We start from the raw sequence: 72089 nt of genomic DNA, 5'->3' as shown, positions 1-72089 counted from the left end.
GTCGTATTTGGCCGGTCGTGGCAATGGCTAAAGTGCGTACAGTGGGGGGTGTCGTTTGCAGCAATAAAAACATCGGAAAGTTTTACTCATTCATTTGTAAGAAACTAAAACGTCTATTAATTGGCTGGGGGTTCGGGGGCATTTATTTTCATAATTTAGAAGCATAATCATAATAGCTGTAATCAGATTTCCTATATGCATACCGTACGTGTGTGTCGTAAATGAGGTTTACATCAGTTATAAAAAATATAATACATTGTACATTTGTAATCAACATTTGTAATGGGGATTCTTTCATACTGTTCGTCGAGTGAGTTCTCCTTGTCTTTTCTAGCCAAGTGTACAAAGGATCACAAAAAAATCTCAGAACATCAAGTTTATATTAGTGCGAAGGAACACCACGAGGCGTTCGTAAGTTCCGATTGATACCGGCGCCATTTTGGGCGGGGCCGGCTCAGTCCGGAAGCAGCATCAGGGGAAATGTTTCCCATTACTGGCAGTTTGGACCAGAGTCCTTTTCGGCAGTTCTAGAATTCATGCTAACGGAAGGTGTGGCAATGTCATGTTTGTTTCGTTGGCGATCAAGGCAGCCGTCCCTTACCGGAATCCTGCGAGGGCCGAAGGTTCCGCCGGGGACCTTTGTAGGATCTTCAAGGCTGCGGAGATGCTGTCGGAGATGGGGGCTCGTGCTCCAGGGGGCAAATGTTCGAGTTATATTGCTGGACAAAGTTACTCTAGTGGCCGGGGCCCACCTTCCAGCGGACCCAGACGCCATTTTGAGGCCCTACAGGGGCCACTCTCGTCGAGTTTGCAAGAGTGGAAGAGACCCTTCGGAGTGAAAGGAAAAGAGCTCTGTTTTGTGAAAGCGGGACGTTCAGCTGGGGTGCGGCTGTGATGCCCTCACCTGGGGGGGGGCGCGAGGGAGACTCGTCCGCATCGTCTCCTTCTCCCGGTGCACTCCATGCCGCTCCTTTTCATCGCCCCGCATGAAGGCCTCTCCACATCCGGTGTTCCCCAAGTCCTGTGCTCGGTGCTGTGGGAGTATGGCCACCATTGCACGTTCGGTGCTGCGCAAGTACTTGGGTGCCGCCATTGTGTGTTCGGTGCTGTGGAAGTATTGGCACCATCGCCTGACTGGGGGTGTTCGGCGTCGGGCCAGGGGCTGGGAAACCTCCTACCGGTGGAGGTGGGAGAGGCTCGTCCGCGTCGCCTCTCCCTCCCAGCCCAACTTGGACAAATTGTTGTGGAGGTACGTGCAGGACATCCCGCCGTCCAGGACTGCTGCGGCTGTGACGGAAGAGAAAAGGAAGAGGTGCCTCGTTCTTCTCCGGACATGTGGCGGGACCACTTTAGTCTTTCCAGGCCCGTTGCGGCCGGCCAAGGAGACATGTGGCGGGACTACCTGCAAATGCCCAGGCTGCGGGCTCCTGCCTCTCCTCCGGCTCCCCCATACGTTAAGATTTCCTGACCAAGAGTTGGCGGCCGGGCTCGCCTTATATGGGTTGCCGTTGGTTGGGCGTAGCCGTAACCCTGCCCTACTTTGGAAGGTTCCAGAATGGGGGGGGGGCGAATGTTCTGTTTGACTTTCATTTTCTACAGTTTTACCGTTATTATTCCTTGTTTGTTGTGTTAAATTAAAAGTTCAAGTTCATTAATGGTCTACGGATTTTGTTTTACCATTTCTTTCTTTCCAGGTTGCTTTTTATGCTAAGTTTCTGCTAACAGGGGTTGAGTAACACGGAAACACGTGTAGAGGGATGACGCAGATTTGTACATTACATACACACAAACTCAGACGGGGGACAGTACAAATACGACATACAAAGACTCAAGACGAATATAAAACAGTTATTGGTCATAATTATCCCTTTCTGTCTGTGAATTTGAAACGAGGCTGGGTTCCCGTCTTGACGTTGCCCGACCTAGGAGAACTTGAGCATGCCGCTGAGATTTTCCTGGCGAAATCTGTGCCATCGGGCATAATCAAACGTGGTGGTTCTGCCTGGTCTGTCTATGTAAGTCGGGTTCTTCTTTGTCTCGCGCTTTTTCTCGTACTGCCGGTCTGTCGTTCCTGTCGGCCCTTTGCCTTTACTCACGCTCAGTAGAGTCGGGCATTGGGCTTTCCAGTGTCCGACATACCTACAAAAAGCGCATTGGTTTGACCCTAAGTCTGGTCGTCCTTTGCATAGTGTCGGGGGATAAGTCGTGGGTAGCGGTGTCCTGGGGTTGTCCTGTCGATATATTTCTCTACTTTGTTTGTCCTCGTCTTTTCTCTGTCGTTGCATGGCCTCTCTGCGCCACATACCGAGACTGTCGAGCATAATTGGCGTTGTCTTATTATTTCGAAGGGCTATTTCTAACGTTTCTATTTTATCAAGGTCAAAGGATCCTGCCAGTGGCCACTGTTTGTCTTGGCTATCTTCGGTATACCTGTGCCATAATTTATTATAAGCTATGGTGACTAACCCATAGTTTATGAACATGTCCTTATTAGGGGTGCCTTCTAGTGGAGCTATATGGTCCACCTCTAACACCCGGTCCGGGCTAAACAGGCTATTTATCAGTGGGGAGAAGACAGACATGACGGCTCGTAACGAGGGACTAAAAAAGTCAGCACTGCCTATCTTATCACTAGGTGCAAAGACTAGACAGAATATTTCTATTCTACGTTGTTTGCAGGCAGTGAATACCTCATGGACCAAAAACCAAAAGACCGATAAATAACAATGGGGAGAATGAGTAGGACCGCAAAGATCTGCGTTACCTACCCTTTTCACTATCTGCAAAAAGGGTGGTCACTTCCCTGTTTGCAGACAGGGAATCTCCAGGAAACAATATTTTTGCGAACAACAGTTCAGTTTCAAGCAATTATTGAGTGGGGGAGAAAGAAAACAAGCACGGCTGCTACCCTTACCTATCCTCCACTGCTTGCAAAGAGAGAGAGCCTGTTATTTCTCCGTTTGCAGACAGTGAATCTCCAAATAAAAAAAATAAAAATAAAACGAGCAATACTAGTATTTTTGAACAATCAAGCAATCAAACAAATTTTTTTCGCAACTTGTCGTGGCAACACGACCTTACCCGGACCATGTGGACAGTTTCTTGTCTTCCGAATCCAGCGCCCGATCGTCCTCTTTTTCTCGTATTTCTCACGGCACTCCTGATGGTTCCCAGTCAGGACCGTAGATCACTCGAGAGAGGTCTGTTCGGAACTAGTGAAGTTCGGATGATCGGCTGCCAGACGAGGGTCTATTGGGCAAGAGCTCTCCCGATCGTTGCAGTCGTTCACTCTGTCGTCGGGACCTCTCCCACTGGATCCACGAGTCGCTGATGGGCCCCACGCTTGGGACGCCAATTGTAAAAACCTGAGTCGGGTCGGGGACAATCGATATTTGCCCGGCGGTATTGCCTCTGTGACCCTCTAGTTATTAAATCAAATGAAGAGGCAGGCGCTGGAGACTGGAAAGCAGGAAACAAGGTTTTTTATTCTCTCCGGAGGAGAACACAACGAAACGGACAGAAGGTATCGTTCTGAGGTGCTCTAACTGTATTCCTGAGGCCTGGCCTCTTATACACACATTTATGACTTTATTGTAGATTACACATACATGTTAAAGCTTTGATGTACGGAAAAGACATTCTCGGAACTCCCCTTTGGGCCCGTTCCCATACACATTTACAGTTGAAGTCCCCACCCTAGTCACAACAGGTGATGAGCATCGCGCAGCTGGATAATCGCCGATTCACGGAATGTGGGGGGTTTGATCGGGTCTCATGGGGTGGGGGCTTTGATCAACCCGGGGATTCTTTGATGGGGGAAGCTTTCTATTGTACGGGGAGGGGCAAGGATGGTATCGGCAGAGCTGGGTGTCGGCTTGGGAACGGGGAGGACAAAACGGGCACACGGGGAAAAAGGGGGTTTGCATCTAAGGGCCGGAGATCATGAAAGGAAAGCAGGGAGGTGTCGCGCTGGGAACAGGATGAGGGCCTGGGGCAGAGCAGCGCCGAAGAGGGGTTTATGACTCAAGGCAGGTGCAAGCAGGGGGTGGTCAGCGTGCAGGCTTAGCGAAGGCAAAGGGCTATGTCAGGGGCCAGCGGCATGCAAAAGGGTTTGTTCTGATCGGGGCATCTTAAAATGGCGGGCGCGCACGACAAAAGTGTGGCATCAGGGGAAGAGGCAAGATGGCGCAGATAATGTTCACCAAAACGTACTAATTTTCAACACAGCGCTCCTCTCCAAAAGCTCTAAAAGCAAGGAGGTCTATCAATGTAAGTATCAAATAAATCATATCTATATTGACCTGTTTATTTCTTCGATTAGAAGTCCTATGTACCCAAGTTGTGGCAGAGTTTTCCTCCTTAACCTGGTTTCTGTGTAATTCATCCTCGGCCCTCTGGCTGGAATAGCTAGTGTGGCCTACTGCCCACATGACACCAGGTAGATACAATCTCAGGTACTCGCCTGCTGCGGAGAGAAACATTTTGTTTGCCCCTGAGGCAGCACCCGAGACAGGGAAATCATCAGGAGAGAAAGAAGTGTGGATGGGGCGGTCCATGTAGATTCTCTGCCGGTATCAGCGATCCTAAATTTGCTCCTGCTATTTCATCCCAAAACATGTTTGTGGTTATCTGAACGCAACCCTAAAGAAATATTCAACAACGTGTGTGCAAGCCATCTCCTACTAGTTTATGTTTTTATGTTTGCGTTCCTTTTTTGTGAAAGGTAGGCACATAATATTTGCATTTATTCAAACTAATAAAAAAAAGTAAACATGAATGGACCATTTGTCACAGGCCATTGGACTTAAATTAGAAGGGAAGGGTAAAAAATGTCAGGCAGCGCCAAAGGATGTAGTATGTGTGTGTTTTTTATATTGTAAAACACCACACAATGTCTGTTACACTTACGTTTCTCTCTATAACATTGTTTTATGGACAACAGTACAAGGACTGGCAGCCCTTTGACTCCAGGTCCATTGAGGATGTCTCTGGTACCACGAAGAATGTCAGGGATGCGAGTGCCGTGAGGGCAGCCTGGTCCAACGAGATCCCTTGCCAGGCTTAATTCTACTCGGAGTGCCCCCCGGGCTTGTGCCAGGCTGATCCTGAATGGCCATGGTGCCCAAGTACCAGCACACCACAAGGGCGGGGACCCTTACCCAGTATCCTCTCTGTTGTTCAGGGCTCTCTGTCCCTAAGCATGCCACAGTCAGGTCTTGAAATGGATCCTCCGTTTGCCTTGGGTCTTTAGAGGGAAATCCATCAAAGACCGAGCTCTTATTCACTCTCTCAGGAACTCAACTGGAGGAGGAGAGGGGGGCCCTTGGCAAAGCTAAACAACGCGTCTAATCGTATGGAATAAAAATTATCCTTGAAACTTCATCCCACGGAGTCAGTGCCTGTGTTTGTATGGTGAGAAGCAGGATTGGCAGAATATATATATATATATATATATATATATATATATATATATATATATATTCACTGAAAAAACCATAGGTTATAGACCATATATAGTTAGGAATTAGCATTTACAAAACCTTATTTTACTCACACAAAACCATTGAAATTCCATATATAGTTAGTTGCACTAACTATATATCGCGCACCCGCAATCCACTGCTGATCATGTCACATATTACATCATTCATGACATGGTCAGTGACATCACTGATGACATCACTGATGACATCTCAAATGACATCACTGATGACATCACTGATGACAACATCCAGTGACTGTATTTTTCTGTAAAGTTAAAATATGTCTTGAGTGGATGTATAAGTGTCTGGATGAAGGATTTAGTAGGTGCATGACTGACTGTATGAGTGAGTGATTAAATGTGTCTCACTGAATGCATGGGTTAGTGACTAAACTGTCTTAATTTGTGCATCATTATGTCTGTTGTTCTGTAAACTGCTGCATGTGTTGATCATTAGCTATACGAGAGGCTATATGTGTTATTAATTGGTTGCCCAAGTATTTCTATGGGAGATTGAGTTTGTGTGGGGGTGGCTGGAAGGTGTGTGACTCTATGCATAGATGTGTGAGCAGTTTATTCACTAGGTGTATGAGTTCAAGAGTGCATGTGGAAACAGCTACATGGGCAGTTGACTGTGTGCATGAGTGTATTGATGAGTGAATGGATATCTCAATGCTACATGTCATAGTAAGTACATATGTAAAACACAGTACATGTGAGAGTTGGCATATATAAATAACTGTGCATGAGAGCCACTGAATGAGTGAGTGGTTGTATCGATCATTGTGAACTTGTATCAGGGATTGTATAAGAGAGTAAATATGTGTTAGTATATGTTTCAATAAGTAAGGTGTGTTTAACTGTATAGTTGAAGAAATGGAGGTGAGATTGTTTCTTTGCATGACTGACTGGGTGTGTGAGTAACTCCATGGATGAGTGGCAGTGTGTGAGTGTCTGTATACACTGAGTGTATCTAAGGTTATATTAGAGTCTGAAGAGGTTTATCGTATTAGCACAAGAATGATGTCAAATGAGATGTCATCAGTGATGTCATCAGTGATGTCATTTGAGATGTCATCAGTGATGTCATCAGTGATGTCACTGACCATGTCATGAATGATGTAATATGTGACATGATCAGCAGTGGATTGCGGGTGCGCGATATATAGTTAGTGCAACTAACTATATATGGAATTTCAATGGTTTTGTGTGAGTAAAATAAGGTTTTGTAAATGCTAATTCCTAACTATATATGGTCTATAACCTATGGTTTTTTCAGTGAATTTTCAAGGTTTTGTAAATGCTAATTCCTAACTATATATGGTCTATAACCTATGGTTTTTTCAGTGAATTTCATTGGTTTTTTAACAGCTAATATCTGTAGCTGTAAAATGTATTCTTCTTTAAATCCAAAAATATATTTTATATGTTTATGAATAATTTTTTTTTTTAAAGCTTCCCGTTAGCTGACCTTGATGCCGCGAAATAGACCGCGAGCCGGTAAACGTTTCTTTACCGCAACTGCCGCGTTAGAAAACAACATCGTGACGCCTCCCGTCCGCATGACGTTTCACGTTGTCGCGTGATACGTCATATGACGTGCTACGTTAGCGAACTGGTACGCGAAGCGAGTCGCAAAGTGCAGGTTTCTGGAAGCAAACCGGGAGGCCCTGCAAAGCGCTTAATGTAAACACAGCAGGTCATGTGACTTGGTAATAACACTTTTCATTGGTTCATTTCACTTTTGGTTTCCTAATGATGTAAGACTAGGTCATATAATCTAAAATGAACACTTTTCATTGGTTAAGAACTCTTGTTTTTCCCAAATGATGAAAATCCCTCCTTCTTTCCTCACTCTGACTTTCATCATTGTGAGAGAAAGACCCTTTGTGATAACTGAGCAATGGCTTCTTTAGTAGCTTCAGCTGGTGCTTCCCCACCACCTCCACCACCTCCAAGGAAGAGAGGACCACCTGCTGAAGTTATAATTCAGCAAGAAGAAGAAGAACAAGACCAGGAGGAAGAGCACGAAGAGAGGCAGTTTTTGCCTGAGCAGCCCAGGACGTCTCGCCGGAAAGAAAACTTCATTTGGCAATTCTTTAAAATTCCCAAAGGTCAGAAAAAGGTAAATGCAAGATACGTATTTTGCCTTATATGTCAAGATAGACTGTCCAGAGGAACCGACAAAAAATACAGCTTCGGAAACTACACAATGCATCGCCATATGACTAGGTGGCATCCTAACAACTACAGTGCTGCACAGTTTCGGAACGACCTAGATAATCTCCCTATTATGGCCAGAAGATCTGTTGTACCGGAAGTAACGGGACCAGAGGGCAGGGAGATGGTGCCAAATATACAAATGAGATTTGGTGATGTAAAACACATCTGCGCATTTTGCGATGGATTCATTTCCTACGGAGAAAAAAGCATCACTCTGATCAACAGAGCTATTGACTATCATATGCAAGTTTGTCCGAAACGCCCAAAATAATAAATACTTCTTTTTTTTGTTTTGTTGCTCCTGTTGAGCCCTTTACAATGAATCGTTTTCATTGCCCCCTCCAAGAAAAACCCAAAAAAATATAAAACTGTTCCGAAAAATTCAAAAACAGTAAAAAAATGTTCAGAAAAATTAAAAAAAAAGTTCTTTTCAGAACTACCTCCCCGTTATTAAAAAATTGGTACAATATTTGGAACTGTGCCAACCTCTATTTCTCTTAGTTCGCTTCCCAGTTCGCTCGCCGGTACGCGAACCGGAAGCGAACCAAAAACAGTAAGTATAAGGGAAGGAAACAGACACTTATGTTAAAAGAAAGACAGCTATAAGGGAGTAAACTAGAGATACCATTACCCGTAATCCACTGCTGATGATGTCACATATTACATCATTCATGACATGCTCAGTGACATCATCAGCAGAGGATTGCGGGTTTTTTGGCAACATGCCTTATCCACGGTTTAATAACGCTGCCTTTTGCTTTATATAAGTTTTCAAATTGTATGAAATATATACCAATAGGTCGTTATGAACCTTTAGGTAGTGCTTTTCTTCATGAGGTCTGGTCGCTTCCATACACATACAGATGTTTCAAAGATGATCAAGAAGTTTATCTGAATGGAGAGGAATGCACTGAGACGCCAGATCATTCACTAATGTGTAGGCACATACAGTTACACGGTTCATGCAACAAACACCGACCAAATATGGCTTGCGTGTTGCAAGGCACGCCAGTTCCTGCTATCATCCCCACGTTCAAGTTGTTGGAAAATGGTAGTTATTTGATGCTCAATAATGAAGATTGTTCTGAGTTAATTAAAAGTATTCCTTTTATCGTAACAGTAAGTGAACGGGTTATTTGCTGCAGAAATGTTCTATTTCCTCCCACACATGAACATAGGGAGTTTTCAATCTGGCCACAAATACCAACCTTGAGACACGTTTCAACGGCATGGCAAGAATAAGAGCTCTTTTGTCTCAGAGAGAGGTGGCCTTGAGTTCGGCCCGTGAAACTTTCGTACTTCACATAGCGAACACCCATACAGAGGTGCAAAACCTTTTTCAATTAACATTTGCCTTTCAATTTCAGCAACATGTTTCCGACTATCTTTAACGCATCCTCCACAAAGTCCCTGGCGCACTTTTTTAAAGTTGTTACCAGTGGTCTCGTGACTTCATTTGAGAAAATCTTTGGAGTCATCCCTGCTTCCTTTCATTCTATTTTCTGCACTCTGGTTCGTGGATTGGCATTTTTACTTGCATTACCAGCGGACGCTCTTGTGCTTTTTTACATTTTTAAATATGGATGTCCCTCCTATGCAACCTCCCACCCTGCAGCTGCTGACACTGTTCCGCAATCGCATGCTAGAATATTATGGCACAATGCCGTTGGCGATATTAAGCACGGCATATGGATTATCTTTTCGATTCTCCTACTTCACCTGTGTCCAGCCTGTATTTCACTGCCTGACCTGTGATTTCGATTGGGCCATTGATTTGTGTCTCTGCGGACCGGTTTCTCCTGACGTCTACTTTAATCAGCTGATGACTCCTATCATTACTCACGAGTTGGTTTGTCCTGGCGAAAGGATTATGGCTGTGGCATTGATGCATGGACTACTTGGTCCCTGGAATTTACTGGCGGCAGCACAGTCTTTCTTGGAACAGAGCTTTCTTGAAAACCCACCGAGCTGTCCTCTGATGGTGATAGAGGATCCGGTGCTGGGAGAGCACGTATGTTCTTTTCCGCTTTTAAATTGGATGGCTGAACTGTTTTCGGATGAAGACGGTGACTTCCTATTGGAGGCTGTTGCAGCTTATTTTGCATACACAGTTATGTCATAGACCTTTTTCATGTTTGATATGCTGAGTACTAGCATTTCATTGACAATTCATTGACTTATTTGTCAAGTTTTTATTATTTACCTTGCCTATTGGCTTAAGACTCGATAAAGTACTTGGCTGTTTTATTTTTCTTTAGCATTAAATTTTCCTAGTTTTTAATGCTTTACCTTGCGGACCGTCCACATATAAACTTGCAATCTGCTCTCATGAAATGGCACTTCTATTATCTTATTCAGTTCGTTTCCGGATCATGAGGAGGTGTCATCTAGGTCCTGGATATCTTTACACCGTGTTAAGTTAGCATGGGCTCATTACCGGTTTAAACGCCATTTTTCCTTTTTTGCAACTTCTGCACACGACACTTAGTTGTTGCTTTAGCTTTCCACCTAGTAGTTCATCGTGGTTTACATGAGAATAATATGTTATTGGTCTACTATCTGCTTTAATTGTTAAACTATATCTGTACAGCGAGTGCTAAAGTTTCAAGAACAACACGATACAGAATTGTTATGAGGTCTGATCTCCACGACTTCATACTCATAACATAAGTGCAACTTCTGCCAATTCTGGGCATGAGGCGGGTTTTATATTGCTTTGCCGAACACACATACACAACAGTTGATGCGGTTCACATGAAGAGAGAGCTGGTGTATGCTGATGTGATTCCTTCAAATCTAAGACACTAAAGTATGGGCACGCCCTAAACCAACACAAAGAGACCTTCTTAGCAAATAATATAATATGTGTATTAGGGAGGGTGAGATATAAGCAGCCGCGGGCCGTGGAGGGAGTTACGATGGGGCAGGGAGGCGGGGAGGGGGAGAAGCAGGGTGGAGCCCTCTCTACCTTGCCCCTCCCCCTCCCCGCCTCCCTGCCCCACCGTAACTCCCTCCACGGCCCGCGGCTGCTTATAAGTGTTGCTAACTCTTATTCATTTACAGCATGTTAACATACTGTCACCATTCGCTTTTTATGTACTAGTAACTATGCTGGTAATTTTGCTACTGATAATATGTGTACTTTTATTATCTAAGGTACTACGCCTGAGAAGACGGCATTAGTAAATAAACATTTCAAATACACATCTGTTCTTCTTAACTCCATGTTCTGGTTTCTAAGAAATCTATAACGACCGACTGTTCATGAGTTCCACGTATCCTGAGGTACTATAAGTTCATATTCTGGATTGTCTAAACATTGAGAGTTTGTTATATCCAATGTGACACTGTACCTAGCTTGCTAAGGAGTTTTTGATTACTAACGTGAGTTTTGGGACACCCTAATTCGCCGAGGTTCCAATCCTCTGTCCACAGTTCTGTGTGAGAACAGAAACCCTGCGACAGGGGCACCCCCGACCCTTGCTGGAGCTTCATCACACTTGCGATACAACTCCAGCAATGCGCCACCTTTACGGCACAGATACATCACGCATCTGTGCTGTTTTTGCCCCATGATGCGCCGCATTGTAAATGCAGCACACCATAGGTGACGGAACAGCGGCACAGAATGACTAACACATCCCTGGTGATGCGCCAGTCATCATAAATGTATCCCTATGCTTCTTATCTTGTTAGAGATGAACCGCCATATGTATCATCAAAGTTTTTTGCATTTCCTAAATAGCGAACTTTAAGGAATAAATAGCGATTCTTTACCATTCCTAGTTTGCGATGAGCTATTTGCTAATTAGCCGAATGTAGCCCAATGAAGCCCAATGTAGCCCAATGTAGCCCAAAGATGGCCGCCAGACACACAAAAAAACAAATGTAGCCCAAATATCAGCCAGATGTAGCCCAACTATAGCCCAGTGACAGAATGACCAATCAGCTTCGCAAACCTCCGTTACGCGAAGCGGAGCGCTGTTACAGATATATATGTTTTTTTGAACGTTAATTTCTCAAAATCCACTGGAGCACATATATTGAGACCTAGCAAAGGCACATCGGGCTACCAGTCCCTAATATTTTGCCAAGTTTCGTGCAAATCCATTCAGCCGTTCGATTATTATTATTATTATTATTATTTTTTGCCCCGCGGGGCCCTTTTAAAACCTCCACATCAAACCTAGGGGGTCAGCGAGGATCTACTATGCCCCCTTATAGTTATTTTCCCCTTTGTTTTGACCTCCTCTTGTCTCTCGATCCTACCGAGAGACAAGATGGTGGCCGCTACGGACTGTTTGGAATGTTGACAGACGCCGGAGAACCAATCAGCTTCGCTTCACAAAGCTCCGTTGCGCGAAAAGTCCGCGAACCAGAGCGCTGCCCGGTCCGCTGTTACAGATATATATCTTTTTTTAAACGTTAATTTCTCAAAATCCACTGGAGCACATATATTGAGACCTACAAAAGGCACATCGGGCTAGCAGTCCCTACAATTTTGCCAAGTTTCGTGCAAATCCATTCAGCCGTTCGGGCTAAAAGTGAGGCCAACCGCCCTATGGAAATTAACATGGGAAAAACGCGTTTTGGGACCCCCCTTTTTTCTCGGCCCCCCCTTGACGAACCCCCCCAAAATTTTCAGGGGCTGCTCAGAAACAAAATGTGCCATTTTCCTGAAAATTTCAGCCAATTCCGTCCACAAACGCCAAAGTTATTAGACATAGAATTTTCAAAAAACCCATAGAGAAAAAATCCTAACTATATATACCTACTGGCGACCGCCCGTAGGTAATATATATATATATATATATATATATATATATATATATATATATATATATATATATATATATATATATATATATATTTATATATATATATATATATATATTGTTTTTTTTGGGGGGGGGGGAAGAGGCGGCACAACCGGGTACTTTTGAAGCCCTTTAATTCAACGCTTCACCCCACCAACGCATTTCAGCCACACAAGGCTTTGGTCACAGTCAGTAAGTCCTTCTACTGTTTCTGTATTTAAACTTGCCCATGTTAGCCCTCAAGTGGCATTATGGGATATGTAGTTCATAATGCCACTTAAGGGCTAACATGGGCAAGTATAAATATAGAAACAGTAGAAGGACTTACTGACTGTGACAAAGCCTTGTGTGGCTGAAACGCGTTGGTGGCGTGAAGCGTTGAATTAAAGGGCTTCAAAAGTACCCGGTTGTGCCGCCTCGTTTTGTCCAAAATTGATTATCTTGGGTCAGGATCCGACCCCTGGGCTGAGCACACGCTGTGGAGCGCTCTCATTGAACCTAACTGGATCACATTGTTGGAAAAAAAAATATATATATATATATATGAAAATCCGACTTGCCGCAGTTGTGCTTCTCCGCACCAGCAGGTATACAGACTACAAAAATATGCCAAAGTCAGTCTTCTGATATGATTTAAATATTTATTCGGTGCAAGCCATCAGACGCGTTTCGGACTTCACGTCCTTGCTCACTGATGGGGAGTGTTAGGAGTAACCGCTATTTAACCAGAGACCACATACAAATTGCGCGCCCATTTTTTTTAAATATAAACATAAACAAAGGACTACATTTACTTCTATGGTCCCTGATAAAACATTTCTATGGGCGCCATTTTAACACAGTGTTGATGTTATAGTAAATTGCGCGTATATGTTCATAATCACATTATACATAAGCAATTGTTATAGCCTGGTCATGTGGTACATTTCATTGATTCATTTCATTAAACATGACTAGCTTGCCACGAAATGTCCAGTGATTTTATCGTAATCACATAACATAATCTTCATATAGCAATAACCAATAATTGTATAATACATGTTACTCGTTTCAAGTTAATATCTGTACAAATACTCAATAATTCATTTGCCTAATATATCAACAGGTTATCACTGTGACTATTCTGCACAACTTAATCTATGTGTGTTTATATCTCGTTTGCGGTACTCTAAAGAAAGTGTGTGTGGCTAAAACAGGTATACACTATTAAAATAGTAAGTGAACCTGAAATAAAGTGCTGATTCTATGTAAAACATAGATGTGAACTGTGCATGAGAAATAATAAAAAATATATATATTAATAATGTCTCATTTCTTAATCTGCTCAACAGTGATTACTGCGTCGTTAAAGTTAAACAAATATATCGGTACCAATACCTTTGCATAAATTGTGAATAACATTGTACATCATGGAAAAGTGGCGGAACTCCCACCCAGTCACTGTTGTTATGGCGCAAATTGAAACCTGGAACTAAAGAGAGCATACCCTCAAATATATTGCTGATACTTAGTGTTAATTCTATCGTTACATCCCTTATAAAAAATTATGGAGATCTTCCCCCATATTCAGGCCTCCCGGGCTTTTACTGTTAAGGAGCACGATATATTTTGATTCAAGCTGTCTAAGGCGTTTCTCATTGTCGCCTCCCCTTTTATTTGGAATGACAGCATCTATAACAAAGTATCTGATATGATTGGGGTTTTGCTTGTGAACACTTTTGAAATGCCGAGCTACGGGGTAACTAAGATCGGCATTGACAATTGCTCTCAGATGTTGAAGTATGCGCTGGTGAACGGGTAACTTCGTGCTACCTAGATAGGTCAGTTCACAGCTGCATATGAGCACATAGACGGCCAGTTCCGTGCAGCAAGTGTAATGACCTTTGAGGGTAATAGGAGTAGTGTCGAATGGTGTGGGGTGTGTTTTAACATTTACCCCGAACTTACAGGCTCGACAACTACTGCAACGGTAGAATCCCCTACGGGGGGATAACCAATTGTCTCCTTTGGTCAACTCTGGGCTGCTGCATACCAGGTCATTGCGCATGCTATATGCTCGTCTATATGTATTTGTCGGTGTTCTAGGCATGATATCTTTCAGCACCTGATCTGTAAGAATGATAGGCAATTCCTTTTTAATCAATCGTGTGATTTGACGGGCTTGGCGCTATAGCCTGTTATGAGCCGTATGGTGTTGTCTTTATTCTCATCTTGAGCTTTGGAGTTTTGTGCCCTATCGGGTTTAAGTAAGTGTGACCTATCTAAGCGGTTTGCTTTGGCCATACTTACATCCAATTTTTTGGCATTATAACCCCTAGCAAGCAATCTATCTTTGCAATCTTGTTGGTGTCTGTCTCTCATTTCTAAGGAACTACAGGACCTGTGAATGCGCAAGAATTCCCCATAAGGGATTGCTGTGATGGTATGATGGGGATGAAAGCTCTTAGCATGCAGGATGGTGTTACCTGCTGTGCTTTTTTCTTAACAGGCTTGTACTTATTTTGTTTTGAAAAATGTTAACCTGTACATCCAGGAAAGTTGCTTCATTCGGGCTGATATTAGCTGTAAACTTTAAATTCAGCTGATTTTTATTTATGTCCTCTACAAATTGCTTAGCTGCTTGCATAGAACCACGCCAAATAATTAAAACGTCATCTATATATCTCCAATACTTAATGACATTGTTTTCCCAGTATTCTGCATGGTGGACCTTGAGCACATGCTCCTCCCACCACCCTACGTGGAGCCCCGCGTAGGTGGGGGAAAAACATGCGCCCATAGCCACCCCCCTTAATTGCTTGTAAATAACATTGTTAAATGAAAAGACATTGTTATAAAGGCATTTGTCTATCATGTTAATAAGCATTTTGTTATGTTGGTATACTTCTATGGGACGTTGGTCAAGGAAATATTTGACAGCTCTTAATCCATCAACGTGCGCTATACTGGTATAGAGCGTGGCTATGTCCATTGTCATTAGTAAGAGATCATTGGTCCACACACATTGATTTAAAAGATGTAGGAATTCCGTCGTGTCCTTTATATAAGCTGGCAATGAAACTGTAAATTCTTGTAAATAAAAATCAATATATTTCGATGTATTTTCGAAAACGCTATTGATAGCTGACACTATGGGTCTGCCAGGTACCGGTGTTTGCTGTTTATGTACTTTGGGTACAAAATAGATGTTTGGTAACACCGGATGGACTTTGTGTAGGAATTTTAGTTCATCTTTTGATATAAGTCCTTCCCGTTTCCATAGATAGAGATCTTTTTCATATGAGTCTTGTATCATTTTTGCAGTTTTGAAATCTATTTTGGCATAGCATGATTCATCGTTGAGATGCCGGTAAGCTTCCTCGATGTATTCTTGTTTTGCCCAGAGCACTATATTGCCACCTTTATCTGATTGATTAATCACGATTTTATTGTCGTTTTTTAATTTCTGCATCAAATTGTTGTAAGCCTTCATTGTGGCATTAGGTGGTTTGTGTTGCTTCATGGTCTTAAATTGGAGTTTTTTAAGTTCTTCTATTACTCTGTCCGCATAAATGTCTATAGCGTCTCTGGGCATATTAGGGTTAAATGTTGATGCCGGTCTGAATGGACTGCTACTGCTGCGATTGATTTCAATATCCTCCGTGTCAGCGATCATTTGAGTATTCTGTTGAAGTTGCTCATCAGTACGCAGTTGATGCAATTCTCGCATTAATCCGACATCTTTGGCTTGTAGTCCGCTTATTTGTTTGCCTATTGTTGGACCTTTTTTCTCTGTCGTCCCTTTTTTAATGGCATAATATTTCATCAGCTTTATTTTGCGGATATACTTGAAGACATCGATTCTGGTATTACAGTAATTAAAATTGCTCTCAGGGCAAAAAGATAGGCCCAACGAGAGTAATTGTTTCTCTGCGAGATTAAGTTCAGTACTGGTGAGATTGATAATGTTGTTTTCGTCTATTGATTTTTGTTCTTCCAGAATGGTTTCCTGGTTTGCCTTCCTCTTGGCTTGGGTGCGCTTGCGGCGCTGCCGTCGTCTTGTATTCCTGTTCTGGTTTGCGCGGAGTTTTGATTGCGTGAGCGCAGTGTTTGTTTTCTCTGCAGTCTCACCTACTCGATTTCCTCCGCTAGGGCAAATTGGCCCAAATCTTCTCGTCTTGCTCCTTGGTTGCTGCCATTAGATTCCTCTCCACTCGGTACCAGGCTAGTGTCAGAGCCTGATCGATTTGAATCACTGACTTCTGCAGCTGCTTGTTGGATCGCCATTTTGGGCTTGGTGACTACTTTATATATAATCAATTATTAATTGCTGTATTTATGTTAATTCGAACAGGAAAGAAGCGTGTTTTTCCTGTTTCTTGTGTTACCTGTTTCTTATGATTTTAGGACCCACCCGAGCCCCGCCACCCGGGAAGGCCTCCTTATGAAGTGCCGTCAGTGCAGCACTTGCACTTGGTAACTATTGCACTGACCGACTTGGTAGAGAAACCAACTCCATATCAGCCCAGTGACTTCTGGCCCTGTTCCAACATATACATCGTAGCTGCTGTCCTTCCACCAAAAGCGCCTCGGGTCTTTTTAGAGGCTATGAAGCCTCCATAGATTCATCAGCAAAACAATGTAAACTCGTATGAAGTATACATTAGTGGCAGGAGCATTGTAGCTCTTTTGCTGCTTTCTTTCTTTCACCGGATTGTATAAAGCACACTTCATATTTTCAAATTGTTTTGAACGGCATGATGGTTCAGGCGCGAGTTATGTTTTTTGGAGATGAAGCTGTGGCTAACAGTTCTGGTGCGCGCGTCTAGACTTTCTGCTCTCCGCACGACTCTTGGAGTTTGGCGCCTCATTTAGGACGGCTCTGGCCAGCGGGGGATCCGTCGGTTGGGACCCACAGATGTGCAAATCCGTTAACCCACAGAGGGTTGCCAAATACTTCCTCCCTTCCAGAGGCCTCCTGCTGCACCTTGGACAGGGGTATAAAGCAGGGGTCACGGAGAGCGCCAGAAGTCCGGCCGAACCTGGAGGAACCATGACCCTGCTGCTCCTGTGCGCTGCCCTCGCCCTGCTTCCGGCCACGCCCCTCGGAGGCCCGCTGCCAGGTCGCGTCAGAATGGTGAGATGGATGATAATAATAGCTGGTTTTCAAGCATATGTAGCGCCTCGTGTTAAACTTCCGCCGTTTTTAAGCGCGCTAATGAACTACTTTTTTATATTAACTATATTTGTTGTGCTAGTATGGATTTAGGGGTTTCAAGTATGCTTCAGTTTCTCCTTTTGGTAGGTTTAGGTCGCTTTAAAGGGAAATACAACAGCAGGGACCGAATTCGACAGTCCTATCAAACGGACAAAGAGAGGGCAGTGGGCGGATGGTGTAGGCCAGGTAGGATCTGCTAGCAGAGGTGTGCGAGCCACTGAAAGCTGAGGCCGGGTGCCGCCTGGCTCAGCTCTAGCTCCGCTCTAGCGCCCCTTGGACCATCGAACTCAAAACAAACTTTCGTGTGGCTTACCAGCGGCCCACACTTTCACTTTCGCGCCAAGAATTAAAGTCAAAGCATTAACCTCCGATACCAAACAGGCAAGGGAAAGAGATTTCCACATAGTGGCTGAATTGCCAAATTTGTAACAAGAAAACCTGGTAATCAGTCCGACCTCTCTCTGCTTAACCAAGTTGTGTGATCCTGGGCAAATACTTTATTTCACCTAACCTTATTTTTACTTCATCATCGAATCCAAGAGCACGTTCACATAACTTCAGGATCACTGCTGTACAATACCCTCTTGTGTTTGTTTTACTAGCCTATACAGTTGCTCCCTCTTTATTTAGAACCTAGGCCACATGTAAGGTACACAAGAAAAATGACTTGCCTCTCAGATCACTCAGCAATGGCTTTGTCGTGTGGGAGGTGGGTGAAAATGTTTCTAAGTGCTCGTTTAAAAACTATCCCGTTTAATAAATGTCTCATTGCAGTGATACATACAGTCTGGGGCCATATTATAGAAAGGGCCCTAGGGTTGCAACCAGAGGGGCAACTAGAGCCAAATTTCGGGGGTGGCTAAGAAAAAATGTCGGGGGGGGGGGGAGGGAGACTAATTCTTCGAGCAATAGGCAGATGGAGAAGCAGGGGCTCTAAGAAAGGGTGAAAAAACAACAAAGCCTCATTAACAAGAAAATGGTCTTTTAAAGACCTGTGAAGTACTCGGGTGCGGCTGTGTGTGTGCCCGGGAAGTTCTCTCTGCCGGGCTAACATCACACAAAAATGTGATGCACTTTCAGTGCGCCTCCTCAAGGCAGTCATCTGGAGGAGAGAAAGGGGGTTCCATTTAACCCCTTAGATATCCCCTTGCAGGTGAGTGCAGTCACTCATGGCACCCGTCTGCGGAAGGATCTCTCCCTCCTTTTGATAGTGCAGGTGGGTTGCCTCCTGCCATCTTTGAAGCAGCCTCTCCGTATTTCAGTTGAATGTGCTGCTCTCAGGACAGCACAAGTTCACGGCTGCCCTGTGGCCAGCGCATTTACTGTAATACAGCGCACTTTCCTTGTTTGCGCATTGGCACACCTATGTAAAGGGGCGCCATAGCGCAAACAGGGAAAGTGTGCCGTATATATAAAATTCAAAAGAGTGTATTTCTTTAACAAGCAGAAGCATTTCACCCTAATACATCATGGGCAGCATTAAATAAACTTTCTCATATTCTTACATCGTGTTTTTTTAGAGTTGGGTGAGCCACTGAAGGCTAGAGGCAGATGCCTGGCTGTGGTTCACCTCAAGATCCGCTTAGAACATCGAGCCCAAAACGAGCTGCGGTTTCACAGTAGATGTGGCTTAATGGCTACAGCTGTCGAACATGTTACATGGGAACCCAGGTTCAAATCATGGCCTTGGCTCAGCATCCTGTAAATCCTGGCAAGTATCTCTGTGCCAAAATAAAAAAAATAGTAATGTAGCTGTGTCTGTTTTGACGCTCACTTATGTACATTCAGCAAGGTTTGCGCTATGAAAAACTGCCAAAAATAAAATGTGGATTCTGTGTGTCACCACACCCTATTCTCACACTCATACTACAAAAATTTAGGACAAAATATGACTCTGTAATGTTAGAAAGAGATACTCATATAGTGTCTGAATTGCACAGTGTGAAACTGAAAATTTGGGATCAATCCCTGCTTCTTTCTTTGACCAAATTGTGTGATCCTAGGCAGATACTTTATTTTACAGAACCTCCTTTTTGTTCATTATCACATAATAGACCACCTTCAAATATGTGACTACAGCATGCAGGCTAAACAAAAACCTCTTGTGTTTGATTTAACCCGTTCGCTGCGGGTGTCGGCCAACGGCCGTCGTGAGCACTACCTCCGTAGGGCTGCGCACGTCCGTTGGCCGACGTGGCCCCGCCCACTTAATAGAACACTCCGCACTGGTGCGGAACGTTCGAAGCAGCAAACGGGTTAATATCGTATGATGTTGCTTCCTATAAAATAAGGCTCTATGCCACATATAGGGTGCGCGGGACAACTGCCTTGATTCTTTGTTCACTACTAGCAGGGCACGGACAGGATAGTTCATGTTTAAAAACTTTCACTTTTAAGAAATTATGTCTCAATACAGAGACATACTTTGCTGTGATAAGGTGAAATGCTTCCATGTGTTAAAGAAATACAGTTTTATGAATGTTGAAGACATCATACCATATTTGAACCTGGTTTGTTTCATTGTTTACATGACATATTTTCAAGACTGGCTCAAATACCTGATCTTAGAGCCAGAGTAGACCTATAGCTTAGCTCTGGCTCGGCTCTCCATGTTAATTTATTGTCTCGTCCACCTCTTGGCTTGTTTTATGATGATTTACATGCCAAATATTTTCATTGTACAGCTCGTGGACTGGCGTTTTAGAGCCAAGCCACTCTTGGCTTTAGTTTGGCACCCCTTTTACTTATTGGCTGGCACACCTGTAGCTGCTAGATCATTCCATGCATGCAGGAAGGTGGCGTCTCTCCACAATTTGAACCTCAAACCAGGAAAAGATGTTGCTTGGCACACCTTCAAAAGAGATTGACACGTGTGTACCTGAAGCATGCTTAGTCACTTGCAGGGCCTCAAGATTGAGCGAGGGTTGGAGGTGCCTAGATTCAGAGGAATGCACATGGAGCTGACTTCAAAAAGAGCGTTTTCTAAATATTTTTTTATTCAGAGTCTTCTGGTGCTTGTTCATTTTTTAGGTCGAAGAGTTTGCTAAAGACCTCTTCGGGACATTCAGAAAGCTGACCTAGGAATGCCTTCCGCTTGTTGCTTACCATTGGCTTTGTGGTGTGTAACTCACATTTTCTGGCTATCTGCTTGCTGGCTTTATTTGCTTTATCTGTCCAGCTTGAGTTCGTCCCTCCCATTGCACAAACCTCGTTTACTATTTTCTTCCATGAACTCGATTTCTGTAAACTGGACTTTAAATCTTGTTCTTATATTGGTGCATTTGCTGTGCATTCAAAGACAAAGATCAAATAGCAAGCACTCTCTTCTGAGGGAGCTTGGTGTTTACTTTTCTCTGTCTGACTGCAAAGTGAGAGAAGTTATGTGACAACCATCCTGAGTATCCATGTAAGAGGGGAGGGTGTAGGGTGTTTTTGTTCTAGCACATAACTAAAAAAAAATGGGCTGAAGTTGCAGAATATTTTTGAATTAGTACAAATAAAGAACATTTTGTTTGTAATTCTGAAGTGTGGTAGAAAGAAATATTTGAATATGCTCAAAATACATCAATACACTAGGTGATGACATTTGCACACATTATTGTTTGCATGCAGTAAAACCGTATTTCAGTGCAAATGTAATGGTCATTTCTATTGAAAATGTGTTGCCTGTAATGACAGTGTGCTACCACACCATGCATACTCCACACTATGCCATCCGCTCAACTCCACGCCTTTCCGCTCTTTGCCACGCCAATCCATTCTTTGTGACTTAACTCCACTTTATGGCATGCCTCTTCACTCTATGATCCTCCAATCTACCCCACTCCACTCCAATCTACAGCAGTACATTTTACCCCACTTCATTCCAATTTACCCTTCTCCACTTCAAACTCTACTACAATCTATTCAACTCCTCCCTACTCTAATCTACCCACTCAATCTAATCTACCCCACCTCACCACAGTCCACCCAACTCCACTCCTATCCACCCAATCTACCCCACTCCACTCTGCCCAATTTACCATACTCCATTTTACTCTACCCAATCTACTGCACTCTAATTCACTCCATTCTACCACATGCCACCCAATCTACCCCACTCCAGTCCAATCTAACCACCCCAATCCAACCCAGTCACCCCATTCCAATCTACCCTACTCCACTCCTAATTACCCTACTCCAACCTACCACATCCCACCCACCCCCTCATATCTGCCTTAATACAATCTACCCCAACCTTACCCTGTCTACCCAACCCAATCCAGCCCACCCCATCCACCCCACAAACTCTATCCAACTCCACTCCAATCTACCCCACTCAACTCTACCCACTCCACTCTAATCTACCCTACTCAACTATAACCTACCTCTTTCAATCTACTACTCTCTACTCCTATCTAGCCCACTCCTATCTCACTCCCATCCACCCCACTCCACTGGAGTCTACCCCACTGTCCTCCAATCTACCCACCCATAATCCACCCACTCTACTCCACTCTAATCTACTCCACTCTAATCTACTCCACTCTAATCTATCCCACTCCACTCTAATCTACTCCTCTCCACTTTAATCTACCCACTCCACTATACCCCAATCCACTGCACTTCACTCGTCCCCGTTTTATGGCATCCCACTCCAATTTACCTCAAAATACTTCACTCTACCCCAATCTACACCACTCCAATCCAATCTACCCAACTTCAGCCCAACCTACACCAATTCAATCTACCCCACTCCCCCTCTTTAATCTACCCCAATCTACTCCATTTCAAACAAATTCACTCTACTGATGATTTACCTGTAACTGTTAAAGATTTTTGCTTCTGTAACTGATTTTATCAAGAGATACTATATGGTGCTGCTATGTTTTATACAGTGATACCCTTTATTCAGGCATTCAACTAATTAGACTTGTATATTTTAAATGAAGCATTGTTACAGTTTTACTTAACTGAAACAATAAAGAAACCATTCACTACTTTACTCCACCCCAATCTACCCCACTCCACCCCACTTCAACCTACCCCACACATTACACTCTACCCCACACCACTTCAATGTACCCCCACTCTACCCCACTCCACCACACTTCAACCTACTCCACTCACCCCACTCTACCCACTCTAATCCAATCTACCCTACTCCCCAATCTACCCTACCCCACTCCACTCTACCCCACCACACTCTACCCCAGTCTACCCCACTCAAAACTACCTCAATCTACTCGCACTCCATTCCATGTGAGCTTGTTGTAATCCACCCAATCTACCCCACTCAACTCCAATCTACCCAACTGCACTCCAGTCTAGCCCACTCCACTCTACCCCAATCCACCCCACTCAACTCTTGTACAATCTACCCCACTCCAATCTACCCCAATATATTCCACTCCACTCTACCTCAGTCTACCCGAAGCGACACCATTTTTATCTACCCAACTCTACCTACCCCAACCCACTGCAACCTACGCCTCTGCACACTGCACCAATCTACCCCATTCCACTCTACCCCAATGTACCCCTCTCCAATTTGCTCCTTCCACATCACTCCACGCCACTGTAAGCCATGTTGAACAACAGCCACACTTGTGTACATAATGGTTAAAACACAATGCCAAAGCCAATAGCTCTCTCATTGGAGGGACCTATTGGCTTTGCCAATGCTTTGTTTTGTCCTGGCCCTCTTATCAGTTCCTTACTCTTCCTGTTTCCCTTTCCTTCCATCGTCCTATCTCTTCTCCTTGCCTCTCAGCCCCAATTTTGTACATTCGAAAATTAGATGGGGTACCAAATGGATGAATCAGGCGAGGTGGAGGAGTCGTCGCTGTGTCTTCACAGACTGGTCTCTGCTGGGAGGCAGTCAGCTAAGTCTGATCTGGGAACACAGAGAGACCCCACCCATTGATATTACCAGCTGTAGAGAGAGGGGAATGAAACAAATGTGAAGCTGTATGTGGGCGTACAAATCATGGCTGAGCGAGTCCGAATATTTGGTTGACGATAAGTCTAGCTCTTACCCTGACACTGTCGTGTACAGGGTTAAGGATGCGTATTTTGGTGACTGGCTTTGGACTTGCTGGGGTAGAAGGTGCGCACTGCTGATGCGACATACCCTAACTGGTGCTTGTCTTTAGGCAGCTTGAGCCGCAGGTCCCGAACCGATAGAATGATTCTTGTGCAGCCCAGGAACCCCGGTGGCATCACTAACCTTCATGATAGTCGATAGGCCACCAATATTCTCACAAAATTAATTTTTGGAATTATCAGCTGCAGAGAAGACTCTGAAGCTGAGGCACTTCTATATATGCAGGCTAGTGTGATTAGTAAACATTGCGGTGTGGTGAGAATGTGGATGTAGCTGGAGCTTATAACACCCTGCATTGAAATAAAGGTTTGGTAGGATGCAACAAACTGTTCGTTGGCCAATGCTGTAATGGTGGTCACCATGGCTACAGCCATTAGCCAGTAAGCAGAGAAGGACTATCTCTGGGAGCTTAGACACTCATAATGTTGATGGGTACTAGGCATTAGGAGTGGATACATTTTGGGACTTAGTCACAAACTACATTTTATTGTACTTTTAGTGGTACTACTAAACTACTACAAAATACTATTCACCAACATACAAGTGTAAATCCCCACTTTAAATTCTCCTTTCTTTTCTATCAATTGATCCACACGCATTTCAGTCTATTACTTAGTAATAAAGGTGGGAGGGACCAGGGGAGTGGTTGATAAATGGGGCGTAGTTTCTACCAAATAAGTGGGGTTTATGGTGAAGTAAAAATAAGTTGTGGGAGGTTATTGAGGGATATGAAATGGATGTGCACCCACATTCAAAAAGTGTAAACCCATTGCTATTTACAAAGTGCACTTCTAAAGTTACTACAGCCAAAAAGAACCCAAAACAGTAGTAAATATGCTCCAGTTAAGGCTGAAGTAAGTCGAGCACCACACATGGCCAACCACTGGAACTGCAATAACCCCGCATCAAAATCAATGAAAGTAATGATCAATGTTGTGTGGATGGGAACATATTGGATTTGGTGCTACCACTGAAAAACACATTTGTTGCTTAGCTTGTACGATGGAAGGGTCAAAATAATAGTATGAAGACATGCTTGTTAATGGACTGGGCAGCTGACTAAATGGGTGGGCAGTGCTACTGTACTCGGATGAGTTAGTTTCCTATTTTCTCATGGTTTAATGTTGGTTGATAACTAAATGCGCCATTAGAAATATTTGCTAGTTCTTTAAGACAAGATGAGGTATTTCCCCTGTTCTGTAATCTCCTGTGTATATTAAATGACATATACTTGGATCAGAGCAACAGTCATATAATATATGAAACTTAATCTTGTTGCAGTGTAGAAACTGAATTAAAATGTAATCAGCAAAAAAATAAAAGTAAAGACTTAAAATAAAGGGTTGTAGGAAATAATGTTAAATTACATTAAAAGATTTAAACTTTTTAATAATATATATAAATGTAATTTAAAATTAAAATAATATCCAAAAAGAAACATATTTATTAATTGTAAAATATATTCACAATCATTTTAAAAATTGTAAAATTAATGTATCAGTGTTTATTACTTTTACATAGTTCTATACATTATATTTATTAATTATTAGTACAAAGTACAAACATATATATTTTTAACTTTAGATGGGGATTTTTTTAATGTAAACTTAAGAAAAAGAATTTATATTTAATGTAATATATTCAAATTAATTAAATATTTAGTTAAAAATTAGGTTAATAGTGCTTTAGCATCTTTTAGTTTGTTCAACATTTAAAATAAATATATCACATTTATTGGCAATATTATTTAACATTACAAATATTTTAACAATTTTTTTTAAGTCTAATAAAATGTTTTTACTTTTTCCTATACTTTACCATAAAGAGATGCCTTCCACTGGGGCGGAGATCTCCCTTTGGTAAATTATAGGGAAAATATAATGTCACTTCTCCACAAAAGCGCCTGACTGCTAGGGCTCAGATGTGGAAGCAAGTGACGCACATCTAATTCCGACTTTCAGTTTTGTTGGCTTATTTATAGCTTCCCATGCAGTTGTTCATCAATAATTCTTACCATCAGAAGCAGTGGTTTCATACCACATGACGATTAAGCGACACATTTTTCAACCATCATTTCCAATGGATTTTGTGTTAAAGTGTGCCAAATGCCTCTATGGTGGGCGAATGTTTGCAGAGCCTTTGAACGCGCGAAACAACGTAAGCGTTATGGTTCCGGTAAATCCACAGTAAGCATTTCGATGTTCCTGACAAATGCAGCATCTTCCTCTTCCAAGAAGTACTTGTCCAAACTCCTGTCTAGGTTATGATAAAGGGTTTGGTGTCCCTTTTCCTATTATCTAGTCTTTAGCCGGCTAGCTATGGGAAGCCCAGTAGGTGCCTATATGTGCCTTATTACCACAATAATTCCCAGAGCTTTATCATTTGATGTTGACGGCTACCTTACCAATTGGTTAATGGTTTTAAGGTCAAGGCTACCGAGGTATGGTGTTTCACAGATATGTTTATTTTTCCCCAGGCACAGAGTTGGCCCCTTGTCAAAGGATGGCATGGTGCTTCGTGGGAGAAGAAACAGCACCTGGGTAATTATTCAATGCCATATGGATGCTTGAGGGAGAGCTTATTGTCACTTTATTTTCTCAAGTCAAAGTCACATTATCCATTGTCTCAATTTAAAATATCATTGATTTGTTGTCGCAGGATGGTACGATGCGCAGAGGGAGTACGGATCTGGGGAGGAAGACCCTGAACCTTCAACTCAAATCCTGAAAGTTAATGAAGCTGCTGGTGAGTCCTGCTAATGGATGGCTAAGAGCGAGGGCGATGGCTGGGAGCAATGGGTAGAGGTTACAGAAGATCTGCAAGGTGCCATGATGACTGCTAAAGGTAGTACTTGACGTGAGCCAGTATTTGGCAGTGGTCGGCACAAGCACTTATTGGTCTTGCCCCGGTCACATGGACTATTTCAGGAGGCCTGTGGTAATCCAAGTATATCGCCGCACGGTAATGTAACACAGTGGAGACTGCAGGTCGTCTGTGGGCTCTTTATCAGATAAATAGGTAATACTTCTAATAGTAGATGCAAAAGTAGAACCTCAGTAAAGCCCCAACTGGAACACGGAAGGGGTACACACCTTACTTATCACAGATTGCCACCAGCTAAGCCAACTGTCCTGGCCACACCACATCATGGCAATGGGACAGTGTAGATGATGACTATTTTCACACAAAGATGGATGCAAAGGGGCTAATTTAAGCCTCCTCAGGCAGTAACATAGATACCACAGTGGACCTGCTGGAGGATGTGCCAATCCTCCAGGCTCCAAGAAGCTACCTGCCTGGTCCCTGTGAGGACCGACCATCCGAGGCATTGATGTCACATGCTATACTAGTGAAGGTGCTTGATGGGGATGTCACTAATGTCACGCAGTTATTCGCACAGAGACCATCTATGCATACTAACCTGTTGGCCAAGTGTTGTAGCACATGGGCAGGGCAGCCCATGACTACACTCCTCAGTCTTGGGTTGGCTTTGCAACTCCATTGGGGTGAGACTGGTCATGTGCAAATAGAGGTACACACACAGTTATTTTCTTGGCATGCCACAGCACCGGGCTGCCTCCTTTCAATCTCCAGCCTACGCAGTGGCCCATAGACATTTCAGTGGTTGCCCAGTGGCTGCCGACAGCAACCCAAATCCACCTCACTGACAGCCTGTGTGTGCTGCCTACCCTGGATGTCTGTCAACTAGGACCCTGCCCACTCAACTGATGGCTCAGAGTATGGATCATGTATACATACCGAACTGCTGAAATATACAGAGCAAAAGTGAGCTCCAACTAGCATGCACCAGTGAGTCAAAGAAGCCGCAAAGTTTCCTACCGGTTAGCTGCCCTCTGAGACCATTATCCTGATATAAGTTCAAGTGCCTCAAAAAGTTTTTCTGAAAGGTGCTTGTTGGGCTGTAAAAGCAGAAAATGACTGGTCTGTGGGACCCATCCCACAGCTGTGGCTGTACGGCGGATTAACATGGTATGGGGATCTATTGACTCCAGCACCAGAGATTAGAGCTCCTGATATTCACTTCTACTTCGAGCCCCTGATTTATGTCTCGGTGATTCAAAGACAGCCATACAACTGGAATAGAAGCAGGGGGGCTGAGCCAGGCTGAGGCCAAGGCAAGTCCTCCTTTGAAGTGTTGTACATCCGATTTGCATAAGTGGGGACCTGAGGGAGTGGAAATAACTATTTTGCATGAGGAGCTGAGCTGATGCGTTGTGCTTTTGGCAACCGAGTATACAAACTGTGTTCCAGGACCACAGAGCAAGTATTCGTGAGCACCACTTAAATATACGTCTCTTTGGCTTAACAGATGCAAAGGGAAATATCTATCACTTGGTGCATGGGTGCTTCCATAATGTCTGGAACAAGATATCGGACTAGGAAGGGGCTGGATAGTTCAGATAGTTCTGCTTTTCTTTGTTCACCTCCATCTCATGCACAGTAACTCGTTTTGTTTGTATGAACATTGTTTATATTACAACAAGTACTGGCCAAACATTCAGTTACAAAGGGGTTCCGTGTTTTACTCTGTTCTCAGATGTTGGCACACACCACAACCACATCCTTGAGTAATTCTTGGACTTCTCGGTCTCACTATCCTGAAAGGCAACTGCTAAAGAGAAGTACTCGGTAATTGAGTGTGAGGGGGGCCTAAGGCCACCAGTGGTAAATGACTCAAGTTGTCACAGAGCCCAGTAATCTCTGATTACAATGGTGAAACCTGAACCAGAGCTTAAATCTCAAAATAAAAACTCATAACACCAAGCAGTACTTAATTTGAGCCAGTGGTTTCTGGTGCACCGGCACTTGATCATCAACACTGGCGCTTTTCATGAGCACCAGTTAAGTACACATTCATTTATGGGGAGATTAAGTGGTTGGCCCAAAATCACAGGATGTTAAGCCAACGCCAGACTCAAACCTAGTTCCCCAGCTCCAAAGTCTGCTGCTCTAGCTATTGCGCCACATCCTCCCTACTTTCATGGTCAGCAGTTGGTTCTGTTTTAGGAGGTGCTAACAGGAGAAATTGGCTGGTGGAAGCTGCCTCCTGACGAGAGCCACAACACCTATTTTATTTTACAAATTAACCACTGGCACGAAGGTTACTGAAATGGCTGGGTGTGCTGCAGTTCTTGTGTGATAAAGAGACAGGCCAGAGAGAGGTACGAAGCTATGAACCGCAGTGATGGCAAAGTTAAAGCTTTAAGCTGGAGGCAGAAAGGCAAAAGGCTTATGAGGAATGTGAAGCAGAGGAGCCAAGGTTGAAAAGATCATTAGGTGTTTAAGGATGCAATGAGAAATGAGTAACATTTTTCATGTTTCTTGCATAACCCTGCAGCCAACCCCATGCAACTTTCACTAGTGATAACTATACTATACTCAACTATTTCGGATTAAAACTACTTAAGGCAGGAGCGTTCACTATACATTCTTTAATACCATCAAACTCTTTTTGACACTCCGCATTCCATTCAAATTTACTTTTGTTTTTCAACAGTTAATGAAAGCTAAAAACCTTACTTGCGACATTCTACTCATACTTTGCATAGTATTCTACTAGTCCCAGAACAGACCTTACCTCATTCTTATTTATTGGTACAGGGGCTCCCTGTTAGTCTCAATTAGTGCAGGTTTAGTGGTTACACCCTTTCCACTCAACACATGAACTAAGTATGTTACTGATTCAACTGTAAACCTGCATTTAGAATATTCTATAGTCAAACCTCTTTCACCCAAGATTTTGAGTACTTTTTCTGACAATCCATTCTGTTCCTCTTTGTTTTTCCATAAATTAAAATATCGTCTTCGAAAGATTTTATGTTTGACATTTTCTGAAGAACTGGTGCACCAAATGTTGAAAAACAGCAGTCGCTGAAGCCAATCAAAATGGCATTCTCCTATACTGGTAGCAACCCATGGGAATAAAGAAAGCTGTAAATGCTAACAATAATTGATGGTAAGCAGCTGATAGATCAATGGTAGAAAATCATTTTGCATCCCTTACCAGAACTAGCATTTCTGAAATTTTAGGTAATGGAAATTTGTCAATAACGATGTTATTGTTCAAATTGCAAATGTCTACACACAAACAGATTTTTCTATTGCTGTGCCTTGCTACTACTATAAGAGAAGGCCATTCCAATGCCTCCACTGCCTCTATAACACCAGCCTCCACCAACCTTTTCAATTCTTTTTTCAACCTCCTCTCCTATGAGAATTGGAATATTTTTTGCTTTATGTACACTTGGACAAAAAATCTTGTTTTAATATTATCCGATGTTTGAAAACTGTCAAATCTTGTTTTAATATTATCCGATGTTTGAAAGCAGTCAAATTCCTCAGCTGAACACATCTGGAAATTTTTTCAACACATTATTCCCTCCAACCTCTCCTTCATCAACAATCATTACTGTTAGGCTTAAGGACATGTGCAGGTCGCCTAGTTCAAACCAACCTGAAAACTGAGGGTCCATTCTTTGCCACATATAACTTGCCTATGGTTTTTCCGATTTTTGAGCCTAAAGATTAGAGATCTGTACCCTGGTACATTATTCCTTCAGCAGAATACCCTTTCAGCTTTATGTCTGGCTTTTCTAATTTAGGATCTAGTTTTGTTGCGAACTTATTATTACACATCTCTTCATTTATGATTGTATAGGAAGATCCTGAGTCTGCCCCGATTTGTACAGATAGGTTTTTAAAAAAAAAATTGGCAATTTATATTCAAAACGAAAGACCCCAAACCATCATTGACTTTATTTATCTGTGCTGAAGTTATCTGTTCTTCCTCGCCTGAACTTCTTTCTTCTACACATTTCACCCAGTTTTCCTTGTGCATACTTTCAAGCAGGCGCGGTGCATTCATTGGGGCGTGGGGGCGTAGCCCCCCCACCCACAGCTCCCACTGCGTTTCTGAACTTATTTAAACTGACTCAGTTTACTGAAGTTCAAAGACGCCGAAGGAGAACTGACAATCATGTCAGTCAGCATGACGTCGGACTGCCCACCCCTTCAGAGACTGAAGGAGGTGGGCGGTCCGGCGTCATGTTGACTGACATGATAGTCAGACCGTCATCAGGGGCAGGCAGCAGCACAACAAAAGTGCGCATGAGTGGGGACGGAGGGCGAATTTTTTGCCCATGCCCAGTCATGCGCACTTGTGTTTGAACTGGTTTGCGCATGCCCATTAGGAGCCCCTCGGCCACTTATCGCCGAATCAAAAACATTTGCATCACCTCCCTCACCTGTATCTTTAACCATATATTCATATACTTTCAATCCCTCTGGAGCAACAAAATGCAAAAATATCCACGTCTTCTGATCCTCCGACATCTTTCCTTCCTCATCTATGGTATAAAAATAGTTAGAAAAAATACTGTAGATCTAAAATGTCCTATTGTATTCTCAGGCTTACCATAAACCACATGCCGTTTTACTATTTCTGACCAACACTTAGTCTCCACTGTCAGTAGGGAAGGTTTATAAAACCGCCAATTAATACTTTTTGTAGCTCTGCCACTGCACTGCGTGGTTCTCCTGGCATTTAATACTACATAAATGCCGGTCCAAGGTCTCCGATTTTCCTGCGGCAACGGCTGATCCTCAATCCTTAAGCATTCTGGAATCAGAAGCAGCTTCTGACAGGTTACAATGAAAGTAACATGGAATAACAACATAAGTGAAAGCAAGATAACACAACAAGACCAGTTAAGTAAAATGCCACCCCAACACCTCCTATGGGAAGTTAGATATTTTCTAGCTCCCAAGCTCACACAGATGACCTGTACCTTTTTGGCATGACACACAGGCCCATTTAATTGTGTAAGAACCATTAACATTTCTATGATGACTCCGTGGGAGGTGATAGATTCATTTCTTTTAAACAATAAATAACACACTCTATATACAGTGTTATGACCAAGTGCAAAGTACGGAATTGATCCTGCTGGTAAACTACAAGTAATACAGACAATGCCATACCATGCATTTCCTTGGACATTCAGGTTGTACATACATATGGCTGATATCTCAGCTCCATCTTGCATGTCCTGCAGGGGTGTGGTCACTCTTTGGAGGAAGAAGGTTGGATACGTTTTAGGCAGCGGAACTGCAAGACCTCCAGCAGAATTCGTATCCTACCTACTTTTGACAGGGTGTATTTTAGATGCCCATAACCCTATCCTATGGAAATGAAGGTAATAAACTTTCACCCAGAGATTTGTAGCAAATGCTTCAGTTAAGACCATTAGTGTGAGTTGCGGTCAAAATCTGTTTTTACTTCACAATTTGTAGTAACATGCAGACATATTCCTGCTCTCCAGGCATGCAACAATGTGTGTAAGAGAGGACCATGTAGGGTTCATCAACAGATAACTACAGGCAGAAGGGTTTGAAAAAGAGGTTTCCATGAAGCTGCTTGTACTCGGTGGCTATAGTGGTGAGGGTGCAAGCATTAACTGCAAAGGAGTTCATAACAAGCATGAAGCCTGACAGCTTTTGCAGTAGATGGCTGAAATATTCAGAATATAACCTCAGTTGCTCTTCTCCTGTCTTCATTGTTCTCAGGCAAATCTCCCTTTGGTTCCCCACCCCTTGTGTTTGGTGATATCGCAGTGGACCCCCTGGGAAACGCAGACCGATGTGCCTCTGACCGGTGCCGCTGGCCCAGCGCTGCCAACGGGCAGGTGCTAGTGCCCTTTCAGATCTCTCCCGCCTACTGTAAGTAATAATTCATCATTTGTTTCATAAACTTTTATGGATTTTAATTTGTTCCTGTAGTTTGGATTTTATTCATGAAAAACCTGGTCTCATCACTTGCATGCCGTCCCATAAAAATACAACGGTGATTAACGTTTCAGACTGACTGATGTCCTGTGACATAGAAATTATTATTATTAAAGTATTTATAAAGTGTATCCTTGTCCCCTAAGGGATATCCCAGCGTTAGACCTCATACTTCCCAGTTCTAACCTTCACCAAATCCACCATTCTGGATTTCTTGATTCGTCTACTGTATATCAAAGCCTCAATATCAAAGCAGAGATCCCGAGTTGGCTTAAAAAATGTAACTTTGTCACATAGGATTGCTGGACCCATTGTCATAAAGTGCTCTGTGCACGTGGCAAACTAGCTTAAAAATGAATCTCTTACGAACTGGAAGCCAGTGAGGAGAATTGAGACAGGCCAATGTGGAACTCCTGCTAGGCCTGTTACAAATCAGTATTGCCCCTGCATTCTGAATAGACAAGGTGTGTGAACAAATAATCCGGCATGCCTATATATAGCACGTTGACATAGTCAAGCCTACTCATAACCAAAGCTTGAATGCTATTCCTTCACCATGTCACAGGGACAAACCAAAATATTTAGCAAAGAGTGCGCAGAAGTCCAAACCAGCTCCTGCACACTGTATTTACCTTTTCCTGCACTGAAAGAGAATCATCAATTAAAAAACCCTGATTCTTGCCACTCTTTTAGACCTTGGTGTGGGACCTAACAATAGAGGCCACCAAGAATCATTCCATACCATCCCTTGCAGACCCCACCAAACACAAAGAGTTCTATTTTGTCTGCATTAAGTTTTAAACAATATGCCTGCACCCACCCTGCTGCTTCATAGATGCAGACATTTAAATTCCCGTGAGTCTCAGAGTACTTGTCGTCAATAGAAATAATCAGCTGAGTATCACCAGCATACATAAAGATCTCAAGGCCTTCCGCCTTGACAGTCCAAGGTGACAAATAAATGTTAAACAAGGTCAGTCTCAGGGAGGATCCCTGAGGAACTCCACATTGCAGTCCCTGAGGGCTTGACTTAAAATGGGGCAGCTGTAGCGAATGAGATCTTTACTTAAAAACGAGCTAAACCACTGCAAGGTAGAGGAATGCAGACCAATTTCATGCATCCTCTGAAGCAAAAGGCGATGAGACACTGTGTTGAAAGCCGCAGACAGATCAAAAAGGATTAGGGCTGCTAATCTGCCCTGATCCACGAAAGACCTAATACAATCCAACACCACCAATGTCAATGTTGTGGACATTTCTGTGATATGGGCATGAATTAGCAAATCAGAGACCCATAACTGCCACTACTGCAGGCCATACCCACCTGTGGCTGCTGCAGATATAGCTTGGACTTTTAGTCTGCTCATTGGCCAGGACTCATATATGGTTAACTTAAGTGGAGCTTCAATGCCAACAGTTTCATTGAGTTTGTCATAAATAATGTAAACTACCTTTTTAGGTGTGGCTGTTCTTGCAATAATCTTGTGAACTCGCAACTACTGTTTTGACTTGTTTCTCTGATTCTTTGTTCCTGTCAGCCCCGAATGAGCGAGCAGTGATAATGGGCGCTATACAATCATTCGCAGCACGCACCTGTATTTCGTTCAGACCTCGAACAAATGAACGCGACTATCTCTTCATCGAACCACAGAATGGGTCAGTATATGTGCTTCATGGGGCATTTTCAAGGGAAGTGTTTGATGGGTATTTCTCGACAGCCCATGTGATGGCACAGTGTCTGATAGGGCATAGTTGGCATAGTGCCAGGTGAGACATTTTTATGACAGGTTGTGTGATTGCCGCTGATGGCAGTGTCTAATGGATTATTCTTAGGTGAGTGCATGTGTATATGTGAGTGATGCTGTTTAACATCAGCACGTCTGATAGAGATGTCTCTATCGGAGGAATGAAGAATATATAGCAACTGTATAGCAATCATTAGAAGCCCTAAAAAGATAAGGAGAATGTACAAGGTTGTAAGTACTGCATAAGAGTAATGTGGCTTTACTGGAATAAATCAGATAAACTCACAGTTGGGCTAACACAACTTAAGTATAAATGATAATCGAAATGTGGATCCTGCGGGCTTGAGATACTAAAGGGATAAAACTCTCAAATAATCCTGGCAGGGCTGAGCTTGCCGTAGCGGGCAGCGGACATTCCCCCGGTGGGCCAGAGGGGTGTGGGCCAGTTTTGTTACAGGGGGACGGTTTCGCATTGATTCACAAGCCAATAAGTGATGGTCTCACTCTGCACTGTTTGTAATAGGCGTATGGGGGTTATCAATAGAGGAATGATGGGCTCTGTATGTTAGGAGTGGCAACATAAAGAAACTTATTCCGTGAGGAGGTTCACTAAAACACCACTAGAAGGTAAGGAAAGGGATGCACTATTTACGTAGGGTTTCAATATTGAAGTGGTGAGAATCTGTAAAAGAACACCCTTGGACACATATATTTTACCTACTTCCTTTAGTTCCATGTCTTTGAAGGGCAGTGAGGCCTACAGGTAGCCGGGTGAGAGTCTAGTATAGGCGAGCGGCCAGTGTAAGAGTGCTCATCACAGTGCGCCCTTCCACCTCTGCAGATGCTGGTCCTTCATTGGACGGACCGGGGGTCGTCAGGTGGTGTCCTTACAGAGGAACGGATGTGTCTTCACTGGCACGGCGCAGCACGAGCTCCTCCATGCCCTGGGCTTCCACCATGAACAGAACCGCAGCGACCGCGATGACTTTGTCACCATCCTCCTCCAGAATGTGATGCCGGGTAAGTCTAGATGGTGCAAGGTAACTAAGCTGGGTTAAGATTTGAGCTATTCTATGCCCTGTATATGTCATAGAATATATATTGATCTTATTTACCTGGGTTTGGTGAACTGCGGTATTCTGCAAATCAGCTTTTTTGGGATGCTATGAAGGCAAGGGTTGTGCAGCCTTATGGTGAAGTCATTAGCTGGAGGCAATGCCAAGCCTTTCACTGTGACAGTGTGCAAAAAAAGTTCCAGAGTTCATCATTATATTGGATAGATAAATACGAAAGGTACAAATGGAACAGCCACGACGACACATAAACCGGTATAACTGGACCAGTAAGCTCAGGTCCTGGTTAAAATGAAACAAACGTAAGCATAACTTGCAGCAGAATGGTGTAGATGTAAATCAAGTTTTACAACAGTACACAATTGACGATATCAGCAAAGTATGTAGTTTGTTATTTTTCGTCCTTTTCACCATATAACCCATTTTAGAATTGTTTTATTTTTCTTGTGCCAAGTCTTGGGGCGGTGCCAGGGTGAAGACAGGCTGGAGTGGGAGTGAGGGGGCACTGCCTTCACTGTGCATGTGGGTTTGGCCAGCTGTCCCAACTGCATTGCCAGGTTGGAGCGGCAGGCACAATCTCCCGGTCTGTCTGGGAGTGAAAATCATCGGCACCAAGGCCAATCGTGAAGCTGTTCTGATGCAAGAAAGCAGCTTCAGGATTGGCCTCAGGACAGTCAGGGAGCCTGTGCCTGCCTGCAGTGGAGAGGAGAGGAGCAGATTAATCACGATCCTGGAGGGCGGCAGGTATGTTTAATTTTTCTATTTGTCTCTATCGTCCCCCCATCCATCCATCCCCCTGCACACTCCCTGTCTCACCTCTTTTTCTAACACAAGCTGCTCCTGAAGATGATTAACCACTTGGATGCTAATGACAAGGGTAACTCGTCATGGAGTGCCCATTCATTTCAATGGAAATTACATGAAATCGTTGGACATTCTATAGCATCCTTCACAGAAAGATGGCACCCACAATGCAAACAGATTCCTTGTTCTCTCTGTGTCACCTATGTTCTTCCACGTTAAGGGGACCAAGGGTTATTCCAAGTTGCACAGGACCTACAGTTGCTTCAGAGAATTCTTCAGTTGTCTTGAGAACCAGAGGCCTCCTCATCTAGCTTTCCTTGTCTCATTCCTTACTATATGCAGTGTGGAAGCACACTTCTTTTTATTAGTACCTTAATTTACTATTTGTCATGATATCATTGGAAACTGAACCTGAGACTTGATTAACTCATATTTTAATAACATGAACAATGATTGCTTGTAATTATTTTTTCTTAGGCATGGAACATAATTTTCGGAAGGTGAACACCAATAATCTTGGCACACGTTATGACTATGCTTCAATTATGCACTACTCAAGGTACGTTTAGTGAAACAAAATTCAAGATGCCATTGCTTACCAGGGAACAGTGTTTTTTGCATCATGAAATACTACCTAAATGATTTATCGGATCTTGGGAATCTTGGATTGGATATGGCATCAGGGGCCGCATTATACATGCAGTGCATTTTCCTTCATTGCCCTGAGCGCACCTTTTAAAAAGTTTGCCTCGCGCAATGAAGGAAAATGCACTGTATTATGATTAATGTGCTCGCCCTAGGGCAGCTGCAAACTCGCGATGCCCTAGGGGCAGCGCATTGAAGTGAAAAACCAAGCGTCTGCTTGGAAGCCGCTCCGTGTTTTTCCAGTGCAGGCAGCACCCGCCTGTACTTTTAAATGGGATGTCATGGGGTCAATAGGACCCCCTTTGCTGCTCAAAGAGCTTCTCTTAGGGGGCACACTGACTGTGTGCCACCTTTTACCTTTCACGTCTGTTCGCACATTTGTAATACAGCACAGGCACAGAGGCAAATGGATTTTTTCATTTGCATGGGGCACACCCCCATGCAAATGAGGGAACGCCCCCTCAAGATAGCGCTGGCGTTTCATGTACGCCAATAAGTGCCAGCGCTATTGGTATTACAAGGGGCTGCGCAAGCATCTGCGGCCCCTTCTGTAATACCAAAGTGCCCCAGGGCTTGCAAAGCAGGCGCAAACACCTGTTGCACCCCCTAAGCACTTTGTGTAATATGGCCCCTGATAGCTACTCTCATTATCACTTGCATATGCCTTAACTGACTCGCCTACACTGATACACCTATTATTCACTGTCATTCTATAATTTCTAGGCTGCACAGATAACGGATGGTTATGAGATGTAAAGCAAGCTTGTTAAATCTCACTACCGGGTTTTACAGAAAGGGGGCTTGCGTTATCTGCCCAAGAAGCCACTTTGGCTGAGGTCAACTGCTATACCAAGCTTGTATAACGGTAAACAGTGAACAAATGAGAACAGTGTCGCATCATTCCACATCCCCAGTGTAGCCCACAGGCTTCTAAGGACAAGAAAGAACACTGAAAACATTCCTCTAAAAATTCCTTAGTACTAAGGACACTGAGAAATAGATCTTTCTCTCAGGGCTAAAAACTCACTCTGTATTTATTTTCTTAGAATCTTGATTTTGTTTGACCTCAGGTGGTCACCAGATAATTAATTAGCTACATTTCTGACTTTTGGCAATTCATTTGATTCACAAACTTTTGCATTGTCACCTGAAGCGACACCGAAAATGGCGTATGAAGTGCAATCTCACTCAGGTAAATCGAAGATTAAATCAAGGGAAAGCCTACTAGAAAGAGTGGTCAATATTATTCTTTACCAAAAGAAGTCAAGTTCTGTCTAAAGCTAACATATCTGAGATCAGGTTATGTGGACACCATCAATACTGGATGTAGAAGGTTGTACCCCATCTTGAAATAAGTGTGCAGAGTTTGCTATAGGTTAGGGAGATGTATTTGGCTCATAAGATTTAACACATTTGGTGTTCATGATTAATGGAAAATAACATTTGACTCCAGCTCACAGGCTGCCATCAACATGCAGTCTTGTCAAATACTCTTCATATGTACATGCAAGGTGACCAGCCTTTTCACTTAGGGTTTTCACAGAGGGGTCATCGCCTTTAGGGTTGACACGGCACAATAGTAGAAGATTGCATTGCATCTGCTCATACTTGTGTTTCATTACAGGAATGCCTTCTCACGCAATGGGAGTCCCACTATTATGCCCAAGCCCAATCCTAATACTCCTATTGGGCAATCTCGACAGTTCACCGAAACCGACATCACAAAGATCAACAGGTTGTATTGCTGTAAGTAAACAAGTGCGTCATGAGTGATTCACTTCATGTGTTTATGTTGCTTTGTAATTTATGGGATGGTGTGGAGACTACTGGAGGCACCCAGGGAGTGTGCTTTCTTTATACCTCAGTATTATATTACCAGTGCACCCAGCATTGTCACTTGGTGCTAATAATATACGTTATGTTATCTTGTATTTTATCTATAGAGAAGTGTTCACGTTTCAATGACCTTTCAGCTCTGTACTACCTCAATGCTGATCCTACTTGAAAACTATACTTTTCTTCCCCCTGCGTCCATGAATCTGCGGGGCATATTTACAAGTGAGTGGTGAAGCGTGGTATTAAGCAAAAATTGCTAATGCCACTCTCCGCTCCGCCATTATGAAAACCCAGAGATGCGCCGTACTTATAATGGTACGGCACATCGCTGCGTTTTCCCTAGTGCTGGCGCTAAACTCAGCTGCCTATCGCCAACGCAGGCACCCTTGCACCATAGTGCAGAGGGCCTGCGTTTAGGGAATGATTGTTTATGTGCAGGAAGGTACTCCTACCTACACATAAACAATCACTAATGGTGATTTGTAACTCTTAAGTGTGCAGCATTGTGCAGCACATGTAGAAGTTACAAATCATAATTTTTTTAATGATTGTTTATGTGCAGAACGGCGCACCTTCCTGCACATAAACAATCATCCTTGGCAATTTGCTGCTTCTGTGTGTGCTGTACAATGCAGCACACATCGACACAGCAAAAACAAGGTGAAATTAAATATTTCTCCTCATTTCGCCATGTTAATACCAGGTTTTCCTTGGTCTTAATTGTGGAGCTGTCCCATATGTACGCCACCCTTGTAAATAGGGGGCAGCATCGAAATGAAAGGGTGTTGCGTCGGTACACGCACCGCAACACCCATTACCCGCCCCTTTCACACTAATTGTAGCCTGAAAGGACGCCTTATTTACAATGTGGCGTTAAGTCACATTAAGTGGCGTAATACTGCCTTGTAAATAGGGCAAAGGGATTATCCCCACAGGAACGCCGCAAAAAGCAATGTTCCTGTGACGATAAGCCCCTATAAATATGCCCCTAAATGTTCTCGATAAAGTATAGAAAACCTTCCACCTCCCTGTCTATTCCATAGCTATGTATATTGTGAAGTACACTGTACAGTGTAAAACAACCTCCCTTTTCTGCAGGTTGTGTTCTCTCCCTCTACACTTTAACATTCCTTCTACTTTCCACAAGGTCTTGTCATATTGTCTACCTGCTTTGAGTTCATCCTACATTCAATCTTAAAAATACTCTAAAGTATGGAAATCTTGCTCTGCTGCTGCCTGTGAAGTGACTGGTGTTTGCGTGGGGGTATGATCTGTTACTTATAGTGCTATGAATGTTCTGTGTGTGCAAGGAAAACTAGCACTGTTGCCTGTGCTCTCTGTGTTCTGTCTGTCTAACAGAAGCTTGCACAAATGCTGCATCTATTGTTCTGGTTCTGAGTGAGCGCAAGGGATGCTAGCACTGTTGCCTGTGCTCTGACTTCTGTCTGTCTAACAGAAGCTTGCACAGCTGCTGCTTGTACTGTGATTGTTCTGAGTGAGCGCAAGGGATGCTAGCACTGTTGCCTGTGCTCTGACTTCTGTCTGTCTAACAGAAGCTTGCACAGCTGCTGCTTGTACTGGGACTGTTCTATGTGGGCGCAAGGGAAGCTAGCACTTTTGCCTGTGGTCTCACTTTTGTATCTGTCTAACAGAAGCCTGCACACATGCTGCTTGTACTGTGACTGTTCTGAGTGTGCGCTAGCATAACTAGCACTGTGCCTGTGCTCTCAGTCTTGTCTCTGTCTGACAGAAGCTTGCACACATGCTGCTTGTACTTTGACTGTTCTGTGTGAGTGCAAGGGAAGCTAGCACTGTTGCCTGTGCTCTCACTCTTGTGTCTGTCTAACAGAAGCTTGCACACATGCTGCTTGTACTGGGACTATTCTGTGTTAGCGCAAGGGAAGCTAGTACTGTTGCCTGTGCTCTGTCTTCTGTCCATCTAACAAAAGCTTGCACAAATACTGATTGTACTTTGACTGTTCTGTTTGAGTGCAAGGGAAGCTAGCACTGTTGCCTGTGCTCTGTCTTCTGTCCGTCTAACATAAATTGCACAAATGCTGCTTTTACTGTGACTGTTCTGTGTGAGCGCAAGGAAAGCTAGCACTGTTGCCTGTGTTTTCATTCCTGTGTCTGTGTTACAGAAGCTTGCACAAATGCTGCTTGTACTGTTACTGATCTGCTTGAGCACAAGGGTAGCTAGCACTGTGCCTATGCTCTCACTCTTGTGTCTGGTTTACAGAAGCTTGCACTGGGACTGTTCTGTTTTAGCGCAAGGGAAGCTAGCACTGTTGTCTGTGCTCTGTCTTCTGTCTGTCTAACAAAAGCTTGCACAAATGCTGATTGTACTGTGACTGTTCTGTGTGAGCGCAAGGAAAGCTAACACTGTTGCCTGTGTTCTCATTCCTGTGTATGTCTTACAGAAGCTTGCACAAATGCTGCTTGTACTGTGACTGTTCTGTGTGAAAGCAAGGGAAGCTAGCACTGTTGTCTGTGCTCTGTCTTCTGTCTGTCTAACAAAAGCTTGCACAAATGCTGCTTTTACTGTGACTGTTCTGTGTGAGCGCAAGGAAAGCTAACACTGTTGCCTGTGTTCTCATTCCTGTGTATGTCTTACAGAAGCTTGCACAAATGCTGCTTGTACTGTGACTGTTCTGTGTGAACGCAAGGGAAGCTAGCACTGTTGCCTGTGCTTTCTGTCTGTCTAACAGAACTTTGTACAAATGCTGCTTCTAATGTGACTGTTCTGTGTCAGCACAAGGGAAGCTAGCGCTGTGCTCTCAATCTTGTGTCCGTCTAACAGAGGCTTGCACTGGGACTGTTCTGTGTGAGCGCAAGGGAAGCTAGCACTGTTGCCTGTGCTCTCACTCTTGTGTCTGTCTAACAGAAGCTTGCACAAATTCTGGTTGTACTGTGACTGTTCTGTGTGAGCACAAGGGAAGCTAGCACTGTTGTCTGTGCTCTCACTCCTGTGTCCGTCTAACAGAAGATTGCACTAGGACTGTTCTGTGTGAGCGCACGGGGAGCTAGCACTGTTGCCTGTGCGCTCACTCTTGTGCCTGTCTAACAGAAGCTTGCACAAATGCTACATGTACTATGACTGTTCTGTGTGAGCACAAGGGAAGCTAGCACTGTTGGCTGTGCTCTTATTCTTGTGTCCGTCTAACAGAAGCTTGCTCTGGAACTGTTCTGTGTGAGTGCAATGAAGCTAGCACTGTTGCCTGTACTCTCACTCTTGAGTCTGTCTAACAGAAGCTTGCAAATGCTGGTTGTACTGTGACTGTTCTGCGTCAGCACAAAGGAAGCTAGCACTGTTGCCTGTGCTCTCTGTCTTCTGTCTATCTAGCAGAAGCTTGCACAGTTGCCTCTTGTACTCTGACTGTTCTGTGTCTGTGATGGATACTTGGATGCCTGCTGCACATACTTCACCTCCTCTCTGCTTGTGCAGTACAGTACTCCTGGATGTAGCACACCTCTCCTCTGTGTAAGGGGAGTATGTCCTGCTGCTGCTTGTGCTATTACTATGCAGTGCACAGGAGAAAGGCATGTACTGCCATTAATTCTGTTGTACTTGTTCGGTCTGTGCAAGGAATATCTGCAGTGCCGGTGTTGTACTGACTATGTGCATGAAGGAAGCTTGCCCTGCAGCTGCTGCCCCTGCTGTGACTTGAACCTTGGCAAAATCTTTTCACTATATAAAAACATGCCAGTTGTAAAACGTATTAATCCGTCTTGTTCTTCCCTCTTGCAGCGAGAGGGACACATTCGAGAACTCTACTCTAAAGCCTGCAGGTGTATGAAGATGAAAAGTGCTTCGAAGAACTGAACTGTGCCTCTGCTGACACGCTGTCTTTGTTCCGCACATACTCAACATTCCTAAATAATAAACCTATGTGGACATCTGCCTTCGGGCTCTTGGAAAGCTTGTGTGTGTCTCCTGCCCTGTGTGTTAGGCATGCTGTACATATCAATGCTTGCACGACTTATTTGAGTTTCACGTCAGTGGCGGATTTTAAAAGGGGGTCAAATACGCCACGCCCTCTCCCCCAGTTATATTTTGTTTCTGGGGTCTCCCGGTGCACTGCTGCCTGTGGGCTAGTGTGAAGTGAAAATTAACACAAACATACATTGCATATAAGATTAAAATGTAAGCAATTAGCTTGCAAAAGTGGGCCCAGTCCTCATCTTTCTGACTTTATTTTGCAGATGAAGTACTTGCACATTAAAGGAAATGCTGTGCAATTCTTGTTTTGTCTTCTTGTGTTACGTCACGTGACCATATGCAGGGTGCTTACAGCGTTGTGATCTGCCGGCAGAGGGTGAGGTACTGCGAGGCAAAAAAGAAACCCTTAGGAAAGGGTTCAGGCAAATATCATTTCGTATAAGTTATAAGGAGAACAGAGCAGGTTGGCTGGGAGGCTTGGGGGGCAATGCTGGATGTTCAGTGATTAGAGGGGTTCCAGAAGAGTTTAAAGGGGTGATATCTCGGGGGAAGGTGGGTACATGGAATGGCGTCTCTAGGGCCGCAGTCATGAAGAGGTGTAGCTGTACACTGCAGTATAGTGAATCTATGACATAATATCGACAGACAGAATATCTACCTACAAAAATATCGACACAAAAATATCGAAGTCAAAAATATCGGAGTTATATCTTCATAAAGGTAAGTACACAAATATCGAAAAATTAATATCGTAGTACAAAAATATTGAAAATAAAAATATTGTTTTTTTAAATGTATTAATAATAATGTAAAAATATTTTAAAGAGGGGAGAAGCTACGCTAGCAACCAAGATGGCCGCATAAGCTCCCGGCTCCGCCGACCTCCGCCAGTTGCTCATAAATCCTGATGATTATCCTGATTTCTCACCGGACTCCCGTGCAGCTGAGGTGTTCCTGACTCTAAAGGTGCAATCCCGGAATTTCTAGCTGCTTTAATGACGAAGATACGTTGTGTCCCATTCTCGGCCTAACCCAGAGTTGAAGCCGGGGCCTCGATTTCTCACCCAGCCGGGTTGGAGTTTAATAACATCGGCCGCGGGACGTGGGTAGCGTCCGGTCTCCCGAATTGGAGTGTTTCTTCTCCGTTTTGGATGGTGGACTGGTGGCAGTTTTATCTCGCAGCTGCGGCGGCGTGACGCATCGGTTGCTGTGGTCGGGGATCCACTGCCCGGAGGCCCCGTTGTGCTCCCGGGGTCGATGGGCTTGGTTCCTCGCTGGCGGCGACGGTGTTGAGATCGCGCTTTTGAGAGTGCCCACAGTTGTCACCGGATTTGCCTGTGCCTGGTGCCCCGGAGTAGTCGACCTCCGGGGTTCAGAGACCTGCTCGGTCGCTTCGTGAGGGGCGATGGAGCGGGTGGAATGTATACCGTCGCTGCATACTGTAATGGCCGCCATTGGGGAGCTCCATTCACAGGCCACCGCCATCGTCCAGAGGATGGTCGTAACGGTCGATATCATCTGCCGGAGACCGGACTCCAACCCTTTGTTGGTTCTGGAACAAGCTGTTTTACCCGCGGAGCAGGAAGTGTCTGAGACGGAGGGCCCCGCGCTGAAGCCAGACTTGGTATTTTCTGTCGCCCCCGAACGACTGCTAGCAAGCCCGGGACTATCGAATGTACATCCTGCCCTATGCCGATGCCGCCCCAGATGGACATGGATGATCTTATATGTCGGAGCGAATTCTCCAGTGACTGTAGGAGTGTCACCTCTCCCCCCTTTTTCTCCTGGATGGTTCAAATACGCTCTAGAGACCTATCTTTGGTGGACAGCAAACATAGTTTGACTCTCAGACTTTGTGTACTATTATCCTGGCTTCAATCCTTCCGTACTGACTTTGAACTTTCCCAACATTTTGATATACTCATTGGAATGGCGGATCGAGCGGACAGGGCTTGCATGAAGAATCGCAGCGGCCAGGGTTGACTTTGACTGGATGGGTTTGAACTATGACTTCACTTGATACGGGATTGGTAACCTATAATGGCGCGGGAGTTGGGTGGTTCTTACAAACTCCCCCCCCGTCTGATTTTAATCGTTGCATTGTATTATTCTGGATACGTGTAGGGGCGGTTTGCTACTGGTGGGGGGTAAGGGAGACCGGAGGTCTGTTTGATATTTCCTCCTCCACTTTCTCTTTTTCCTTCTTTTAGGACTAGTTCCGGGGCGACAGGCACACTGCCAGTGGGGTTGGGCCGTAGCCATTGCAGGGGTGCAGGGTGGGGGGATTGGGGAGGGATTTGTTATTTTGCCTTAGTTTAGTTCTATGGCCATTTTTTTCTTTCCCTTTTTTTTTCTTTTACGAGAGATGGGTCGTTTATCCTATATCGATTTTCTTATGTATCGGGGTGTCTAATTTGGTCTTCATTATCCTGAAATATGGGTGGGTGAGCCCTGCTGGATGCTACTTTGCTGGACTGTTGATAGTATTTTCCCTTTTTAATGTACCTAACTAGGTTGACTTGCATACTCCTGTGAACTGTATTTCCCGCATTGATTTAGTCGCTCACCTATCGCTATATTGTATCTTATATATGACACCCGATATATGTAAATTTCTCTTGTTTTCTTCAATAAAACCTTAAAAAATATATATATATATATATATTAAAAATACATATAATTTTAGAAATATTAAATATAAACATTAAAACATATTAAAAAAATATAACTAATACATATACATTTAACCATTGCAACAGTAGGAAAATCGTTGGATAGCGTAGGGGTAAAATTTACTATTCCCACTCAAGAGGGTGCAACAGTAGGGAAAGCGTTGGATAGCGTAGGGGTTTAAATTACTATTCCCACTCCAGAGGGTGCAACAGTAGGGAAAGCGTTGGATAGCGAAGGGGTAAAAATTACTATTCCCACTCCAGAGGGTGCAACAGTAGGGAAAGCGTTGGATAGCGTAGGGGTAAAAATTACTATTCCCACTCGAGAGGGTGCAACAGTAGGGAAAGAGTTGGATTGCGTAGGGGTAAAAATTACAATTCCCACTCCAGAGGGTGCAACAGTAGGGAAAGCGTTGGATAGCGTAGGGGTAAAAATTACTATTCCCACTCCAGAGAGTGCAACAGTAGGGAAAGCGTTGGATTGCGTAGGGGTAAAAATTACTATTCAAACTCCAGAGGGTGCAACAGTAGGGAAAGTGTTGGATAGCGTAGGGGTAAAAATTACTATTCCCACTCCAGAGAGTGCAACAGTAGGGAAAGCGTTGGATAGCGTAGGGTTAAAATTTACTATTCCCACTCCAGAGAGTGCAACAGTAGCGAAAGCGTTGGATTGCGTAGGGGTAAAAATTACTATTCCCACTCCAGAGGGTGCAACAGTAGGGAAAGAGTTGGATAGCGTAGGGGTAAAAATTACTATTCCCACTCCAGAGGGTGCAACAGTAGGGAAAGCGTTGGATAGCATAGGGGTAAAAATTACTATTCCCATCCAGAGAGTGCAACAGTAGGGAAAGCGTTGGATAGCTTAGGGGTAAAAATTACTATTCCCACTCCAGAGGGTGCAACAGCATGGAAAGAGTTGGATAGCATAGGGGTAAACATTACTATTCCCACTCCAGAGGGTGCAACAGTAGGGAAAGCGTTGGATAGCATAGGGGTAAAAATTACTATTCCCACTCCAGAGAGTGCAACAGTAGGGAAAGCGTTGGATAGCGTAGGGGTAAAAATTACTATTCCCACTCCAGAGAGTGCAACAGTAGGGAAAGCGTTGGATTGCGTAGGGGTAAAAATTACTATTCCCACTCCAGAGGGTGCAACAGTAGGGAAAGCGTTGGATAGCGTAGGGGTAAAAATTACTATTCCCACTCCAGAGGGTGCAACAGTAGGGAAAGTGTTGGATAGCGTAGGGGTAAAAATTACTATTCCCACTCCAGAGGGTGCAACAGTAGGGAAAGCGTTGGATAGCATAGGGGTAAAAATTACTATTCCCATCCAGAGAGTGCAACAGTAGGGAAAGCGTTGGATAGCGTAGGGGTAAACATTACTATTCCCACTCCAGAGGGTGCAACAGGAGGGAAAGCGTTGGATAGCATAGGGGTAAAAATTACTATTCCCACTCCAGAGGGTGCAACAGCAGGGAAAGAGTTGGATAGCATAGGGGTAAACATTACTATTCCCACTCCAGAGGGTGCAACAGGAGGGAAAGCGTTGGATAGCATAGGGGTAAAAATTACTATTCCCACTCCAGAGAGTGCAACAGTAGGGAAAGTGTTGGATTGCGTAGGGGTAAAATTTACTATTACCACTCCAGAGGGTGCAACAGTAGGGAAAGCGTTGGATAGCGTAGGGGTAAAAATTACTATTCCCACTCTAGAGAGTGCAACAGTAGGGAAAGCGTTGGATTGCGTAGGGGTAAAAATTACTATTCCCACTCCAGAGGGTGCAACAGTAGGGAAAGCGTTGGATAGCGTAGGGGTAAAAATTACTATACCCACTCCAGAGTGTGCAACAGTAGGGAAAGCGTTGGATAGCGTAGGGGTAAAATTTACTATTCCCACTCCAGAGAGTGCAACAGTAGGGAAAGCGTTGGATTGCGTAGGGGTAAAAATTACTATTCCCACTACAGAGGGTGCAACAGTAGGAATAGCGTTGGATAGCATGGGGGTAAAAATTACTTCCCACACTACTCCCCCTTTAACACACAACACACTACACATACAAAAAAACAAAATTAATATACATTTCTATTAATCAATTAATAACAATTAATATTACTAAATTGATGTAATTATAAATGAACTAATTAACACATATTAATTACTAATTATTAACAATAAATACCAACAAATAAATACAATCTCTTTAATTAATTACATTTAATTATATCACACCCTTTTCCCCTATAAACACACAACACACTACACATGAATAAATCACATCATTTAATCACTTAATAATTAATAATTACCGATTAATTATTAATTAACAATAACAAAAACATTATATATATAAGCACATTAACTCTAATTTAATTAAATATTTAATATTATTTAAATACCAATTAATTATTAATTGACAATAACAAAAAATTAAATATATAAGCACATTAACTCTAAATAATTTATATATATTAAAACATTAACTCTAATTAATGTAATTAACTAATTAATATACATTATTTACCAATTAATTATTAATTAAGAATATTCACAACAATATATTAATTAATTAACTAATTAATATTAATTAATTACCCATTAATTAATAATTAAAATTATTTACAAAAATATATTAATTAATTAATTATTATTAAATTACTTCCCACCCTATTCCCCTATAAACCCAGAACCCGCTCTGATACTAAAACGCAAAATGTAAACAAATTTACTAATTTTCAAACATACATTACAAAACATATTTAACAAACATATAAACAACATAATAAAATACATAACACTAAACAAAATTTTGACATTAGTAAATTTCGATATTTTCGATATTAGTAACATACATACCATAAAAAAAAGATATTCTGTCTGTCGATATTTTGGACATCGATATTCTATACCATCGAAATTAAAACATCGATATTATTGTATATCAATATTTTAATTTCGATATTTTGTCTCACTACCCTGTATAGTGTCTCTGGGGTCAGCAGGGCTGGGATGATTTTCTGTCTTCGGTTTTGTTAATTTTAAGGCGGCAACAGTGGCTTAACGAAATGAGGGGGCCCCACTGCAAAGTGCATGGAGTGGTCCCCTTCCGGACTTACTCTGGAGATCTCAGGCCAGGAAACTGCAATAAAGGGAGGGTGGCCTGGAGCTCGCTCCTGCCACCAGCACTGCAGGGGCTGTAGGGGCCTTTGTTACGCCACTGAGGGGGCAGCTATATTGTAGCCTTGGTGGGGGCAGGAGTGCAGGCGGCAAGGTGGGGTTATGGTGTAGGGGTTATGCTGCTAGGGTAGGGGCTTGGAGTGGGCAGCATCTGGAATGTGGGCAGGGATGTTGCAGCGGGTGGGTAGGGACTGCGGTGGCGGCAGGGGGTGTGGTGGCAACTGGTGACTAATATGGGGTTAGAGCTTTTGCAGCAAGTCACCTAGTAAGGGGGGACTAGGGATACATTTTGGTACACGTGAGTAGTGACTGAGGTGAGGCAGGTGGATTGTGACTGAGGTGAGGCAGGGGTGTAGAGGTAAGGCTGGTAGAGGATGTGGAAGCAAGTAGGTTGTGACAGGTGAGGTAAGCGAGTGGCTAAATTAGAGCCAGGGGTGTAGGGGCTGGTGTTTAGTGAATGAGATGTGGGGTGAGTGAGTTGGGTCTGGAGTGTGTATAGTCGTGCCAGACTGGTACTAGTGGGTGGGAGGGGGTATGTGGAGGGAAATGGCGCAGGTAAATAATGAGGTGGCTAGTGCCAGTCCGTCAAATTCACTTTATTCGGTTAATTAAAACCATAAAAGCATACTACAAAATACACAATAAAAACTATTTTAAAAACTATTAAAAAATCACGTTCGTTCTTCATAGAATACCAGTGGCAAAATCTAAATCATCAATATACACATCATAATTTCATTAATTTTCTAAAAGGAATGCTCATTATTAGCAATTCTTCCTTTTCTCCTTAATCTGACAGAAGCGGTCAAAAAGCTAGATATATTAAAAATTTCCCAAACGTTATTCAACATTTGTAAATATATAAAAGCCGGTCTAGCCTGGGCAAATCCTTTGCCTTTTAAAATTGATAAAATGAACCGGTTTCTGAGGTGCAAAAAATTATCACAAAATAATACAAAATGCATTGAGTCCTGGTTGGAAAAATAATCGCAAGTACATACATTCAAATCCTCCATTTTTTTCCATCCCATTTTTTCAGCATGGAGCAAGTGTAATTGATTCAATCTGAATCTCACCAGAAGAAAACACTGATGATGATTTGTAACTATAGTTAAGTATGGCTCAATTGTTTGTGATGTACATAACAACTGGTGTGCCCGCACAAGAGGTTTCCTTAATTCCTTGGACTCTCTATCGATTTGTGATAACTGCATGTACGTGCTTTTAACCCAGAGCATGTCCGCCTTTAGGAGTTTCTCCGGGGAGCTAAATAGCTCAGATCTCCCCAAATAAGATGTAATCCTTTTTACATAATTTAACCACGGGATACTGCTAGCTAAATCGAGAGCTAAACAATCGTGAATAATTTCGCGTTTCATCTCAAGCTCCGGGTTGGTTCAAATACCTATCCCTTTAAGTAGAGGAGCAATTCCTATGACAACAGATATAAAACCTATACCCATTTCTTGGTGTATGATATAGGTAGATGTCGATTGCGGCACGGATAGCAAGTTTCTTAAAAACTTGTTTTCCACTATTTGGACATCACAGGCTTCTCTGTATCCCCATAGATCAGGACCATAGCTAGCTATAGCAAGGCATTTAGCCCTGCAGATATTTAACATAGCATGCATAGATACGATCCCAATCTGCGGGCGAAGTCTAGGACTGCACTAGTTGATCTGGCCAGTATGTTTCTTTTGGCTTTCATTTGTGGGATCCATGTGACCTTTTCGTCAAATAACACTCCTAAATATAAAAATGACGCCACCTGTGTTAATTCATTCCCGTTACAGTAATGGGTCTTACATTTCTTAGGCTTTACCCCCATAATCATAATGTGAGACTTAGAGAACTTAACATCTAAGTCCAAGGACTTCATAAAAGTGGCAAATGTTGTTAAAAAATGCTGTAGGCCACTCGCCATTCTGGCTAATAAGGCAGCATCATCCGCGTATAGGAGAGCCAGAATTAATCTCTCTCCTACACGGGGAATGTCCAAACTAGCACCCACTAAAACTGATTCAAGATTGTTAATATATAGGGTGAATAAAAGAGGGGCTAATATGCAACCCTGTCTCACTCCTTTGATAATACGGATGCTACGTGTTAGGTTGACTTTTTGGTCAAATCTCACTGTGGCTCTGAGATATTGATGCAGATCCGCCAAAAAATGTACAATATTTTCATCCACTCCTAACTTCAGTAGCAGATGTCAAACTTGGATCTATTAACACTGTCAAAGGCTGATGAAAGATTCATAAATGCCAAATGGAGTGAGCCCTTCTTCGTGATCGTATATTTCTCAGATAATAGAAGCAAGTTTGGGCACTGGTCCGTAGTACCTCTCCCTTTCCTAAATCAATACTGTAGATTTGAGAGGATATTAGCGTCATTGAGCCACTCTGTGAGTTTGACCAAAATCACTCTGCCTAAAACCTTCACGACTGGGTCTATCAAAGAAATTGGCCTATAGCTACGCGGATCAATTCGGTTCCCCTTCTAAAAAAATGGTGCTGTTACTGATTATGACGAGGATTGTGGTAAACCAACTTCACACGCTTTATTAAAAACATTGGCTAGCAATTTAGACCAGAGAGGTATATTGGTTATATAAAGGTCTGCAGGAACCCCGTCTGGAACGGGGGCTTTATTTCTCGATATTTGGGCTATGGCCACCACTATTTCCCTATCTGTAAAAGTTAAGGAATATTTATTGCCCCCATAAGCGGGACTCCTGGGTTCGGTTCACCCTGATCCCCATATATATCTTTAAAATAGTTGAGCAATCCTCTTCAGGGATATTACACTCCAGTAAACTGCCCTTATTATCAGAGAAGAATGGTCTGTTGACAACATTCCAGAATTTGTCGCTGATGCACCACTGAACACCTGTGGTCAAACCACCTCTCTCGTCTATTTGGGTATTCCTTACGGGTATACGAAAGATCTTTACTACCTGTATACAAATGTTACCCTAGGCAGTTAAAATCCCATTTTTGCTAGCCCCACTATCGCAACATAGCTCAATTTCTGGGCCTACTTTTGTAACTAGATCATTACAGAAATCCTCCAGGATTACCATACACCATTTCAGTCTACGGCGGTGATCTGTGTTCTTAATTACTGCTGTTAGTGCCCATTTATTGGCAAACAATTTAAGGCCAATACCACCACCACCCCCCCAAAATTAGATGTATGGGATTGTGGTCACTAAATTGAGACCACATAGCCATATAATCTTCAACATATGGTTCAAGGGCAGAATTTAAAAAGATATAGTCAATGGTCGTATGGTTTCCCCTTCCTTTAAAGGATGGAATGATGTCCATATCACATAGATTAGTTGGATATGAGAGACCCAGGTCTGCTATGATATGCTCCAGAAAATCACTCTGGGGCACATGCATCAACCTATTTAGGAAGTGCAAACGGTGCGAATCGGTAAATTCGGCCGTTTGCACTTCCTAAATACGTTTTTGGGATGCATCAAACTCTTTTCCAATATTCGCATTTTTTTGCATTTCTTAAAAATGCAAATGCATTTAAGGAATCGCATTTGTGCGATTCCTTAAATGCAATGCATCATTTTAAAAAAATATGCGAATTTTGAAATTGGAAGTGCAAATTACCACGAGGTTGAACCTCGTGGTAATTTGCGAAAATCTGTCAAAAAGCAAAAAAATTCATTTTTTAAACTCTCATGTTACAGACACACATGTCCTTAGGACATGTGTGTGTGAAACATGCACTTTCAAATGCATTTCAGGGGTGCAAGGGGGGATCCTTTGGATCCCCCCCTGCACCCTTGGAATGCATCAACAAATTGCGAATCTGTAAATGCCTTCCCATTGACTCCTATGGGCCTTTTGGCCCATAGGAATCAATAGGAATTGCGAAAATGCACTTAAGAATTCGGTATTTATTTGGGATTCGGTAAAAATTGCGATTTTTACCGAATCACAAATAAATACCGAAAAAAATGATGCATAGCATTTTGCAATTCTTAATTTGCAATTCGGTATTTTTCGCAAATTAAGAAGTGCAAAATGTCTCAATGATGCATGTGCCCCTCTATGATGTATGTTCAAAATGTATCTCTGGGAACCTAACTGGCACTAAACTATCAGAGACACAGCAGCTTTTATAGCATAAATGTAGATTAAAATCCCCTAAAATGACAACGGAATAAGGTGTAGATTGGTTCTCCTTATAACCCTCTAAATAGGTTTTAAGGCTAAACAAATGCTCCGTGACTGTATTTCTATCGAATAAATTATAAACATTGACAAAAATTTTGATTGAGTTTACAGGTATAATTTCAATACCTAGACTGTTTGCTAATCCTATTTCTAGTTTACGATGACTTCCTGTAACCTTTAAAGAGATGAAGGTGATCAAACGCCCTTTCGGTCTTCCCATAACTGATGGTCTAGCAGGTTCAAAGTAAGTAGTAAAACCATATAACCAAAATGTACTATCCACTTCCCATGATTCCTAATGCCCAACAATTTCATAATCTTTTAGAAAAGTAATCCAATTAACATCTTCCATTTTATTTCTTAACCCAGCAATATTCCAGCTAAGTATTTTTGCTAGTCCAATTTCATATGACATATGTAGTTGGGGCAAATCAAATATAGGTGCCCTCTCTATATCCTCCTCCTGTACCTGGGCAAGGGGGATGATGGTTAGTCAATCATTGCCATCTAACCTGGATAGCGATTCAAATCTGTTTGATGTTTCCACACCACTGCTAACCGGGCCCGCTCCGTTGGTATCCCTCGGGGTTAAAGGGTTTCTAAGAGTTCCCGCTAACTAAGCGGCGATCCTCAATCAACAGGGGCCTGTTATCCAATCTTTGTCTATTCCCTCTTGGGTATGGCCCAAAAAAGGTCAGTAAGCTGTTTTCCCTTTAAGATGTTTTAGGTGGATAAAACACCCCCAGTGGAAATGCTCTAATTCCCTCATTTTCACCATGCTGTGTGGCCCTGAAGAGCCAACCTGCTACATCCTTTCTATCAAAGTTGACCACAACACAATCTCCCACAATATTTTTAGTACAATGGCCTACCCAATCAATGCGTCTGGCCATTATGTTATGAGGGGACACCTTTGAGCCTCCCTCAGAGTGTCTGGAGCACCAAAATCTAACTTTGCGTATTAAATCTTCCGTAGTTTCCCTGGTATTTACGTTAAGGTTAGGTACCCCAGTGAGAACAGCAACTAAAGGTGTAGCTTCCGGAGGCAGATGGAGCCTTACAGAACTCACCAAGCCACTCGGCTTGGGCAAGTTAACCATAGATTGAGTATCAGCTCTCCTATAAGATTCTGTATTAACCAACTGATTGGAATCTCTTCTAATTTCCTGGGGGAGCTAAGTAGGTTTCTGGGGGCCAAGCAGTGAGGTACTAGCACATTATTCATCTGCGACAATCACCCCGCCCATATTTATATTACCATTCCTACAGGATGATACACATCATCTATTTCCCAAATTGTCATTCTCTTTCGGAATGGTATTCAAACGGGCCACCCCCTCCCATTTGCTCTCAAGATATGGCAATTTCTTCATAATTCCATCCACCCCATATTTCATACAATTTATTAGTTACACTCTCAATGTCTCAAATAAAGTGTCAATATGAGTCAGAATAATATTCATAGAAATATCTTTGGGTATAGCTCCAGATTGAGATGGTTGCCTTTCTTTAACATTTACGTGACTACCAGGCACCACCTGGGGGGCAAAAACGTTTTTGTTGGCTCCTCCCTTAGCTCCTTTCTTTCTTTTTTTCTTCATAGGTGCTAAAAACAGTTCAGTTGGAGAAGTCACAGATGTATTATTAGCAATTCCCAAGGAGGATTCCTGGGTTGAGTGCGGCTTAGTTTTTTTCCCTTGAATAGAATCATGGGCCCCTGCTGAGATATCCGAGACAAAGTCAGTTTCTGATTTGCAAGGGGCTACCAATGGGGGAATATTAACAACCTCATTCCCATCACCCATCCCCAACTGGGCTTTTACATTGTGGATCTCCTTTTTAATTGCTGGTTAAATAAGACATTATAGAAGCACAATTAAGGGGAATTTTAGCTTTAGTCTTTGGCAAGTCATTTGAGCAACTTAATTTACGCTTACCCATGCTGGCTTCCACACGTCAGAAGGGTTGTCCAGCCCAGCCTCTGTCAGTCGCTGATGGGCCCGCCCTTGGCCCGGGCTTGGCCCGGCCCCGGCACACCCATGCGTGTCCCGTGTTGCGGGGCCCTGTGCTGGTTTTAGGGACCTCCGGAGCAGCGGGAGTGACACAGTGGGAAAGCGCCTACAGGCTCAGGAGCCTCTGGGGGTTGGAGTCCCCTCCTTCCTGGCAGCTCCGCTAATGCGGCAATCCTTCAGCGCGTGGCTAGTGACTAACTGAGGTGTGAGCAGGTGGGTAGTGATGCAGCTGGGTGCAGGTAGGTATTGATTGGAGGTAGGGGGAAGATAAGATTTGGCTAATAAGTATAGGGAGGCCTTCAGGGGGAGTGTGGCTAGCATGGCTGATACATCTGCAGTGGGAGCAGGTGGATTTTCCTGAGTCCTATCTCACTCTCGGTCCCTTGTCACATCCCAATACCCATCACACTCCCGAACCCTATCACTGTCACATCTCTGTCACCATCCCCACCTTTAACGCTCTCAGGCTTTGTTGGAATGAAATTTGGATTTATAACGCGTTCTAATACCCGGAGGTGTCTAGGCGTGGCAGCTCATCTTGATGTGTGAGCTGTGCGGGGGGTTCGAGGAGACGGGACAGCTAGTTTTAAAAAAACAGAGTTTTTAAGCTTTACTGAAAGCCGGGAGTTTTTTTTTTTTTTGCAGAGTTTTATATAGCGCGAACTAGACCCGAACCGAATCAGGTATCAGAGCGCTTTACATATTTTTCGAGTTACGTTACATTTTTAGGTTTTTCCAGTTACTTTCATTTTAGGCACGGGGAGATTAAGTGATTTGCCCAGAATCACAGGAGGTTTCTCACTCTAAGTTTCTTGAGGATTTAAAAAGAATAACCCCTCAACGCTCAGCGAAGATTGCATCATCTCCTAGGCTGGAACTTTTGTTCTACAGCTGGGGGTTCATTGAGAAGTGCATCAAAGATTGAAGGGCTGAGTTGAAGATGTCTCGAGAAGGGTATCCCCTGGAGGTGAAATGGTGTAATTGCACTGAAATGCATTTATTAATGGTTATTTCTTTTAGAGGGACTGATGTTCAATGTGAAGTACAGGTGTAAGGTGATGTCACAAGCAAAGTGGATTTAAGTGGCTAGACACTCCTGCTAGGGTGTCTGACAGTACTTACAACTTAATCCTGTGATCATCTGTGATGCCTTTAGGGGCTGTAATTGCAATGCATTGTTAATGATATCCAAATGTGCTGACTATTGTCATTCTAAAGTGTGCGTAAACATGTAGTCTTGCTGCTGCGCTTAGGTGAAGACCCCAGACTGTTAGCCCTTAAGATGTAGAGGTGTATACTTTAGGGTCAGTAGGAGATGCTTGGTCAGGGTCATGTGTCACCAAGGCAGGTGTATCCCTGTTTAATGCTTGTTGAGGTAAGGGGAGGGGCACGCCACTGGGATGGTGTCAGTGCGCAGGGTCCTCGCTCCAGGATAGGTTCAACTAATTGCATTGGGGGCAAGATGATGTGCATACATGGGAGTGGTGGTACTAGACCCCACCCCCCCTGCGGGAGGGGTGGAGATGTTATGCAATGTCACAAAGTAATTCCAACAGCTTATGTATATTTGTAAATTGTTGCATAGTATTGAGTAGTGTGTGTGTTTAATAAATGTACTATTACTTTTATAAAGCAAAGTACAGACTGGACAATCAATTATTGAGTGTTATTTTTGCGCCCCTGCAAATGGCGATTACTAGCCCACACCACCTCCCTTGAGTAAGCCTCAGACTGCTCTGCAACGCTACCCTCTGAGAGTCAGGTGCTACAATTGGGTGTTTGGTTCCCAGTGAAGGACAAACGTAGTCATGTTATTTGGGGAAACATCCTTTACAACGCGGTATTTACAACGAGTGCCTTTGCAACGCATTGCGCTGGGGGGCGCTCTAGGATAGGGAATAGATTTAGTTTACTATCCAACACCTTCCCTACTATCCACGGGGACTGGAGTTGGAATAGTAAATTGAACTGTTCACTATCCAGCGCCCCAGGGCGCTGTGCGTTGTAGGGGTGTTCGTTGTAAATACCGCGTTGTAAAGGCATGCGTGGTAAAAGCATGCGTTGTAATGTCATACATCCTGTTATTTGTGCAGGCCTCACAGATGCTGCCTCGTTTTCCAACATTGGTGGCAGCGGTGGTATACTCGCAAAATATTTCACGTCATTGTCCTGATCCATCTGCAAAGCCATGATGGTTTGTTCCACAGCTTCCTGATGAGAGTTCGGAGAGTTCAGGAAGCAGTCTTTTTCTAAAAGTGTTTGCTTTAACGTTTTTGCAAGAAGAACTCGAACATTTGGAACATTATCCGATGCCAAATGGAGCAGGTGCACCAACAGATGGAGAGCAAACTGGTCTATGGGAAGGCAATCGTCTTCAATGATAGCCTGGCAGATGTAGACAAATGTTTGCCGGCCAGACCACTTGGGACAACGACAAAATCGTTCAACAAGTTCAGACATGAGGTCTAATGCAAATGTAGGTGTTGTAGCTAAATAAAGCTTCTTTAACATCTCGCTTACCAGTCTGTAGGATATCCATCGGACAGCAGATACTTTGTCTGCACAGAGGTTAAGTGCAATTGGCCGCAAGTAATCATATATATCCCTTGGAGTATACAGCTCTAATAGCAGAATCAGCTGCTCTGCCAGTTCTGCTCGAAAGCGCCAATTCCGGCTGTTATCGGTCACTAAGAATTCTTGCAGCTGGTAAAGATATTCTCTTCTTTTGTCTAAGTGGAGGAGCTTTAAAAAAATCATACAAGTGTTTAAGAACACCAATCCTAACTTCATCTAAATCTTTTAAAAACCCGTTGAAGACTGGAACCAGATCTGCAGCCGTGAGTTTATCTCCAAGAACCACAGCGATCTCATGGATAGAGAAGGCTAGCGTTCTCCGAACTTTCCACTGCATGTCTGAAGCCAGTGTCTCGTAGGTATCTTGCAGACAGTGCCAATTTTGCCTTCCGACTGTCAGTGCCACACCTGGAAGGCTGTAGGCACAGTGTTTAGCAATCTCTGTGTCAACAGTCTGTGCACGAGATGGATCAGTCATGGATATATACTGATCCAATAAGGCCTGGTGAGATATCCGAGACAAAGTCAGTTTCTGATTTGCAAGGGGCTACCAATGGGGGAATATTAACAACCTCATTCCCATCACCCATCCCCAACTGGGCTTTTACATTGTGGATCTCCTTTTTAATTGCTGGTTAAATAAGACATTATAGAAGCACAATTAAGGGGAATTTTAGCTTTAGTCTTTGGCAAGTCATAATAACATCCTGTAATAGTCACAATGGGAAAGGTCTCATCCTCACCCCCCTCTCGGGTGAGGTTGGGGGGAACATCTTCCCACCCCCTTGGGTTCTCCCCAGCTGCCCTGGCCCAGGCCTTTAGGGACTCAAGCAACTGCAACAAAGCTTCTCTCCCGCCCCTCCACGCCCTCCCCCCAGGAGACGTTTTGGCCCTGGGGACTACAAGATTTGCGAATGTTGCAGAGCGGAGCTGCCTCTCGGGAAGATACCACTTGTACTTGTTTGCCAAGAAGTCAGGGCTGAGTCCATGAAGTGCCTTAAAGGCAATGCAGAAGGCCTTACATTTGATCCTTCTTTTAATAGGTAGCCAATGCAAAGTTGGTAGGGCATGTGCCACCGATTTATGTTTGGGGATATCAAGCAGCAGACAAGCTGCTGCATTTTGCAGGACCTGCATTTTATTGAGAAAACATGCACGTATGTTGAGAAACAGCCCACTGCAATAATCCAATCTGGACAATATAAACGCTGTTACCACCGCTTTCTGGAGTTCAAGTGGGATGAAAGGGAGGATCTTTCTGATGATTTTGATCATGAAAAAACAGGAAGAGGTGATTGCATATGTTTGCCCCTCAAAGGATAGCTTGGAATCAAAGTAAACTCTGAGGTTTTTCTCCTTAGAGACGGAAGTGGGGATTTCGCCCATTTCCTGTGGCCACCGGCTTGATTGCCAGAAAGAGGTGTCATGTCCAAATAGAAGCACCTCGGACTGCACGCAGGTAATCTTGAAGTCTTAGAGCAGTGTCCCTGGGATCTCCAGAGAAGGATGCCACAATTTGCATTTCATCTGCATACAACACTGTTTTGAATCCAAAGGATTTTATGAGCAAGGAGAGAGGGGTAACATCCAGGTTGAAGATTGTTGGGCTCAGCAAAGAGCCCTGTGGCACCCCGCAGGGCAGGGTGAACCAGGATGAACTGTGCCCATCCGGCTCCCCCCGTTGTTCTCTGTCAGAGAGAAAGGACTTCAGAAGAGCCATAGCCTTGCACCTGATCCCAACAGAAGAGAGGCGGCTAACGAGCCTATTGTGGTCAACCATGTCGAACACCACAGAGAGGTCCAGAAGGATCAAAGCTGACTTCACACCTTTACCCAGAACCACTCTGATTTCTTCTGACACATTGATCAGGGCCAGCTCTGTGCCATGTTGACTTCTGAAGCCATATTGCACGCAGTCTAATAGCTTGTAATCCTCCATGAACTTGGTAAGTTCTATGTTCATGGCCTTCTCAATGATCTTAGCGGGCATGGGAAGATGGGAGATGGGCCTGTAGCTGTTCTCATCCAGAGTATCTAAGTTTGTTTTTTTCAACAGCGGAAGAATAGATGCCTTCTTCCTGACAGTTGGAAAATATCCAACAGAGAACATCTGATTGAAAATCCCTGTGAGGAAATGGGCTGTTGCCTCCCGGGCCAGATGAAGGATTTTAGGGGGACAGGGGTCCCAGGGTGAACCTGATCTCATCTGACTAAACATAGTCATAAGCTGTAAAAGCGAGATGTTACCCTCCTTATCACCCTAGTGGGTCTTCTTACCCTCCATATCACTCACTACATCCCTGTCACCCCCCAGTCCCTGTCATCTTGTTGGTACCTGTGGCTACCTCAGTCGCTGTCACCCCTGCCCCCCAGTGCTTGTCACCTTGCCATCTCAATCGCTCTCACAACCCGTCCCTGCCACTCTTCCCCATCTCTGCACACAGTTCCTACCACTCTCACTACCATATTCATCTTCCCTGTCCTTCACAGTCCCAGTTCCTGTCTCACTCCAAATCGTGCAATTCTCCCGGTTTCTTTATCTGTCTATCACACCCACAGTCTCTGCCACTCTTGCAATCTTTCTAACCATTTTTATTTATTTTTTATCAATTTACCAGTCCTTCTGTCATCCCAAAACCTGTGACACTCCCAGACAACCCAATCACAATCATATCCCTGCCACCCTCCCCATCTCACACACCCCCAGTCCCCATCACCCTGCTTATCCACAGCACTAATTGCCTTCAGAGCTGACAGTACTGTGCCTGGATCCATCTGAGTTCCATTATCACAATGAAAAAGTCCAGAAAGAAACCAGCGTTGGTTTCAAACATGCACATTTCCAACTTAGCATACAATGACTTCTTTTGATATTTAAAACTATTTTGCAAAGTTTGTGAAAAATACAGAAATATATCTAAATATATTCTAACACAATTATCTAGAATGTCTTGAAATATGTTATTTACAAAATGCTGGAGGACAGTGGGGGCAGATATTCATAATGTCTACACTTGCTGTTGAAAGCTATCTTCCTTTTCTACCCCTCTCTACTATGGACCGAGCTGTAGGTTTCACTGAGATCGAAGCTGGGAAACACCTTGGCTATTTTGACTTCATCTAAGAGGACAGAAAGGAGAGGGAGAGGATGGTGATTGTGAATGATTGATAATTGCATTTAAATATATAATCCATCTATGGCTGAGATTCACCATTTGGTTTTGGTATGAAAAATAGAGCAGCACCTGCAGGAGAATCCCGATGGTGGACAAATCCTCTAGGCAGGTTTTCTTCAAAATAATATTTTAAAACAATATCTTCCTTTGGTGCTAATGCGTAGCTTCTGCCACGTGAAATCTGAGCACTTGACTGAAGGATAATAGCACTTTCATATATTAGTTGTGGAGTGAATTCATGTACTCTCTTCTTGCTAAATACGTCTTGGAAGTCCCTCTAAGCATGGGAATATTTAGTTCTTTCTGAGGAGCATGATTGGCAAAGCATAATAGTGATAGTTTGAAATGTTTCTCTGATGTTAGCCAACAATTCTGTCTCAAATATTACCTTCCCATAATCCTGTATTCCTCTTTCCAGTTGATCTCAAGATGGTTTGTTCATAGCCAAGTGGTTCAGAGAACTAATAGACACATTGGAGAAGTGACATCGTCAAAAGTTAAAGATTCTATATTCCCATTTTCCATTGCAAGTAAGAGTTTTGTTCCACACAGTATGTCTTACCCCAGCGTTGTCCCATCAATGCCAACAATAGCTTCTACCAGTCTTTTTTATAAGCGGAAATTCTTGCTTTTTACAAAAAATAGATGCTCAGCAATCTGTCAGTGCAGTAGTATTTAAAGTCCATGAGCAGTAGTATAGGTAAGCCGGATGTGAAAATGTGAATTATTGATAGCAGAGGTGTGTCCGGGGTTTGCTTTCTAATGACAGGCCTGCTGGTTTGGCTCACAATCAGTGGGGCGATTCACCACCAGTGCAGGCCTCTTTTAACTGCTCCAGAGGCCCATTATAAAAGGACGTAATTGCAGACCCATTTGTTCAGTTATCTCCAGCTTGGGGCTGTTGGAAATTAATGATATTAGCTGTCTTTTGTTGTAAGCAGGCCTAAATGATCTGACGGAGTAGCCTGACACTGATAAAAAAAATCTTAATAAAGCTAGTCAAAACGTTCTGTAAATTGGACAGTGGGAGACTATTTCCATTAATCAAATATGTTGCCTAGATAATAGTTGGTTCAGTTACATTTGAGAGAATACACACAACTTTTGTAATATCAATAGCGATGGCCTGCGACTTCTTCACGATATGTAGGTGACAATGAGCAATAAATGCTTGAAACGTTTACTAGCCTCTGGCATACTTCTAAGGAGGGGCCATTCCTGTCCTTATATTGGATATACCAGTCCCTATGCTAAGAGTGGCCAAAATATCCCTGGATTTCATGGAACTTTCCAGAACCAAAGCTATACTGGAGCTGTTGATTCCTAGATATTTTTTTTAACTTTACTCAATGTTCTTATTTTAGTTAACAAAAGGCTTCTTGTCAGGCAACCTCAAGATGTTCTTGTATTTTATTAATAGGCTAAGCCACTGCTTGGATGATATTTTAGTCGGAGTCCATGGAGAACCACCAATCCTCTGGCATTAGAGATTCATAAGCCAGGCGCAAACAAAACCTGAACCAACTCAATCATGTCAGGGAAAATGGGTGAGTGGGATAGAGAAGTAAGAGAGAAAACACTGAATGTCTCAGCTTTGTCTCTTTGATAGTTGGGGTGGTTGGCCCAGCCTTAGATTAGATGAGGCAGCAGCAGTGGTAACATTCAGACACATTGCATCATATAGGTCTAATGATATAAATTCACACTGTAAATATGGATATCTGTGTTAGTTCAATTGGTGTGGTAATTAGGCCAGTTCTGAACAAATATGAACTCACCCAGTGCTCCCAGTGGTAAAGCTGGTGCTGAACACAGAAAGCACCTGGATACGAGCTCGGAAGCACCATGAGACGCTGTTAACTGGAGCCTGGCTGTCACCATAAGAACCACAGGATAGAGGGTCTGAACCTGACAAAGGAGCAATCCTCAAAATGTTAGTCCTATAGCCTTCCCCTCCTCTTTTTCTTCTCTTTTCTTTATTGTTCAGTTCTTCTTAGGTGCCACCAAGTCACTGATGACGGGCGGCTGTTGGGTTAGGGTGGGAGTGAGAGTGGGAGTGGGAGAGGGGTGGGTGAGGGATTTCTTTTGAGTTGTTATTCACCATATTAGAAGAGTGAGCTTTATAACATGCGTAACTGTGTAGGATCTAGTCCCAGATGGTCAGACAACTGTAATTGTACAATGGCTTCATCAAGAGCGTGGGACAATGTACGATACTTTAAGTGGCTTAGTCCATGTGATGTTGAAAATGGTCAATAAAAAGAATTTTGAGAAAAAAAGGTTAGTCCTAATGATCGTAAGGAAAACTCAGCAAGAGGAAGAAAAGGTGGGTGCAGAGCTCAAAATGGCGGACAAATTGATCAATCCAGACAACCATACCACCAAAGCAGTTGCAAGGCAACCTGTTCGGGCTGACTCTCCTTCTTTAATTATCTCTCAATCACCATTCACTTTCTTCTGATTGGTTCATACTTATTTCTTAACCATGAAGGCCTTCCTCTTGTGTTTCATCCCAAACTACCACTGTCTGGTCTTTCACACCATCCAGGTACCGTAACTCAGTCTTTAACTCCACATTCACGTAACTCCTTTGCACTGCACAGAATGGCCGTTCTTACCTTTCCCTTTCTCATGTTGGGTCAAGACATAAAGTCCTTAGATTTTCTGATGCTTTTTCAGGCAAGCCAAAGCTCCATAATGATACATTTGTCCATGTCACTGATTCACTATCTAACTTACGGTGTCTCTTTGGCCGGCCAGATCGGCACAATGTCTCATTTTCCTGCGTGCAGCCCATAAATTATTAACCACTTACTGCAGATACCATCTCAAGATCCTCTAATAAGCCCAAATGTGAAACCTCAGTGGTTAGAATGAATCTCCATCCTAAGCCCCCTGATAGAAGCTCAGCATCTGCCACCCAAATAGTCTGCAACACATATCAACTCCACACTCTGTGTAATAAATCTCTCTTTTCCGTGAGAGATCATAAAGATGCAGGATCTTGATGTGCTGGGGATGTACACCCTGTGTAAATATTTGAACTGGATTAACCTAAAATGTGCTGAGATTGCTATTTCTGTTTCAATCATGAGTGCAGTCTTTCCAGTCTCGGTAATTATGTTCTCTATCTCAGATTACCACACTCCATTCAGCTTCCCAAACATATCTGGTGCAATAATGAGAAATAAATGGTAATCAAGGATTTTTTTAAACTCCAGTTTGTCTAACAAAACTTTTAGCTGCTAAAGCCGAGGTCTTCAATCAAATCAAATCAAAAACATCTGTATTCGGCCAAGTATGTCCATAAAAGAATAGACACAGTACAATTTAAAAACAAGGAACAAATTAAAGAAAACTTTGATGGACAATAGCCAGGTCATAAAAACAAATATAATAAATACAATTTATAGACAATAGCTCTACCCTCGAATAACTCAAAATTTGGGGATTTTTGAAACAAAATCAATGCCGTGGACTAACCTTTCATTGGTTTTCTACAAACCACGGCAGCTTTAAGAAAGAAACCCACCCTAAAACATATATTGCGGCTGTTCAGCAGTTGTAGATGGAATAATGCTTTTCTGCATTTGCAATGACCCAGATTAATTAGAAGAGGTTTAGGGAAAATATCTAAACAAATGATTGAAAATTGTACAAAAAAAACAATAAAATATAACAGCGATTGCTCAGAAGATCCATCGCATGGACAAGGTGGGACAACGCGCCCGATAGGGCAAGGACCCTTCCAGAAGCACAAAAGGCACCAAATGGTACCTGTTTTAAAGCGGAAGAGGTGAGACCTCACCCAATGTCTATGATCTAAACACGAGTATAGAGCAGGTTCGACAGATGAAAAAGATCTATAAAAGTTTGGCACAGAGTGTTTCGACAATTCAGAGTTCAGCGTTTATGTCGTGCAATAATCTGAAAAAAGATACTTGACCCTTGTCTTGTCATCTTTAGTAATGTTCTGTGGTATCATGACAAGGCGGAAAATCCCAATGCATAGAAAGTTTTGGCTAGGGCGCTCGACCTCGGACCTGGGGATCTGGGTTCGAGTCTCGGTAACGACGCCAAAACCACCTGTGATTCTGGACAAATCACTTAATCTCCCCGTGCCTAAAAAAAAAAATAATACATAAATAAATAAATTAATGTGTGTCCTCATGTAACGTAACTGGTGCTATGTAAAGCGCTCTAATACCCGATTCGGTTCGGGTCTAGTTCGTGCTACACAAAACTCAGCAAAAAAAAGATATTAAGGGGCAGATTTACAAGTCCCTTGCGCCTCATTTACGCCGCCGTTGCGTCACTTTTGTGACGCAGTGGCGGCGCAAATCCTGCTCCATGGTGCAGGGGTACTTACATCGTGACGCATCTGGGAGATGCGTCACGTTGTAATGCCCTGCGCCACATGTAGGCGTTCCTGTGCAGGGGGGCGTTCCGGCGCAGGAACGCCTCCTAAAAGTGGCTGAGTGAAATCTACAAGATTTCACTCAGTCACTTTTAGGCCCATGCTGCGTCAAAACCCTGCGCCTGCCTGAAGCAGGCATAAGGATTGACGCAGCATTAACTAGATAGGGCCCCCAGAGCATTGCTGGAGCTGCGTCGCGCTTGCGACGCAACTCCAGCAATGCGTCACTTTGATGGCTCAGATGCGTCACGCATCTGTGCCGTTTTTGCACCATGGTGCGCCTCATTGTAAATGCGGCGCATCCATGATGGCGGAGCTGTGGCGCACAATAACTGACGCATCCCTGCTGATTTGCAGGGATGCGCCAGTTATTGTAAATATGCCCCTAAATCCATTGTCTAAACTAAGGCAATTGGAAATAATTTTTCTGCACAGGGATGCCTCTGGATTAGGTCAAACAATGACCCACAACAATAAAGGTGCCAGCTTGATTTTATCAGTAATGCAATGCAAATGGATCTCTGAATGTATAATAAAACTGGGGCTAGACGGTAATAGATACATAATCATCCGTAGGATACGAATTGCTTCAGCCTGAAGAGGGAGGTATTGATATAGTTCCAGAGACATGAATGGCAGGTGGGACACACTGAGGTCTTCAATATTTTTTGCTCTGAGACCCTGTAGGCAACATTTTTTTAAATCTGGTCCCCCTCCAAACTTTTATGGCTAGAATTGGGGGAAGAGGAAGGGCAGAGATGTGCACAGGATATGGATTATGAGATCATTTCAGAGGTACTTTTTCTATTCCTCAAAAGCCACACTAAATATGAGACTTAATCAAAAGCCACTACAACCCTTAATTGGGGCTTTGTGAGCCTGTTACACAGCTGGGTGCAAATGCAACTGCACCTGCTGCACTAATGATAGCTGCAACCCTGAGTAGCAGACTGTCTCCTCTGTCTACTTGACCCCCTTCTCCGCCACACCTGACCATCACTCAAATCTTGAAACAGACTCTTTGTCCCTATCAGAAAAAAAAGTAACACCTTCATGTTGCCCTCCTCTTTGCAGCAAGAGTACCCTCTTCCCTAATGCTAGCATGAAAAATGAGCCCCCATGGCACTTTTGTAAAGAAATACAGTTATAATTGTGATTCATTGGGCCTCTCACACCCCTTTGAACTAGTGCCACTACTTCGCCAATGATAGCTACTCCCTTGCAAACTGAACAGTCTCCTTTGCATTTTGTTAAAACAAGGGCCCATGTTTTGCCTCACCCCCCTCTTTCATCAGAGGTGGGACTGTCTCCAGTCCCCGGAAAAGCACAGCAAAACGCCACTTTGGGCTGTACCTATTTACGAACATTTTTAACTTATTCCACATTTATCCCTAGTAATCCAAAACAATTGTCATCAGTATTCCGAATCTTCCACTGACGAGAAAACGCACTTCGTGTACACGTTAATTTCCAAGTTTCTACTATTCTCATGGTGTCACTCGGACTTTAACCAAGAATATGACGAAAAACGTGAATTCATTTCAGGCAATATTTATTGTCACATAACCCAATGCATTTCGGGCATCCAGCCCTTCTTCGGGGGTCACTGTAAGTTATAAAAAAAGCAACAAGATTACCAAGCTGTTTGTCCCTGTGAATACATTTTACATTATCTAAACATGTCCGACCTTAATTTATCTTTTACTTCTCCTAAGAAAGACATCCCATTTTTTTCTAAACAAATATACACATGTTAACCCAAAAAGTACAGCCTCAGACTCGAACCCCTATTATTTGCACATTGTTGCATGCTGCAATAGCGCGCTGAGCCACCCCTTGCCCTAAAGATATACGCCCTTCTTTTCAAGCTCAGTGTCAACTTATTGCAATACTCAGACAAAGTACGTGAACTCATGTTTTATGAACAGTATAAACTCTGTGTTATATACAATGAACATATAGCCAATAATCTGACAAAAAACAAACAGTAAATCTTATCTTTGACACATTTAAAACTACCGGTATTTAACCTAGGTAACATAGTCTAAGAGTCATTAAAAGAATCCCGTGTCCATTGCATTCATAAATAAACTGTTCTCCTAGCTTACACGTACCTGATGTCCCAACATTAACAGCTACATTGCCTCACTGCTGAAAAAAGGAGTTACCATTCCACTCGTTTTCCCTCTTTTTAAAGAACATGCTTTGCGCTCTGATTGGTCCGAATTAGATGAAGGTTCCCACCCTCTCTCACCTGGTAAAATCATTATTCCTGAGATCTGTGCTTACACAAAACTACATTTCCCACCTTTCCCTGGTTCCATGTGCAGTTAACCTTGACTGAAAAGACATCTATAATCACAGGAGTTTTACTCACATTAATCATGTTACTTATACATTCTCAAACAGTCCAATATTTAAATCCAGTTCTCCTGCTGCCATCCCCATGAACCACGATGATAGTCTTGGTGCGCGATCTTGTGTAATCAGAGAACATTATGATCATTTCCTTATGGGTGCAGTCCTAATTTTTGGCTATAGTTATGATGCTTGTTCATGAAGGTAGGACGCACACCTCTTCTTGCAAAGTTTATAAGTTGTACTTTTTAAACCATTTTCCTTAAAATAAGTTAAAAATGTTCGTAAATAGGTACAGCCCAAAGTGGCGTTTTGCTGTGCTTTTCCGGGGACTGGAGACAGTCCCACCTCTGATGAAGTTAGTACCTTTGTGCTTGGGGCACAGCACTACGGAAAATTGCACGCACCTAAGGATTAAAATGGTTTAAAAAGTACAACTTATAAACTTTGCAAGAAGAGGTGTGCGTCCTACCTTCATGAACAAGCATCATAACTATAGCCCAAAATTAGGACTGCACCCATAAGGAAATGATCATAATGTTCTGTGATTACACGAGATCGCGCACCAAGACTATCATCGTGGTTCATGGGGATGGCAGCAGGAGAACTGGATTTAAATATTGGACTGTTTGAGAATGTATAAGTAACATGATTAATTTGAGTAAAACTCCTGTGATTATAGATGTCTTTTCAGTCAAGGTTAACTGCACATGGAACCAGGGAAAGGTGGGAAATGTAGTTTTTTGTAAGCACAGATCTCAGGAATAATGATTTTACCAGGTGAGAGAGGGTGGGAACCTTCATCTAATTCGGACCAATCAGAGCGCAAAGCATGTTCTTTAAAAAGAGGGAAAACGAGTGGAATGGTAACTCCTTTTTTCAGCAGTGAGGCAATGTAGCTGTTAATGTTGGGACATCAGGTACGTGTAAGCTAGGAGAACAGTTTATTTATGAATGCAATGGACACGGGATTCTTTTAATGACTCTTAGACTATGTTACCTAGGTTAAATACCGGTAGTTTTAAATGTGTCAAAGATAAGATTTACTGTTTGTTTTTTGTCAGATTATTGGCTATATGTTCATTGTATATAACACAGAGTTTATACTGTTCATAAAACATGAGTTCACGTACTTTGTCTGAGTATTGCAATAAGTTGACACTGAGCTTGAAAAGAAGGGCATATATCTTTAGGGCAAGGGGTGGCTCAGCGCGCTATTGCAGCATGCAACAATGTGCAAATAATAGGGGTTCGAGTCTGAGGCTGTACTTTTTGGGTTAACATGTGTATATTTGTTTAGAAAAAAATGGGATGTCTTTCTTAGGAGAAGTAAAAGATAAATTAAGGTCGGACATGTTTAGATAATGTAAAATGTATTCACAGGGACAAACAGCTTGGTAATCTTGTTGCTTTTTTTATAACTTACAGTGACCCGCGAAGAAGGGCTGGATGCCCGAAATGCATTGGGTTATGTGACAATAAATATTGCCTGAAATGAATTCACGTTTTTCGTCATATTCTTGGTTAAAGTCCGAGTGACAGCATGAGAATAGTAGAAACTTGGAAATTAACGTGTACACGAAGTGCGTTTTCTCGTCAGTGGAAGATTCGGAATACTGATGACAATTGTTTTGGATTACTAGGGATAAATGTGGAATAAGTTAAAAATGTTCATAAATAGGTACAGCCCAAAGTGGCGTTTTGCTGTGCTTTTCCGGGGACTGGAGACAGTCCCACCTCTGATGAAGTTAGTACCTTTGTGCTGGGGGCACAGCACTACGGAAAATTGCACGCACCTAAGGATTAAAATGGTTTAAAAAGTACAACTTATAAACTTTGCAAGAAGAGGTGTGCGTCCTACCTTCATGAACAAGCATCATAACTATAGCCCAAAATTAGGACTGCACCCATAAGGAAATGATCATAATGTTCTCTGATTACACGAGATCGCGCACCAAGACTATCATCGTGGTTCATGGGGATGGCAGCAGGAGAACTGGATTTAAATCTTGGACTGTTTGAGAATGTATAAGTAACATGATTAATGTGAGTAAAACTCCTGTGATTATAGATGTCTTTTCAGTCAAGGTTAACTGCACATGGAACCAGGGAAAGGTGGGAAATGTAGTTTTTTGTAAGCACAGATCTCAGGAATAATGATTTTACCAGGTGAGAGAGGGTGGGAACCTTCATCTAATTCGGACCAATCAGAGCGCAAAGCATGTTCTTTAAAAAGAGGGAAAACGAGTGGAATGGTAACTCCTTTTTTCAGCAGTGAGGCAATGTAGCTGTTAATGTTGGGACATCAGGTACTTGTAAGCTAGGAGAACAGTTTATTTATGAATGCAATGGACACGGGATTCTTTTAATGACTCTTAGACTATGTTACCTAGGTTAAATACCGGTAGTTTTAAATGTGTCAAAGATAAGATTTACAGTTTGTTTTTTGTCAGATTATTGGCTATATGTTCATTGTATATAACACAGAGTTTATACTGTTCATAAAACATGAGTTCACGTACTTTGTCTGAGTATTGCAATAAGTTGACACTGAGCTTGAAAAGAAGGGCATATATCTTTAGGGCAAGGGGTGGCTCAGCGCGCTATTGCAGCATGCAACAATGTGCAAATAATAGGGGTTTGAGTCTGAGGCTGTACTTTTTGGGTTAACATGTGTATATTTGTTTAGAAAAAAATGGGATGTCTTTCTTAGGAGAAGTAAAAGATAAATTAAGGTCGGACATGTTTAGATAATGTAAAATGTATTCACAGGGACAAACAGCTTGGTAATCTTGTTGCTTTTTTTATAACTTACAGTGACCCCCGAAGAAGGGCTGGATGCCCGAAATGCATTGGGTTATGTGACAATAAATATTGCCTGAAATGAATTCACGTTTTTCGTCATATTCTTGGTTAAAGTCCGAGTGACACCATGAGAATAGTAGAAACTTGGAAATTAACGTGTACACGAAGTGCGTTTTCTCGTCAGTGGAAGATTCGGAATACTGATGACAATTGTTTTGGATTACTAGGGATAAATGTGGAATAAGTTAAAAATGTTCGTAAATAGGTACAGCCCAAAGTGGCGTTTTGCTGTGCTTTTCCGGGGACTGGAGACAGTCCCACCTCTGATGAAGTTAGTACCTTTGTGCTTGGGGCACAGCACTATGGAAAATTGCACGCACCTAAGGATTAAAATGGTTTAAAAAGTACAACTTATAAACTTTGCAAGAAGAGGTGTGCGTCCTACCTTCATGAACAAGCATCATAACTATAGCCCAAAATTAGGACTGCACCCATAAGGAAATGATCATAATGTTCTGTGAATACACGAGATCGCGCACCAAGACTATCATCGTGGTTCATGGGGATGGCAGCAGGAGAACTGGATTTAAATATTGGACTGTTTGAGAATGTATAAGTAACATGATTAATGTGAGTAAAACTCCTGTGATTATAGATGTCTTTTCAGTCAAGGTTAACTGAACATGGAACCAGGGAAAGGTGGGAAATGTAGTTTTTTTGTAAGCACAGATCTCAGGAATAATGATTTTACCAGGTGAGAGAGGGTGGGAACCTTCTTCTAATTCGGACCAATCAGAGCGCAAAGCATGTTCTTTAAAAAGAGGGAAAACGAGTGGAATGGTAACTCCTTTTTTCAGCAGTGAGGCAATGTAGCTGTTAATGTTGGGACATCAGGTACGTGTAAGCTAGGAGAACAGTTTATTTATGAATGCAATGGACACGGGATTCTTTTAATGACTCTTAGACTATGTTACCTAGGTTAAATACCGGTAGTTTTAAATGTGTCAAAGATAAGATTTACTGTTTGTTTTTTGTCAGATTATTGGCTATATGTTCATTGTATATAACACAGAGTTTATACTGTTCATAAAACATGAGTTCACGTACTTTGTCTGAGTATTGCAATAAGTTGACACTGAGCTTGAAAAGAAGGGCATATATCTTTAGGGCAAGGGGTGGCTCAGCGCGCTATTGCAGCATGCAACAATGTGCAAATAATAGGGGTTCGAGTCTGAGGCTGTACTTTTTGGGTTAACATGTGTATATTTGTTTAGAAAAAAATGGGATGTCTTTCTTAGGAGAAGTAAAAGATAAATTAAGGTCGGACATGTTTAGATAATGTAAAATGTATTCACAGGGACAAACAGCTTGGTAATCTTGTTGCTTTTTTTATAACTTACAGTGACCCGCGAAGAAGGGCTGGATGCCCGAAATGCATTGGGTTATGTGACAATAAATATTGCCTGAAATGAATTCACGTTTTTCGTCATATTCTTGGTTAAAGTCCGAGTGACAGCATGAGAATAGTAGAAACTTGGAAATTAACGTGTACACGAAGTGCGTTTTCTCGTCAGTGGAAGATTCGGAATACTGATGACAATTGTTTTGGATTACTAGGGATAAATGTGGAATAAGTTAAAAATGTTCATAAATAGGTACAGCCCAAAGTGGCGTTTTGCTGTGCTTTTCCGGGGACTGGAGACAGTCCCACCTCTGATGAAGTTAGTACCTTTGTGCTGGGGGCACAGCACTACGGAAAATTGCACGCACCTAAGGATTAAAATGGTTTAAAAAGTACAACTTATAAACTTTGCAAGAAGAGGTGTGCGTCCTACCTTCATGAACAAGCATCATAACTATAGCCCAAAATTAGGACTGCACCCATAAGGAAATGATCATAATGTTCTCTGATTACACGAGATCGCGCACCAAGACTATCATCGTGGTTCATGGGGATGGCAGCAGGAGAACTGGATTTAAATCTTGGACTGTTTGAGAATGTATAAGTAACATGATTAATGTGAGTAAAACTCCTGTGATTATAGATG

General features: G+C 43.0%; 1 protein-coding gene and 1 pseudogene across 1 annotated transcript; one reads left to right on the top strand and one right to left on the bottom strand.

Annotated features, from left to right (window-relative positions):
* Positions 1–17487: 17487 nt before the first annotated feature.
* On the top strand, positions 17488–42951 carry LOC144755589 (hatching enzyme 1.2-like). The gene is made up of 9 exons (XM_078644697.1): positions 17488–17638; positions 26281–26344; positions 26463–26549; positions 32391–32543; positions 34148–34265; positions 35196–35374; positions 36709–36790; positions 38501–38622; positions 42461–42951. The coding sequence occupies exons 1-9, from the start codon at positions 17555–17557 to the stop codon at positions 42490–42492; spliced, it is 921 nt and encodes a 306-aa protein (XP_078500823.1). The 5' UTR covers positions 17488–17554; the 3' UTR covers positions 42493–42951.
* A 49-nt stretch (positions 42952–43000) lies between these two features.
* Positions 43001–59503, bottom strand: LOC144752697 (serine/threonine-protein phosphatase 4 regulatory subunit 1-like; annotated as a pseudogene).
* Between the last annotated feature and the right edge of the window lie 12586 nt (positions 59504–72089).

Source organism: Lissotriton helveticus, chromosome 5_1 (genome assembly GCF_964261635.1).
Source record: "Lissotriton helveticus chromosome 5_1, aLisHel1.1, whole genome shotgun sequence".
Classification (NCBI taxonomy): domain Eukaryota; kingdom Metazoa; phylum Chordata; class Amphibia; order Caudata; family Salamandridae; genus Lissotriton; species Lissotriton helveticus.
This window is presented reverse-complemented; position numbering and strand designations above follow the sequence as displayed.

What these genes read in the sequence shown, in the direction of transcription:
- LOC144755589 (XM_078644697.1), top strand. Translation starts at nt 17,555, where the DNA reads ATGACCCTGCTGCTCCTGTGCGCTGCCCTCGCCCTGCTTCCGGCCACG. An exon ending in TGCCAGGTCGCGTCAGAATG is followed by an intron (nt 17,639 to 26,280) that starts GTGAGATGGATG and finishes ATTTTTCCCCAG; the next exon opens with GCACAGAGTTGGCCCCTTGT. An exon ending in TTCATCGAACCACAGAATGG is followed by an intron (nt 34,266 to 35,195) that starts GTCAGTATATGT and finishes CCACCTCTGCAG; the next exon opens with ATGCTGGTCCTTCATTGGAC.